Genomic DNA, 71432 nt, shown 5'->3' on the forward strand with positions numbered 1-71432 from the left:
AATGGATCCCAAATTCAGGAATTCAGGATAGCCATAATTTCTGGGAAAGGAGGAACAAGGGACTAGATTTGCTGAAAAGAAATCAGGGCAATTCAACTCCACTCTTAATATTTTATTTTTTATAAAAGTAGGACCAAAGTTAAGATTTCACCAAGCTGGGTGGTGAATGCTTTTCCATACGCTTGAAAGGTTTCAGAATTTTAAAAATCGTGTTTCATTGCTTGTTTTGTCTGCTCGCTCCTCTTTTTCTCTTTGTTTTATAGTTTCCACACGTTTAGCACCTATGCGGAGATGTACATTTTTCAGAACAGTGTTTTCTTCCTGCTACGAATCTTCCATAAAAGGTTTTGGGGTTATGGATTTCAGTTTTGAGTGTTAGAGCTTGTTTTCTGCTGGGTTCTGATGAGAGGTCCTAAAATGCAAGCTGCAGTCAGGGTTGGGTTAATTATTCAATACGGCTCCCGCTTGGTCTGTGTGAACCCACTCCTTTCCACACGGGGGAGGGGCCGAGGAGAGGGGCCAGGAGGTGACATGGTTGGCCAGCACTAAAGGCTCCCTGACCCATCAGTGTTTCTGCTGCTTGCTTCAAACATCAGCAGCGTCGATAAGACTTGTTAAGGGAATCAGGTGCTGGTGGAGTTATCACTGACCTACTGAGAGGGAAGGTTCAAAGAGGCCAAGGAGGTTTGTGACCTTCCAGTTAAAGTATGACTTCACCGAAGGGAGGTGAGTGGACATCGAGGGCAAGAGAGGCACCGAGTTCATGGATGAGATCAGTGTCAACGGGGACAAATCCAGCAGGTGACTACGTGCATGTGTGTGTGAATTAAGTGAAGCAGGGTATTAAAATACATGCATTAAATCTAAAGCAGATAACATCGTATACAACATCTTATAAGTTACCAGCACACATATCGTGAAATGTGAGATGGCTTCCAACGTGCTGACACTTAAATGGTGAAATGACTCAGCTTAAAGAGCTTATATTCCCAGGAAGCCAGGTAGAAACTCAAAGTCATCTCTGTGGATGGGTTGGATTAAAAAAAAATTTTTTTTAATTGACTTGCAGTATGAACACTTAAGAGGGGATCTACAGTGTTACCAGATTTTTAAATGTATAATACCACACTGTTATCTCTAGACCCAACATTGTACAGCGGATCTGTAGAACTTACTCATCTCGCAGAACTGAAATTTTATACCCATTGGGTAGCAACTCTCCATCTGGCTCTCCCCCAGCACTTGGCCACCGCCACTCTATCCTTTGCTTCGATGCCTAGTTTAGATCCCAGACGGAAGTGGATCATGCAGTATTTGTCCTTCTGTGACTGGCTTATTTCACTTATCACGATGTCCTCAAGGTTCACCCATGTTGTTGCATATCGCAGGATTTCCTCCTTTTTAAAGGCCACATAATATTCCACTGTATGTACCTACTACATTTTCTTTATCCAGTCATTTATCCGGGTGCTTTGAAAATTTTTTCAACTTTTTATTTTGAAAAATCTCAAGCTGCAGAAATGTTAAGAGGAGTAGCACCATGAGCATCTTTTTACCTTTCATCCGGATTCTTCAAATTGTTAACCTGTTGCCATATTTGCTTCCTCTCTCTACAAGCTATACTATATATGATGTAACATATACAATATGTAATAATAGAATACATATATACATTATTTTTATGCTAAGTCATTAGAGAGCAAACTGCAGGCATCATGCTCTTTTACTCCTAAAAACCTCAACAAGTATTGCCTCAGAACGAGAGCATTCTCTTATTTAACTGCACGTGCAATCACCAAATTCTGAAAATTTATCATTGAGACAGTACTACGGGCAGCATAGGCCATATTCAAATCTTCTCAATTGCTCCCCACCCACAAATGCTATTTAAAGGGTCCAGGGTCATATATTGTCTTATTATGTCTAGTTCCCTTTGTTCTAGAATAGCTCCTTGGCCCTGCCCTGTCTTTCTAGATAGGGACAGTTTTGAAAGTGTTGGCCAACCCTTCTGTAGCACGACTCTCGGTTCGAGTTTGTTTTTGTTTGCTTCGTCCCAATTAGACTCAGGTTAAATATTTTGACAGGAGAACTCCACGAGTGGTGGTGTGTTCATGTCATGGGCATTGTATCAGGAAGCCCATGATGTCAACTTGTCCCTCGATTGGCGATGTAAATTTGGATCGCTCGGTTAGGTGGGGCTTTGAAAATTTTAAGATGCAATTCACTGGAATAAGTTCATTGCCGGGACTGCTTCCTTGAACGTGAAAGTTGCTTTTGAATATGTCTCTCATAGGGAGGGCCCTTCTCTCCTCTTACAGAAGAGATCCAAGTGCCTGCCAGGCCCTGGTTTAGCACCTGACAGGCCACCTCCTACCAACACCCACCCCCACCCCCAGGGTTTGCCTTCTGGTGGGGACGGACAGACAGTAAACCAGTAAACACTATGAAATAATAAGTCGATTTGAGTTGTGATACATGCCACGAAGGAAATGAAACAAGGAAATGGGTCAGAGTCGGGCAGGGACAAAGTCACTCTGGATAAAACAGAGTCACTGCTCTCCTGGAGTGCCCTTTGCAGTGGGGGAGACCAAGGAAAAGCCAGTGAATAAATGAAGAGTGAGTCAGGGAGTGATAAATGCCATGAGGAGATAAGGAGTTGGTACACATGGAGAGTGTCCTGGAGGGCTCACTGCATGGGGACAGAAAGGACCTGGCTCAGGAGGGGACGCTTGAGAGGAGGTTGGGATGAAGTGAGGACGAGGCTATGAGGCTCAGGGGGAGAGTGGTCCAGGCAGACGGTTCGGCCAGTGCACTGACTCGCAGGCAGGGACCAGCTTGGTGCGACTGAGGCTGGCAAGGGTGCGAGCCAGAGTAGAGGGCGCCAGCTGGATCAGGGGGAAGTAAGAACCCAGAGGGAGCCAGGGCCAGACTTTGGAGGGTTTCTAGGCCATCGTAAGGACTTTGGATTTTATCTTTGTTGGAATGGGAGCCATTGGGAGGTTGAGTAAGGAGTGGCATGATCCGTGTTTAAAAGGATCCCTTCGGCAATTTTGTAGAGAAATTGTTGAAGGGGGCTGGGTGGTGCCCAGGGAAGCGCGGCGGCCGGGAGAACCACGACCTTACTTTGTTTGCCTGTGTCCCCCTCGTGCCTAATAAAGGACTCTCAGCATTTGTTCAATGGATAAGTGGATGGATGAAACTATACCTTTGCTTCTATTGTTATTAATTTTCAAGTATAGAAGTTCATCTGATGGATGGGAGATTTGCACTCTGTTGATTTAGCCAAGGTAGGGCATTTCCCTGAATTTGCTTTCCTATGTGTTTCCAGATCAGGATTGTCTGCAAGAGGAATCTGCACACGATTTAGAAGAGAGAGACTCCTTACTGCGCTCCCACGGTCGGATAAAGTCTCATCTCATCCAAAGTCCCTTTTCTAGATCCCTCATCATGGTTCTGCTTCCCTGAACAAACCCTAAATGAAACAGCCTGAATTTGAGGATTTATCCACCTTGGGGCTTCTTGATCTATTCTAAGTTCTAGGGTCGAAAAAAACCCTATTATCTCTAGGTAAATTGATGAAGATAACTGATCAGTCTCTTCGCTACTCTGGTATAAGTTGTGCTCACCTAAACATACAGGAGAGTTTTTAAATGGATGAGCCCAGTTCTCTGGGTTTTATACCTGTTCAGTGAGAGAGCAGTTTCTTAATTGTTTGTCTGCCTAAGAGGCTAGGAGATGTCTCCGATTCGATGTTGTAATATGCGAACCCAGTGACTTCGCAGCGGGTCGTGGAGGTGGTGAAGTTCAGCTGGCAATCATTGGCAGACCCTCAGCATCTCCGCTTGGGAGCTGTGACCTTTAAATGAGTTCCTGAGATTAAAGTTCAGTTCCAGTGTGAGGCCAGATCTAAAGAACCCTAATTGTTTGAATTTACGAGAAAAAGGGACGTGGAAGAGGGGAGAGAAGAGGCCACTTGCGATCTGGGCCATCAGGACAGGGGGAGGAGGCCACTGGGTTTTGGGACAGTTAAGGGTCCAGCTCTGTGGTCAGCCACAGCCAGATCCGAAGCTCAGTAACACCGTGTAATTGCTGTGTACCTAGAAGCAATTTACAGCATGTCATCAAGTCTCAGCGCCCTGATTTATAGCACGGAGTGATAACCCCTTTCTCCTAGTGGTTGCAAAGATCAAATGGAATCACATATGGGGGAGTCCGTATAGTGCCCGGAGCCCAGGGCAGTGGGTAAGAGACTGCTTGACCTAGGTGACCTGGGACAAGTCACTCAACTGTTTGGTGCCTCAGTTTTCTCATCTGTAAAATGGGGCTACTAATAGCACCCACTTTATAAAGTGTTCATAAGCATCAAATGAGTAAAGAGTAGTATGGTTAGGGTGGCAAACACTAGATTCAAATTCTGGCTCCAACAGTTAATTACTGTGTGACCTTGGGAAAATTACTTAACATCTCTGAGTCCATTTCTGGTTCTCATTTAAAAAGCGTGGTAATAACAGTACCCACTGCACTGGGCTGTTGTGAAGGTTAAATGACACCGTGGGTGTAAAGCAGTTAACAGTACTGAGCATTACTAAGTGACTCAGTAAATCTGGTTATTTTTGCTGCTACCTTGTCGCCATCCTTAGCCATATTCCAAGGTCTGAGCTAAGTGCATTGCGTGCCTAGTCGCTTTTGACTCTTACAGCCATCCTGCTGGGTAAGTTTTACACTGTTCCTGTTTGATGGAGAAGCCACTGGAAGGTTCAGAGCACGGGTCAAGGCTATCTTTTGGACTGTTTGTTCCTCTTTGGACTGCGGAGCTGAGCCCTGATCACTTTCCCACACTGCCTCCAGTGATTTTTTTCTAAGAATATATCTGGAGGAATGAATGAGCTGAGAAGCTCACTCCCCCAGGGACCATTGTTTCTCTCAGACTGTTTGATAAATGCCTCCAGGCAGCCTGGGGTTTGAGCTGCGGTGAACAGGTTGGGGTTATCTCCCAGGACACATTTGAAAGCAGTAAAGGACAGGGAAGGTCTCTTTGTGTTGGGGGTGGGGGACTCTGCCCCATCTTCTCATTCCTACACTGACAGTGGGAATGCTGAGGGGCCTCTCAAAGGAAGAACGCAAACCCCAACCCTTCATATGCATGAAGCAAGACTTTAATGAATACTTGCTTTTTGACCAGGGAGGAGAGCACAGCAAAAGAATGGGACCATTCTTCATGGAGGAATCAACTGAAATTTGTATCAGTGAGGATGCCTGTTGCTAACAGCTGGGAAAATGAAACAGCATCTAAGCAACATAGTAACTGTTCTTCTTTGGGGACTGCTGGTAAGTAAGAAGCAGAGGCTCGGGGCGCTGAGCTCTGTTGATTGCTGAGGCCGACACTGTAGGACAAGAAAGTATTGGGTGGGTGGTTCTTCTCTTGCCGAATTTCACAGCTGAGGAAAACCAGAGAGATTTTACTTTTACCATTTTTTTCTTTTTGGAGGTAAACAAATGGGGACTGGAGTTAAATAAAGGACTTGCCCATGGACCTTAACACATGCTAACCCCCAAATGCGTAGAAGGTGGGGCAAGGGTTTCAACGACTGAGGGAGACCGGGTGGGGGGCAACAGGGAATGGCAGAGAGTAGGGCAAACCAGAGAGGTCCCGCCCTCCTCAGAGGGGATTCCGTTGCCCAGCTGTGGCTAGCTGTGCCAACCAGGAAGCATGCCCACGGGGACAGAGCTAACTTCTGAAGAGACGGGGGCAATTTTTGAAGAGAAGTGAAAATCCCGATTTGGAGGATGCAGTCTCCTGAGTTCTAGAAGCTGTTGACGAATCCAGAAGTTTAAAGCACTCCATGCCAACCAAACAAAGCACTTCTCAGGTCCACATCTGGCTCGAAACCTGCCTGTTTGGGACTTGTGCTGAAGAATCTTCCAGCACCCCACACATTTCCTGGCAGCGTAATTCTCACCTCACGTCCTGTCAAGTGTTGTTTTTTCATTCCAAGGCAGCACTGTTTACTTAGGTCAGGAACCCTCGGTGTGATACTTTCTGAATAAGGGCCTCAAGTAAAGACAGTATTTTACTTGTATTTCCTCCTGACCATTCACCCGTTTGTGCTTGTTCAGCCAGAAATTCAGGAACTACAAAGAAGGCTATTAAGAACTGAAGAACTTTTTAAACTCTCGTCCCGCCCCTATTTTTTCTATTAAAGAATCTTCTTTTTCTAGTAAACTAGAAAGAGGATGTGCAGAGTCCGGGTTCATAAGGTACAGGGGTTTCGCTCAGCAAAGCTCAGAAATAGAACTACAAAAACACAGTTCGGTAAATCTTTAATGCCCAGATACTACTCCTTCCCCTCACAGAAGCAGCCACTGGAACCAGGTCCACCTCTGCACTTAGAACAAGACACTGACCGGGAGGCTAATTCCATTTCTCGTGCACGCTTGACTCTATGCCTCCGTTCCGTCTGAGCATCTTTAGGGCAACAACAAAAAAATAGCAGCATGACATCCAGCTTGGATGTAAGTCTTTCTCCTGAATTTCCAAGCAAACCCAGAGAGTGAGTCAGAGATGAGTCAGAAACCCATGAACTTCAGTTTCGGGTTAAGTCCTTCATGTAAGATGAGGCAATTCCCCCAGATTATAGTTTTTTCCTATTTAGTGAACAAGAGTGTTTACTTTAAAAGACTAATCAATAAAGTCATCACACAGATAACCTCTCTGGAGGAAATGCTGAAATAGCTTCTGTGTTTCAAACAGTTTAAGAAAGAAAGATACATTTTAATAAAATTATGGGGGATAGAAATCTGAGTTTGCACCTATGAAAATTTGGGCGATAAATTAGATACACACGTGCACACACTTCCAAGACACAGGCTAGTGAGCAAAGATTTCGTGTGACTGGTCACAGCAGTCATTTCATGGCCTGACCTTTGTCACCTGTGTGGCTCTAATCAACTTCTTACTCAATTTCTAGCTGCCTCTGTTCCTTATCTGCAAAGCATAGGTTAATAATAGTACCTCCCTAGGAAAGTCGTGAAGATAAAATGACATACAACATGTAGCACTCTTATCACAAAGTCTGACACATAAGCCAGGTCCATAGTGGTTAAAAATACCGCTAATGCTGCTAACGCTTCCATTGCTAACGCTTCCAGGTACTTTGCTTCCAACCATGGAATAACACAGACAGAACAATCTGATTCCAGAGCTCCGACCCCTCCCTCCAAGCCCATGACCAGGATAAACAGGACAAAATGTATGACCTGTGTCTATGAACAACCTCACCTTGGGAGAGAAAAACGGTGAACCCAGATAATGCTCAGCTCATTAAACATAAATGTTTTTATGCCCATGAAGCCCCATATCCCTAGTTGTATGCGTCCCTATAAAGCACATATTCTCTGTGACATGCCAGTGGGGAGATGGGTGTCTTTGTCTGAGGACGCTGAGGACCCCAGGGAGGAAACACAGTGCCTAGGGGTGCTCAGTGAATGTTGTAGGCAGCTGTTGCTCATAAGATTTTACAGAAACTCTGCCCATAAAGCACAGGAAAGTTTGCTAAATAACCTGGTAGTTTGAAATCAACAAATAGCCCACTAATTCACCATTTCTTCTTTGTTGAGTCTGCTTTTTCGTCATAGTTTCCCACTCAGACTAGGTGCAGCTAAAACGGCAATAAATGAGTCACTCCCCCCCTGTTTCATTTCAGGAGGCAGAGCAGGGCCGAGGCCAGGAGCACGGGTGCTCAGACCGGAGGCCCTGGGTCCGATTCCTGGTTGTGCCACTTTTATTGGTTGGTTAACCTGAGGTTGGTAAGCTGGAGATAATGAAAATAGTAGTGCGAGCTCCTAATTTGGTTGGGAGGACTAAATGCCTGGCTCCAAGCACCAATTCAAGCAACATGAGCCCTGCCAGCTCGAGCAGTTCGGAGAACGAGCAGAAGTCTTAAGTTTGAGCGCCTAGCTATGAACCCTGTCCCGAAAAATCCTTGGGCACACATACACCCAGATGTTGATGGTCTCCCCTGCCACCACCTGCCAGGTTTAGAACCTCCGTCTAGGAAACACCCACGAGAGACAGGGAAAGTGTGTTCACACGTGCAAACCACGTCCATCGCTGTCAGGATGCCTTCCACCTTTTCTGAAGCATGGCACCACCGGCAGGTACACAGGCAGTGTCGGGGGAGCTGTTTAATGGGGCTTGAGAGTTCCATTCTTGTTTATTAGGAAGGAAAGGACAGGATCTTTCAAGCTGGTGATTCATCATCTGGTTCCTTCAGGGAAAGTAAGGGAGGGAGTGACTGGAAAGCACTCCTCCGCGGCTGGAGTGGGGTTTGCGCAGCGGGGACCTGAGGGAGGCAGCCTTCCCCCCCAGCGTCTTCCAGCGCTCCTTACAGGCACTCCTAGAGGGGCCTTCTGAATCATCTCTGTGTCTAGACACATCAAAAGGGGAAAACTGCCTGTTCATCAGGCTCACCGAGCCCGGTTAGGAGACCCAGCAGGCAGGTCTCCGTCTGAATCACTCAGACCAGAGAGCGGGAGTTGAGGTTGACAGGTTCATGGGGCGGCATTCCTCACCCTCACCGGGAGAGGAAGTCAAGCTGTCTCTTGCCAGAGTCGGGCAAGAAGACACTGTTGATCTTGTCTCATCTCCTGGTGCCAGAGCAGAACCCACGAGGGCTTGGAAGACGTCGGTGAGGCTTAAGTCTGGAAGAAGAATGTGATGGTAGGTGCTTGGTGAATACCTGGGGCCTGAATTCAAGGACCCAATTGCTGGGGAAAATTGGCCACTCATTTCAGATACTTAATTAAAAGAAATACATTTACAATCCGATGAGTAGAAAACAGAAATCATAGCTTTGGGTTGTTCTTCAGAAGCCTCATCAAATACACTCTCATGCCTCAGTTCACTGCACTTCATCTTGTGAGCTGATCATCTTCAGGTCAAGGATGAATTCCTGTCCCTACATGAATATTCCAGAGTTGGCCCCAGCGTCCAGGAGGAGAGAGAGAAGGGAAAGCAGTCTCTGTGTTCCCAAGACCAGACACGACGTCCTTGTATGGAATTCCTTGGAGGAGCCACTTTATATGCAACACATTCCTTACCTGAGGTTTTTCAGGACATTCACAGAATATCCTGCGACTCTCCCAACCTGCGTTTAGGAAACAGCACGAGACACCGTGACGTCACCCCACCATCTCAGTTTACGGCAGGCGGTAACCGGCCTTGGGAAGGGGGCCTCAGGGATTCCTGTGTGTGGCGGGCTGTCATGAACCTTTGCCTCAAGAGAAACAGGATTGCTGTCAAATCAGAGTCTTTTTAAGCCTTTAGGTGCTAATTTGGTCTGACACCAAAAAAGTCCTCAGCCCAGAGAAGCAGTGGCAAGTCTTTATCATATTGTTTCCCAAAGTAGTTACCTTACTGGTCTTCAAATTTCTCTTCCATTGTCTCCAGCACTTACTGCTGGTCAACTGACCACTTTTTGAATTGGTTATTTTTATTAGGTCTTCTCAAAATTACCAGCATGAGGTAATAAACTTTTCCTAAGTCTGTGATGTTGTGAACCCCAGAGTTCAAATCCAGTATTACCTGCGGGTGTGGCTGATGTGAAAGCAGGTCATCTAGCGTGTGACAAAATGCTCAGAAGAAGGGATCTGAGCCCCATCCCCTGTGGACACTTTTCCTCATTCTGACTTTGTGTGTGTGTGTGTGTGTGTGTGTGTGTGTGTGTGCACGCGTGTGCGCTGTACACAAAGTTCCTGGTGAGTTTTATCACAACCCCAGTTGGAGATGGTGATTCCTGGGCCATAACTGAACTCAGCAGGTTTGTAACTGGACTATGGGCCCAAACATATGGGAGAAAATCTCTCACCGGTGCACCAGAAGACCCTTGGTTTATGTACTTTGGCAATAAAATGCTTAGCAGAGGAATTCAATGCAGTTCTTTGGTTTCTCTTTCTTGGTTGCTTCTTTTCTTGGCTTGAGCAATGAGTTGGTCTGTTGGTCTGTGTGTGTGTGTGGTTCAGAGAAAGGGCCTAGGATTCCACTCAGGCTTCATGGAGGAGTGACTCTATCACCTTTCAGCCTGGGCTTCTAGTTCACTCCATTGCTTTACTTCCAAGTTTTTTTTTTTTCCTTCACCAAAAAGCATTTCCTTCTTCTTAGAGGTCATTTTATCAGGGCTCAATGGTAGAATGCTTTGTCTTTACTTAAAAAAATAAAAAGAAATTATCTTGCTGGCTTGGTGCTTAGTGTGTCATTTACCTGCCATTGTAGGAAAAGGGAATTCATTCTTTAAAAAAAATCTTTTTAGGGGGAAATGAGTTCATTTCGGGAGTACCTGGTAGGATGTACTTACTCTGGTTATCAGAAACAAACACTTTCTTTCTTTCTTTCACTTCTTTCACTGACTTGAGAGGTCTTTGTGAAACACTAGCTGAGCTAAGGACATCGCCTGAAGGGGCAGGAAGGTGCCCAGTGAGAGCTGAGATGGTGGAGGCTGGGCTTCCTGGAAGGAGACGTCATCCAGGGGGATGAAGCTCTCAGCAGACACGTGGCCTGAATGGTGACAGAAGCAACACTCTGACCTTTCTCACTTCCCATCCCCTGAATTTCCTGCTGATGCTTGCCTCCCATTGGCTGAATCCAAATGCAGCCACTGGCAAAGGATCTGGAGGTCCGTGGGGTTGAGCCTCTCAGGAATAGAGGAGGGCAGGGTGGATCTGGCTAAGGAAGCCAAGAGATGAATCAGGGTGTTGGGACCCCAGAGAAGCCCTCCCCATAGGCCATCCTTTCCCAGGAGTCTTCTCCCAGCCAGTGGACCCACCTGCATTCACACGCCAGCTTCTTCGGCTTCGTGCGGCGTCTGCCTGTGTGTCTCCTCTCCTGCTCAGTGTCCCTTCTAGTCTCCACTTTTCTTCTCTTCTGTTTTCCTATTCTTCCTCTTCTCTCACTCAGCACCCCTCCTATTCTTGGAGCCTTTCTCAGTCTAACAGAAGCCCTAAACTGCCACTGAAAGCCACGAAGAGCTCTTTCATGAACACGCTTTTTTCCAAGTGCAAAGCAGGATTCTTAGGACAGTTATCTTGAAACGAGGAAAACTGCTTAAGACTTTCTTTTCAGGGTAGGAGTATTGGTCTTGAGTATCAAAAAGAACCAAGGATTTGGGTAAAGTTCTTTTAGATAAGTGAGTACTACTTACATCATATAGTAAGAGAAAAAAATTTAAAAAATGAAAACGAAAAGAAAAAAGAAAACCCCCTAAACATTGCAAATCTTTTCTCAGATGATGGTCCTTGATCTATTTTCTCATTTCCTTTAATCGTCTTTTTTGTGTTTGCTGTTTTCAATTGCTAATGTTAAGCACTGGTTACACCACTCAAGTGACTCTTGGGACCCATCCCAAGAGCTGTGTTGCAGGTTGGATAAAATGAAGCCATTCCAACTGCCATACACAATGCCTGTGGGCTGATAAAGCTGCCACATAAATCAGCCTATTAAGAATTGTGAGAATAATCAACCCCCAGTCCCTGAATAAGAAGATGAATTCATTATTGCTCTGGCAACAATTTTCAAAACATAAACTTATGCCTTTCATCAGAAAGAGGGAAAACTGCTTCTCTTTCAAAACAGGAATTTACTTCCCCAGTTAGGACATCACCCATGTATTTAACGGTCCTACAATGTGCTGAGATATCTTCTGAGGGGACAGTGATTCATGCAGACATGGAATTGGGTTTCAGACCCTTTGAAGTCTAAAGCTGCCCAACTGTGGACATTGAGCAACACACAGTTGGGCATAGAATCCAAACCATTCCTGGGTTGGTCTTTAATGATTAAAAATGCCTGCATGTGATGTATCAACAGCTCATAAACTCGTAATTGGGGCAAGGCTGCTGTGGCTCCAGCTGCCAATCATGTGTTAATATCAGGTTCAGAGTGTCCAATTAGGGTTGAATGTGAAAAAATGTGTAGTAGCAAATGAATACAAGATCACTCATGTTTTGGCAGTATTTTCTTTGAAGCTGTAATGTGTTCTACAAAATCAGGGGCATGGCTTCCCAGATCACATTGACTTCACCAAGTGGCCATATTTCAGAGGCTGAAGAGGAAGTCATGATGGAGCGAAAAGTGGGTGCTTCCCCAGATAAGATTAGATACAGGGTAGGGATGGAGGGTCGGTCAAGTATGAGACTCCTCCCCATCTCATCCCTGATACACCTGAACCCTTATTAATGTGGCCGGAGAGCCATTTCCACACATAAGCCAGGATCTGGTTTCATTGTGCTTGGCTTCCTTCCCAGGAATGAGTGGTGAGTCATGAACGGCAGGTTGGATTCCTCCAAGGCTGAAGGTGTCTTTGTGCAGCCTCTTGGCTGCTGCTTCCTCAGTGTTCCAGGTTACAGTCTAACCGGCACTTCCTTGTTGTCAGGACTTGTACTGTTTGCGTAAGTCAGGATTCAAGCTCTTCTTTCTATCTGCCTCTTTTTATCCACCCATTCATTCAGTAGCTCTATATTATGATCCCACTATGGCCAAGGCACTATTTAAGACACTGGGGAACACAGCAGTCAGCAAGACAGATAAGGTCCCTGCTCTCTTATCTTTTTGTTGAGGAGATATGCAAAGAAGCAAAGAAATAAAATCATTTTAGATAGTACTAAGGAATATGAAGGAAATAAAACAGGGTGATGTTACAGAGTAGCTTAGTGGGAGCAGGGGGTGGCAATACTAGATGATGCCGTTCTCTCTGAATAAGCGATTTTTATTCTGGGTCTTAAAGAACGAGGAGGAGTCAGCAATGTAATGATTTGGAAGGAGCGTGTCTTAGGTAAAGGAATTGCAATTGCAAAAAGTCCTCAGGCAGGAATGAGCTTGGTTTATTGAAGGAACAACAGCATCAGTGGAATCAGTATATGACCAGGCTCAGTGAGCAGGAGGGTGAGGAATAAGAGTTTATGTCAGAGTGCTTCAGGGGCTGGGTTTCATACACCATGGTGAGGACTTGCAGTTTTATTCAGTTACATCCATCCACTTGTTCTTGCACATGCTTCACTTCCCTCCTTATCCATCTTAGGTTTCATGGTTCATCATTATAATCACTCCCTTGATAACACCTTCCCGTTTTATATCAGTTATCTATTGCTGTGTAACAAATGACACCAACATATTTTAGTGGTTTTTTGGGCAGTTTTGTCTGAGGGTCTCATGAGATTGCAGTCAAGATGTTAGCCAGCACTATAGTTAATCTGAAGGCTTGAATGGGGCTGGGGGATTCACTTCCAAGTTGACTCACTCCCATGCCTGGTGAGTTAGTCTAGGTTGCTGGCCAGGGGCCTTAGTTCCTTGTCATGTGGGCCTCTCCATAGGACTTGAGTGTCCTCATGACCTAGTGGCCGGCTCTCTTCCCTCCCTACCCCCTGGAGAGAGTGATCCAAGAGAGAGCAAGGTGAAAGTCACAATGTCTTTTATGATCTAGCCTTAGAAAGTCACACATCCCTATTTCATAATCTCTATTGGTCACACAGGTCATCTTGCTTCCTAGTGTGGGAGAGGAGGGACCCCACAGGGTAGCTCACCTTTCCATACCTTCTAAGTATAAACTCAAACTTATGTGGTATCTACTATTTTCATGGGTTTTTTTCCCCAGAGAGTCATTAGAAGACATACATTGTACTGGTTGTGAGCCCATGCTCTGCATTTAAAAAGAATGTTGAGTTCAAAGACCAGATTTACCACTCATCAGCTCTGTGACCTGTGGCACATTTCTTAACCTTTCTAAGCTTCTATCTCCTCATCTGAACAACAGAAAGAATTCTAGCTCACAGCTTATGATCTATGTGAAAATTAAAGTGAGATAATGCTTATAAACAAACTCAGCCATAATGATTTGTCACACAGATTCTCAGTAGATGTTATCTACCACTACCCTGGATCTTACGCCTTTTTTAAAAATTATTACTACCGAATGCAGTCACTCCTTGAAGTGTTTCATAAAGTTTGGTGATATGCTAACACTTCCGGGAAGCCAAGCCTGCAATCCATTTAGATTGGAGGGGTAGGGAGTTTGGTGATCTGGATAATCCCTGATAATGCATGTTCAGGATGCCAGGAGTTCAGACTGTAATAGAAAATTCCCCTTCGGTGTGGTAAAGATTGGCAGGCTAACCACCTATCCTCAGATGAGCTGTGAGTCCAGCATTGTTCCCGCTCTATAGGAGCACCTAAGTTCAACCCCAGTGCAAAATCTAATCAACCCTCAAAGTCAAAGAATGAGCTGATGATTCAGGTATTTATATCAAAAAGTGTTAAAAGATTATTTGGAACATGGTAAAGGAGAGAAACAGGATTTCAAATCCATTCCAGAATTACATTTCTTGAGCATCTTCTAAGAAAGGAAGCTAACGAACTCTTAAAGATTATTCATCTTTCCAGCTAAGGTTTTTTGAGCGCTTACTGTGTGCCAGATTCTAGGCTAGGTTTTGGCAGAGTAGCTGAGAACAGGACCACCTGCACCCCGACCCTCATGCTGTTCAAACTCTGAGTCAACAGTTAGACTGAGCACACAGCCCTTATTATTGTTTGACAGCTTAACGTTCCACAAGTTGCCAGAAATTGCTCGAAACCTGAGGGATTTCAATCTATACATTCAAATGAATAATAGCATTAGTAGTAGGGATAACATTTGTACCCAGTTAATCAGCCTAATTATTCAATAAGAGATAAAAATGCATTATTAACGTGTTGAGGCAAAATGTTTCCCAAAGCCGTTGTTCAGAACTGAATTACCAACAACGTGTTTTGAGCAATAGTGTCATGATCACAAGTCATTTTTCTCAATTGACTTTCTGAGGGCTGAGACAAGATCTCTGGGAACCGTTCGTATTGCAACACAAATATGTTGGTAATGAACAGATTCCCAAGGCAGTTTCAATACTGGCATGGAGATCCATACCTTCCCTAAGCTTTGCTCCAAAGGCAGGTAAAATTCCTTCTGAATTGGGTAAATGGAATGCATTCTGTAAACTGCACCTGTTGTTACAATTAACTCAATTGCTCCTGTGGTTCCTAATTTGGTCAGCCTAATCTGACCCGACAAGCCAATTCTTTGTTCGATTGCTAATCCATAGTGGAGATTTCAATCTCCACTTAATAACTTATTCCTACATATCTTGAAAAGTTCACGACTGCCAATGTAGGCATTTTTACAGTTGTGTGTACAGGTCTCTAGGGAGACAATAAATATTTGTGGAATGAATGCATGCTCCTTTTAATTCTCATTTCAGTGAATGGAATTTGCATTCAATGCTTGAAATATTACACTATACTCAAATGACATCTCAACAGAGAAAAATTCAAGTGAGAGATCTAGTTCTTGACTGGGATGTTTTCACCCCCGTCCCCCAGGGGACATCTGGCAACATCTGGTGACATCTTTGTTGTCACAACTGAGAGAGGATACTATTGGCATCTAGCAGGTAGAGACCAGGGATGCTACTAAATATTCCACAATGCCCAGGACAGCACCCCACAACAAAGAATTACTTAGCCCTAAATGTCAGTAATACTGAGGCTGAGAAACTCTGATGCACCACGGTTGGTCTAGATAATTCTGTCGAAAAACTCATATAAAAGGGAAGACAAATTTCTTAATTTATCTAAACCTGTTTATTCATTTATATCTGGGGTTGGTCATAGTAATGACTTGTTATCACTGTGCATTTAAAATGTAATAATGTTCACAGAGTCCTGGTTACATTTTTGCCACATAGTAAGCACTTTGGTAAATGACAGTTACTATTATTATTATCACTGTTATTATTATTATGTCGCATGGGACCTTGAGCTCAGACAGATGCTAGTTTAATGCCTTGTGCCACTTGAAACTCTTAAAAAAAATTTTTTAACAAGATAGTCATTTTTACTTTATACTGGACCCTGCAAATTATGTAGCTAGTCCTATTCATACCTGTAGAGTTTTAGAGGTGAGTTTTCCAACTAACTTTTAAGGTACTCATAATACAAAGCTTTTCTGAAAACAGGAAAAGCAAGCAAGTCACCCAGTTCATTTTAGAGTAACTTTTCAAGCTTCCAAGATCTCCTGATCAAAGTCATTCAGAAATTTAGGGGTAATATGTGATTTTGCCAAATCTGTCAGAACATGAGTAACTACCGTGGTCACTCATTACCGAAGAAGTTTGATATTGACTTGAACAAATGAATGGTCCTTTCCTCAAATGAAGTTGTTTTTTAATTTTTTTTTTCCTGGTCCCAGCACGGAACATGTTAGACAAGCTTACCCCAAGTTCACTCTGGGCTAGTTGATGAGTTAACTATTTTAAGCTCTTCCGGAACTTGTAGACTTTTAAAGCCTTAATACGAATTTTTTTTCCAGGTCACTTGCTGGTGAACCTTGGAAAAATCTGGCAAATTCACTTACGTGCTCATCCAAAGGTGGACTCAGCACCATTCTCTGGAAACTCGAAGAGAAAAAAACGGATGGAATTAGTCTCAGAAATTTCATTAAGAACACATTGGCCACATATTCTGCTGTGTCTATGGTTCTGACCTAGCCAAAACTGCCGTAATAAGGCAATCCTGAGCGAATCTTTGTGGCCTTATGATTTTAGATGCTCATTTTAATTAATAACCTGTTCTGTTATTTAATAAAAACCAGAACCCACTTCAGTGATGGCTCAAAAACATCAGTGCCTCCCTTCTTACTCACTTGCGTGTTTGCTTCCTTATTTTCGTTTATTCATTTTCATATGTGAATACACTTCATATCTTCATTTTCAATGAGAAGTAAGATAACTCACATGTGAGGTTTTCCCACAGTCAAAATGTAGCTGAAATTAAAAATCTTCAAAGTGTTTGAGAACAATGACGGTAGATAATTTCCTTATTAACTTACATGTCAAAAAAGAACTAATCAGTCCAGGCTTGAAAGATGGGATGAGCTTGTCTCCCTAGTGAATTACATTATGGAGAACAGATAATTTCCAGAAGGGAGTAAGTGACAACTCTCGTAACGTGAGGATAGAATTTCTTTATCCTTAAAAGGTATGCAATTTAATAGGATTTAATAGCTATTTGTTGTATAAAACAGTGCATGATGCTGGTTCTTCTTTGTAGTTGTTGTCATGGGTTTTTTTTTTTTTTTCATTTTTTTGTAATTGAAGTATAGTTGATTTATAAGGTTGTGTTAGTTTCTGGTGTACAGCAAAGTGATTTAGTTATATATATATATATATATATATATTATATATATATATTCTTCCCCATTATAGGTTATTACAAGATATTGAATATAGTTCCCTGTGCTCTACACTAGGACCTTGCTGTTTGCATGATGCCACTTCTGATGGTTAATTTGGGACTTACTAGGTTCCTTTTTGGACTTTCCTTTTTCGTAGGAGGCTGCCCTCAGTTCCTCGCCACGTGGGCCTCCCAACATAGCTGCTCACTCATCAAAACCAGAAAGAAGAGAGACTCCTGGGAGAGTAGACGTTCCAATCTTCCGTAATATAACGGGGGGTGGGGTGGCATCCCGTCACCTTTGACATCTCTTATTGACTAGAAGCAAGGTACGGATGTTGCCCATACTTATGTACATAGAGGGGGTTATAAAAAAAAATGTGGCTACCACGAGGTGGGAAACAGAGGCCACCTGAGCGTCAGGGCCCTACAGCCAGACTTCCTGGCTTCCAATCCGGACCCCACTGCATACTAGAAATGAAACTTCCAAGTTCGTTTCCTAGAAACTTATGAGTTTATTAACCTACAAGCCTCAGTTTCCTCATATGTAAAATGAAAACTCACAACTTCATCCTGTGGTGACCGAATTCCAGCAATTCCTGACTTCCAGATACTCTTACGCCATTCTCTTGACTGTGGCCTAATTTGTATGCTTCAAGAAATATCACTCACTATCCGTCTCCTCTTTAAAATATAAATCAAGGGGGAAGCGTATATAGCTCAAGTGTAGAGCGCATGCTCAGCACCCCAGAGGTCCCAGGTTTAATCCCGGGCACCTCCCCCACGCAGAAATCAAGGAAGAAACCTAATTACTTCCCCCTCAGAAAACAAATAATACCAGTAAAATGTAAATCAACTTATTTAAAAAAGCAAATTTAATAATACTATTAGAATTTAAAATTTTTAAATTAGTATTACAGAAGATAATTGTAAACACACGTCATCAGTAATGAAAACTATTGGTCTGCGTACCTCCAACATTGCTCCTGCGCACGACTTGCGAAGGGGACAGATACGCCCTTGAGAGGCAGGGCCACGGTGGCAGAGTGGAAAGACCCTTGGGCTCCCCTCCTCTCATGAACACACCGAAGTCACAACTGCCTGCAGAACAACCACTGGACCCTGCATAGAGTCGGGACCCACAGCGCCGGGTGGGAGAACCACAAACCGGAAGGTAACTGCACCGCAGAGCTTTGCCCCGCGTCTGAGCGCCACGTCGCGCTCCTCAGCCCGGGCCCTGCACCGGGAGGATGAGCCCCCGGAGTGTCTGGCTTCGAGGGCCAGCGGGGCTTGACTCCGGGAGCCCCACGGGGCTGGGGAGACGGAGGCGTCACCCTTAAAGCGCGCGCACGACGCCTCCCGCACCCCGCAACCCTGCGCAGAAGCAGTAAGTCGACGCGAGCCTGGGCCGCACCTACCTGCTGGTCCGGGAGGGTCTCCCGGAGAGGAGCGCGAGGCCGCGGCTCACCCTGGGGACACAGGCGCCGGGGGCAGGCCTCCTCGGGGGCGCACTCCCGCGCATGGATGCTGTTGGCGGCTGCTGGCCGCCATCGTGGGAGCCGCCCTCGGAGGAGACTGGTTAGCGCAAGGCCTGGCCCCACTTGACGGCCTCTAGGCGCCGTGCTGGACACCTCACGCCTGGCGACTACCTGGGCGGGGACACAGCGCCAGCCGCCAGCTGATAGGCTGGCTGAGCCCACGGCCGCCTATAGACACGGCCCTGCCCGCCAGGCGGCCTATGACCCAGCTCCATCCACCAGTGGGCAGGCACCTGCTCCCCGGCCCAGCTCTCCGGGAAGCGTGCCATGGCCTCTGGACTGGCCTCTCCCACCCGGGGGCGAACACCGGGCGCGAGAAAACCACACTCCCCCAGGCTGTGGCCCCAGCCTGCCCCTAGAAGGCCAGCCCCCGTCCTGAGACCAGCCTCACCCCGGCCCTGCCCACCAGCAGGCCAGCACAAGCTTCAGGACACCCCAAACCCCATACTCAACTGTGTCAGGGACCAGCAGCCCCCACCGGTAACCTGACACCAGCTCTGGGATCCCTGGGTCCTACAACCAGCCTCCAGGACCTGGCTCTTTCTGCCAGAAGTCCTGCACCAACCCCAGGGCCTGGCTTCACCCACCCATAGGCAGGCAATAGCCCCTGAGCCTTCTCCCAGCCCCAGACCCCGACTCCACCCACCAGTGAACCAGCACTCGCCCCGCGGCCCCCTGCGGTTCTGCAGTCAGTCGCTCTGTGACGTGGTCCCGCCAACCAGAGGCTGGCAGCCTTCTCACAAGACAGAGCCTGGCAGCCAGCTGGACCAGGGGCCAGCCAAGCCTGCGTGACCACCCGCGTAGTCAGCCCACCGCGACAGAGGGACCCAGGCAGCCCTCATAGGGGGAAGCCCTGGAGCACATAACTCGGGTGATGAGAAGGGTGCATGCTGCTGGGACACATAGGACATCCAGAGAAGGACACTTCTCCAATGTCGGGAAATGCCACCGACCTGCCAGATACACAAAAATAAACAGCAACTTAGGCAAAGTGAGGCAACAGAGGAACATGTTCCAAACACAGGAACAAGATAAAACCCCAGAAGAACGAAGTGGAGCAGAGATGGGTGATCTACCCGAGAAAGAGTTCAGAGTAATGTTTTTTGTTTGTCTGAAAGGAGGTAGTGGGGATTGAACCCAGGACAAAATGAAAAAGCTCGTTGGTGAAGGCAAACATACAGTGAAGGTAGGAAATCATGCACTCACACAGCTAGGAGGAAGGTTAAAAGGCAAAAGGCGTAAAGTCATCTGTGTCCCTGATAAGCCGTTAAGGGATACACAGAACAATCAGATGTAAAGTATGGAGTCAACAGCAGTGACTGGGAGGAGAGGAGTGCACACACACAGGGCTGTTAAAATGCATTGGGCAGTAAGAGGCCAGCAACTTAAAATAACCGTGTGTATAAACCTCATGGTAACCACAAACCAAAAATCTGTAATAGGTATGCAAACAAAAAAGAAGAAGAAGAAAGAAAAAGGGTATATATGCATCCTTAATAAAAACACTGATAAAAAAATGTAATACACATAAGTGCTTAAGATCCAGATTTATCCAGATATATGTCCCAAATATATTGTGAGTAGGGTGTCTAACACAGGAGAGGCTCTCTTTAGGCGCCCATGGCCGACACTGTCGGTTAATCATGATTCTGTCCTTGGACTCAACTTTACAATCTGGACTCAGCTCTAGAATCCTTCTCGATACGGTGTTTCAGGCAGCCGTCACCCATCCACACCAGGAGACGTGGACTAGCCTCCGGCAGATGTCGCCTGGTGCAAAGAGATGAGGGCAAATTATAGCTAAAGAAGCATCAACGATAAATGAACTAAAGGAAGGAATCACCTTAGTAAAAAGAAGGCAAGTGCAAATGAAAAAACAAAACAAAACAATGACAAAGCATGTGTCATCTAAGTATGCGCGGTTGACTCCTGGCTTCATTTTGACTTCCAGACCTCCTGCCTCCTCAACAGATGTAAAATGTATCTCACGTTCGTTTTCACTAAAGCAAAACAAATTTGGGAAGAAAAAGCATACACTGTGCGAATCTTTTAATTAACTCTAAAGCATCAGTACTGGGGTGTTGACGCCCCATGGAAGACTCAGGTGCGAGGCATCCGGATGATTGAGTGCTGCAAATATGTTTTTGCTGATAAAGGGAGGTTCTGCAGGACAGAACAATCGCGGACAGCAATAAAAGATTGTATCATTTGGGTCAATGTCCAATTCAGGAGACTAGAGAAAGCTCAACGAATCAGACTATAGCATAGATGGGGCCTTGGCTTTCAACCAAAGTAGTTCAACAGGCTTTACCAAATACCTGCTGATAGATTAATTGACTGACCTATTATAAATTCTTTGAATGCCACGAAGTGTAGGGAAATGAGTAAGCCTGTGGAGTCAGAGAGATTGGAGTTTAAGTTTTCTGCTTACTGTGTTTCCCCGAGCAAATCTGACTTCTCCAAATCTATTAAAAAATGGAAAGGTTCCCAGCTCCCTGACAAGGCTGATGGAGGATTAGTTGAGACAAGGTACAGGAAAGGGCCTTGAGCACACTCAATAAATGTTAGTTGCCCTCATCAGGTTTTTGTGCGTTTTAGTGAGTTGGTGAAATCCAGCGAGATTCCCTGAACACCAAAGGGGACACGCAGTCAATTTCTAGGGGGGAGCAAAACGGAGTCTGAAAATGAGGTGTGCGGATAATATAACTGAGTGGCGGCTGGGTCACTATCGGTTTGAGAGAATAGTGTTTTTTAATTGTCTTAGTAATTCTCCATCAGTCTCATGAAAACCCTGAAGAGGGAAAAAAAAAAAAAAAGGTAGTATTAATCCCCAACCCCTGCTAACCCCTGCCGTCCCAAATCTCCTAGGGTCTGCTCTATAGGCAGGAAAAACTAACTCCATTTCCAGAGATTGTTGTCTCCCATTTTCCCCATCTGGACCCAGGACATTTAATTTGACCCGCTCTATCCTTATAAAGGGGGCTGTTTCATTTTTGCTCCTCCAATCCATAAGTATGAGTTCTGACACTACCCCTGCTCTGTGCCAAGCACTGAGTTAGGCACATGTCCGGTTTTCTTGTCCTCACAAGAGCACTTGTACATGAGGTATATTAGCCTCTTTTTAATAGTTGAGGCCCAGAGAAGTTGAGTAGACTCCTGAAGTCACACAGCTAGGAGACAGCGCTGCTAGGATGAAAACCCAGCGGAGGTTAGTATCTCCAAATGTGTGTGTTTTCCCCCTACACCAAGGTGGAGTCTGTGGGGCACAGAACTCACAGGCATTTCACTAGAGGGAGAAGCACATTGGAGAATTGGGTCTTCAAGCCAACCAAGCAATGCAAATATTGCTTATCGTTCCGATAACCTTCACACCTCTTAAATCATCTTCAGGCTAAAGTGACATAGTACCATCTCTCCTAAATCCCCCCCCGCTTCCAGTGTTGGAAGTGTCTGCCCTTTTGGTTGAAAACAACACGAAGTGCTTAGCTCCTGTCTAGGGGCTGCGTCATAAGACAAATGCACACCTTAACTCCTAGAACCACATGCAGGGCGGCAGGAGGCTCACACTTTGAGATGCAGGAGAGAGACAAGAGCTGGACCTTGTCCCCATCCTGTCACCCTGATGAGTGAGGCTGTTGGAATTATCTATGTTACCTTTGCTTGTGGCCAGCTCTCCGGCTCTAAGCATGGTTGGTGGAGTTTGCATGGGTTAAATGTGCATACAATGTAACTCCACTCTGTCACCTGCTAATGCATAATAGTTGCCCCAAAGATGCCCCAAAGATAATTTTTGACTATTCAGGGGAGCAGCACTGGGGGTGGAATCTTTGCCACAATGTCGAGGAAATCCCTTGATCTCTCAGTTCTCGCCTTCCTTCCCTCCTTTTCCCTTCTCTCTCTTCTTCCCTCCCTCTCTTTCAAAAAATTATCTGGACATCGCAAAAGCCAGGTGGACTGCATTCCCAGTCGTGTATCCTCGTGAACTGGTTTCCCATAAACATGTATTAGACTTTTGTTCAAGCTGAAGAATGGAGTCGACCTTGCGGGAGACAGAATCGGGACTGGAGGAGAAATAATAATAAGCCACAGGCCCTGAACGGCAGGTACTGTCGGTGACAGTCACGACAGGTCGGAGCTCTGTGCTGCTCGCTGCCCTCATGGGGAGGAGCTTTTACGACTTGGCGTGAGTCCTGGTTCAGCCATCCATCAACAGGATGATTGTGGGGAAATTTGCCTAGATTTGTTGGTCACCATAAAGTTCAGGAGCGTTATTTATATAATCAATTAAAAAAAAAACTTTGAATTGTAAAAAAATGAAAGTTTGTGTGTGTGTGTGTGTGGAAGAGAGGGGCTGGGGAGACAGCCTCTAGAGGATTTTGATCATCCAGGAAGACTTCCTCCAGGAAGCTTGGGCTGGGCTCTGATTGGCACACAGGAGGAGAAGGACAGGTAAAAAGAGTCCCAGGAGGAAGGATAGCAGGTGCAAAACCTCAGGGGCAGAGAGCATTTAAAGAATAGAGGAGACTGGCAGAAGCCATCATGGCCAGAGTCCAGAGGAATCCGGTGGGTGGCTCATGTGGGCTGGGGCCTGGGGGTCAGTGGGGCCATACTTTACAAAACACTGAAGTCCAGCTTAAGGAATTAGATCTTCATGTAAGAGCAATGGGGACGCCACAGAAGCAAGGCTGAGACACGATCAGGCTAGGGTTTTAAAAAGACCAATAGAGCCAATGGACAAGGAACACTCTGGAAGGAAGATGGACATCCATTGGCAGGTTCTGCAGGGGTCCAGAGTGAAGGGGGTGATGGTAGAGACAAAAGTAAATGGACTTGAGAAATTTTTAAGCAGCAAAAAAGGGAACATTATTTTGCCATTCAAATGATCATCTTTTGGTAAAATTGCTATAAAATATTATTGTAATATTATATTGTAAAATAGCCACATGAGGAAATTTTCGAGTGAGACAAAGCTTGAATTTTTAAATTTGGTTGTAATAAATGCAATGAAGGGGAAACATCTCTCATATGTTTTAAAACTTTTATTCTTGCTTTTAGAGAATTCAAAGATACACAGATGAAATCTGACAACACATGTGGATATATAATTCTAAAAAAATTTCACAGCGGGGAGAAAGCATATACCTATTTTTAGTGATATGTACATTATTTGTTCAAATATAAAGATATAAATGTATACTTCTGAAATATTCTAAAAGATATAACCTAAAAAGGAAAATCTTTATCAAATATACAGAAATGTATCGTATGCTTTTAGGAAAAGTAGTAGTAAAAACATGTGCAAATAAACTATTATGTAAACACCATTTTAAAGAAAGTTTTATAAGTATTGCATAAATCTATATGTTTTCCATTTATGAAATCATGTTTTCCCAAGGAATTCACATCGCATAACATGGGTTATGTAGTTAATCTATAATGTATGCACACTTTACTAGTGACCCATTCTATAGTCGGGAAAATTAAGGCATGGAAAGCCACTGAATATGTTTAAATTGTGAACTTTAGAACATTGCCCTAAACCACAAGTCCTAAATCAAATACCATATACATATTTTTAAATGATGTAAGCAAATTGCCATTAGAACACAAGCACAAACAATTTGAAAACTGTCGGTCCATTCCTTAATGCCACAGACTAAATAGAGTCAAGGCCATAATTAAATAAAGAATTTCAGGATTTAACACAGTGATGCCTCAGTAAATCATCAAGGTATTCTTACATAGGAGGTTTTGACTTATTTAAAGTACTTCTTAAAATAGATGTTTTCTCTAATTTCCCAGTAGTGTTTCTATTTCAAAACAGGAAAAAAAAAACCAGTTTCATAGGGACCTGAAAACCTTAACCGACACTTAGTTTTGCTTACATTATTAAGCAAATATTTCCCCTAATATTATATTAAAAGCAGTTACAATAAATGGATTGTCAGCGTGACCCGGGGTCCCTGACAAGCTCGCTGTGGTATGTCTTTCACTGTGAAATGTAAACTTTTGAGAAGTCAAGGTTCAAGCGGTGACTCTGGTAAGGCAGGGCCAGAAACGTTTACTGACTAACTGGTAAGTGCCCAGCCTCCCCACCATGTCATGAAAAGACACAAGAAAGCACAGGAGGACGGAAAATTCTGTAAGTCAGGCGGCCCTGACCACAGTTCCGTGAGCCAAGCAGCACACCCTGCAGAGCGCCTTGTGTTCCGGCGCTCGATCCGTGCTCCCCGAGTTGGATACGGTCCTGATAAATGCCATCATCTGGGTAGGCAGGACAGCTTGTGGAACGGTCGGACAGAAGAAAGACTACAGACACCTGGGCTGAAACATTCTTCACGTGCTGTTTCACTCTCTGGCTTTTGACGTTTGTTTGCTTTCCGTTAATGCACAAGCCATAAGCATCGTTCTTGCAGGAGGGTAAAAATTGCTGCTCTTGGTCTTGCTAAAAAACAACCTGGAAAATAAAGTATACCCCGATGACGCATCAGAGAAGTATAATGAAACAAGAGGAATTATTAGCGAAAAATAAATGCTAAAACAAGTGCCCTGGGCTTTTAGCACAGGTGTGTTTCACCAAGATAACTGTACGCGCTGTCCTTGCTGAAGGATGGGTGTTTCAAAATTAAGCCAGAATTCCTTCATTATCCTACTTGATTCAACTCTGTTTGTTGGGATGATCAGAAATCAACAGATTGCCTAATGGTACCAGACACTTAGGGAGGAATTCACTGGGCCTCATTCAGAAGATATTTGCCAGCTGGTCCTTTATAGGCAAGTTTGCCCCCCACCCTGATATTTACATGCACTTATGGACCACTCAGTTGATGCCAGGCTCTGGGCTAGCTACTTTGTATTTGTATCAATTTTCTGGATGGATACGATTTTGGTCCCCATTTTACAAATGAGAAGAAGAAATGAAGGCAGAAAGGTTAACTAACTGCTAAGGTCATCCCATGAATCGGCAGTGAGCAGGGATTTCAACCCCGGACTGGCTGACTTCCAGGCTTGGCTCACCTCTTGGCCATTCTCCGCACCCCAGAAGCTCCCCTGAGGCCTCCTATCGCTGGCAGAGAGCGATGGGGAGCTGCCGGCTGGGCACCAGGATGCCCAAGTGAAGCATCTCCACAGGCTCATGGTCCGTGGCCACGATGTCGTATTTGTGGACGATCTGGAACACAGGAGCACAAAAAGGCAGAATTACCCCTCTTCTCCTGCCCTGAGGAATAGCCCAGAACACACCTGCAGAAACCCCAGCCGGGTCTTACCCAGCAGACAGCCAAGTGGAGCTGGAGCTCAGCCAGGCGGCGACCAATGCACATTCTTTTCCCAATGCCGAAAGGAAGATGGGCGAAAGGGTTGATGTTCTTCTTCGCCTGAAGCCATCGTTCGGGCCGAAACTGACTTGAATCTTCAAAATTTTCTTCATTGGATCCCAACACATGCGTATTTAGCATCAGCACTGTCTAAAAATACCCAGGAACACAAAGTGCTTAAACAGAAGAAAACATTTGAATAGCAAAATTTACAAGAGCCATCACCTTACAAATGTGAAAGTAGCCAACAAATTTATAATAATGATGGTTGCTAGCACATATCCAGTGCATGAAATGTGCCAGGTAATAAATGAAGGTCAAGAATCTCAATATTTTACTTCACATTCTCTTAGCAACCCTGGGAGGTGAGTTCTGTTATTATTCCCATTTTACAGATAAGAAAGCTGAGTTTCACAGAGATGACGGAACGCACTCAAGACTATACTTGAATCCGGGTTTCTCCGTCTCCGTAGCCATGATTCCTAATATTATTCTATGCAACATGTCAACCATATACTGCAATCAGCGTATTTCCAAAATGAACGCTCTCCCAGGAGAAATGTTTAGAGAGAGCTAATGGATATCTTTCAAAGCTCTGTAAGGCACACTCTGTCCAAGTTCTACTTACTCCTTTGGGTAAAGCGTATTCCCCCAGAACCACTGCCTTGTCAAGGGTCCGAGTTGTAAATGGCACACTTGGGGTAAGCCTGAAAAAATAAAGTCAGAGATGTAAAGGTGGGCACTGACCAAGCTCTAGCTCCAGGGAATGCAGATTCTGGTTAAAAAAAACTGCTGCCTAAGTTCTCAAAAAAGGAACACGATCTCAACCCTTCATAAAGAAATTCTATCCCTTTCTTCCCAGTATTTACACCTCTTGTTTTTTTATTCCTTATTGTGTTGGTGAAGACCCCCAGGACAAGGCTGCTTCATAGCTGTTAACAGTGGTTTTTCCCCTATTTCATTTTAGACTTCAAAAGGGTACGTTTCTGTGCTTCGCCCTTAAGCTTGCTGTTTGTTTCAGGTTTCTTCTATCTACCCTTCATGAAGCTAAAGCTATTTCCTTCTAATCCTCAAGTGCTGTGAGTTTTGCTTTCCAGAAAAAGAATTTTCAAAGGACACTTTATACAGAGGCTCAAAAACACAGACGTCTCTGCGTCTTATAATAATACGGTTCCTTGCTGAGTTTTCATCTCATGGCCTTCAATCACGCCCCTCATCTTAATCACTGCTTACAGCATCCGCTCGAGTATTATTATTACTGATTTAAAGGCAAGGACTCTGACTTACCAAGATTTAATAGAACTTGCCCAAATGATTTAGGAAATGAGTAATAGAGGCTTTTTTTTTCCAGTTTGATAAATGCTTATGACTCAACTATGGGAGATGTTTGTAGGGGGAGACCCCTGATTTTGTACTGATACTGTATCCAGGCAGCCTTGCCTTGCCTTGCCTTGCCTTGCCTCCCCTCCCCTCCCCTTCCCTTCCCTTCCCCGCTTAGGCACATGTTCTTACCTCATGGATTCTTTCAGACAGGCTTTTAAATACGGCATATTCCTCAAATCCTCTGCCCGTGGCATTTGGTTCTCAGGCAGTACACTCTGAATTTCCCTAAGAAGCTTTTGCTGCACGTGGGGATTACGGGATAGATTGTAGAGAATCCACATTAAGCTGTTTGCTGTCTGAAAGCCAAATGGACATACACTTGAGTTTTCTGCAAATCAACCACCTTAAAACCAGTATGAGCTCAACAAACGGTGGCGCCTACCACCTTGTTCTGTAAATATATTAGTGATGCTTTTTCCCATGTCCTTACTGGCTGTGCCTCAAGCAAAGACCATATATGAAAAGTCAGATTTAGTTTATAAAACACATCAATCATAGCTTATTTCCTGAGGGAATCGAGACAGAATGCTTTAAATAGTAGTTGCATCAGGACACAAAATATGGTTTGGCACAAAAATTGAATACAAATGAGGGCCTGTAAATCCAGTGAAATGAAAGTCAGATGGGCAATTGCATTAATATCAATTTCCAGGTTGTGGTGACGTTTTATTGTTTCACAAGATGTTACTATTGCGGGAAATTTGGTGAAGGATTCAAGGGGCCCTTGCTATTTTTTTCTTAGAACTGCATGTGAATCCATAATTATCTCAAACTTCAAAAAAAATTTTTTTAATTGTTTAATATAAAAAATTAATATGAAAATTGAGCAGAGAGAGAAGGCTGGAGCTCCCATGTGTGTTGCTAAGAAAAGTGGTGTTGTTTTTTTAAATTTTACAGTGCAAATGCACAAGAAACTGCATTGCTGGATTTTAAAAGAAAGTTGGTTTTTTTTCTTTGCAACACCCTAAGAAGTTACCACGAAAGTAGAAAGACATTATCTATACCCAGAGTTTCAGCCTCATGCAAAGAATCCTGATAGGAGGGAGCTAACATCAAAATAAGAAATTCTAGCATCAGGTTGAGTATTTCAAGGAACTAGCCACAATTTCTGACAAAGACTCATGGCCTTTTAAGTGGCATCCTTTATTCTCTTTCCAAAGGCAACGAGAGGAGAAAAAAATACTGGCAGCAAAAGCCCATGCAGCTTTTAGCTTCATCATATTCACCAACTGGTAGTCTTATACATTTGTTTTTTAGGCCTATTTTTGGTGAATTTAGGCCAAATATTCCCGTAAAAATGGTCATTGTGCCCTCTCTCTGCAGACATGAAGACGCTTTTGCTAAGTGCTATGTGCCACTCACATCAATGAGTCAAGTGCAGGACAATTTGGAGCCAATGGTATTTATTATTTTTGGAAGATGCCTCCAGGCAGCCTTCTTCATGTCGGAGGACTGGCAGCCTCCGCTGCAAATAAACTGTGGATGTCATTATTACAAGAGTCCAATTGACAAAACAGGAAGAGGGCGTAGCCACCAAATTAGATACACCTTCAAATTTCTCTGATTCTCCAAATGTGACTTTCAGCACAGCCAGGACAAAAAAAGAAACAGATTGAACCATATCAGTAGGTCCCTGACCGCAAGTACCAAATAGGGTTTCCAAAAGACAGATAACTGTAGCTTTCACCGAAGCCCTGCAAGGCAGCCCTGGCCTGTTGGCCTAACTGCAGGGGACTGGACAGAGGGTAAGTGGCCTGGGAAACCTCACGGGCACAAAGTATCCCCACTCGACCTCCATGGGGAGACCCATCTCAAAGCTGGCCTTCCTGCTTCTACTCTGTCTCCACTAGGTCCCCTCTCCATCCGCCAGCCAGAGCCCACTTTACAAATCATAGATTTGATCATGTTATTTCTTTGCTTAAAACATTCCAAGGGCTTTCTGTTACAAGTGTAATGAATCCAAATGCCTTCCTAAGGCTCCTGGTTAACAGGGCTCACTGACTTCTCCAGTGTCAACTCTGACCACAGAGGCTGGTTCTCCAGTCATCCCTGTTTCTGCCCCATGGCCTTTGCACTTGCTATTTCCTCAGTGTGGCTTACTTTTCCACCAAATCTGCCATTGGTTGACTCCTTCTCAGTGTCAGCTCCAGGATGACATCCTTAGAGAGGGACCACCTCCCCTACCTCTCTGTTACTTTACTCTGATGGCATCCTCCATGTCCTGAAGCACTCTCTGAAATGATCCTATTTCCTTGTTTGTTTTCATGTCTATTGTCTGTTCCCTATGACCACTCAAGTTCCAGGAGGGGAACTGGTTCATTGGTTCATCACGGTCTCTCGAGTACCCAGGACAATGCCTGGCACATAGCAGACCCTCGATAGATCCTGAAATCTTTCATTTACTAAACAAGCATTTATTGGGCACCTAGTATGTGCCAAGTGCTATTCTCCACCCTAGGAATACAGCAGGGGACAAAACCAAGTCATCATGGTCATGAAGTTAACATTCCAGTTGGAAAAAAAAGAAGAAGAATGGGTGAAGCTTAACTTTGAACACCCTAAGGAGCCTCTGAGGGTAAGGGATTTAATACGAAAATGAGTTGAAATAAGTTCCCACTTTTGATAGCCTTCTGGAGCATCCTCACTTTGTGTTCAGATCAGAAACACCACGGAAAGGGGGAAACATGAAACAGACACGACCTAGGACACACTCTTCTGAGAGATGATGGGTGAATGAGGGCTATTAATATCATCACTCCAATGACGGCTCAAAAAAATGAGCCAAAGAAAGTTGAGCTCACCTGACTCCTTGTCAGCGTTTGCGTTTGGAGTCTGGTGGGGTTGTGTACTTACTAGGGGTGTCAACGATACTGGGGACAGAATTTTGGTATTAAAATGAGCTGTTTCACTTAAATTGAAATCAAAGTTTTCCCGAATTCACTCTGTTGACAATTTTAAGCAGAAAAATAAATTATTGGACTAGCAAAACATATCCCAATATTTTTAGACTAAATGAAAACCACTGCTAGGCACTTGTGGGTAATATGGATAACCATCTAAAATATACCCAATTTTTAGAAGCCTGGATTGTCTACCTTGCTACTGTGTAGGATTTTACTGCCTCTGAATTCCTGTAGCAGCTTGCGTATTTGTCATGGCACTGATACCCTGCTCTGGAATTTTTCCATCATATGTTTAAGCACTGGGTATCCCCCACAGTCTCGTATGAGACTTTTTATTTTTGCTAAGCTAATGCTCAGTGAGTCCTTAGGGAATGGGCAAGTTGAATGACGGTAAGATTCATGAAAAGGATTTTACAGACGGTTGATAGAGCAAACTGAAATCGGACCACCCCTTACCGTCTCCACCGCAGCCAGCTGGAGCTCCGTCACGGCAGCGTACAGTTCTTTCTTTGAAAGCTGATTGTGGTGATAAATATCACACAGGAAATCCATGCTGGGCTGCTCCGCGTATTTCTCTAACCGGTTGTCGATACAAGATTTGACTGTTGGAGACAAAAGAAGGGGAGAGGAAGTCGGTTGGAAATTAGGATAGGGAAAAGAACAAAGGGAAGCTAGGGTCAAATTCTCCTTGCAGCATCCAAAGGGGCTTTGCAGGCAATCTGACGATTTGACAGTTTGTTAGATCAGCTCATACTGCCTCGTTCTTAGGTGGGCAAGGACTGATCCAGGCCCACGTGAACAGAGCTTCTCAAATATTCACGTGCACAAGAGTCACCTGGGCATCGTTTTAAAATGCAGATTCTGATTCAAGCATCTGAACCAGAACTTGGACCCAGATCTAAGCGTCTAGCTGAGATGGTCACTGACACTGGCAAAGTGGGATCTGGCTCCCAAATTTTGGCAGCAGAGGAGAGGGGAACCTCTCCCCCATTGCTAACACACACACACACACACACACACACACCATTCAGTGCCCACCCATGCGGACAATGATGGCAAACATTTCTGATGTTTGTAAAGTACATTCCAGGCATGTGTCTCTCTCACTTCAATCCATTATGCAAGCCCCTGCCACAATAGTAATAATAATGGTGATGAGAATGATGATGACAGTAAATGGGAGAGCAGTTAGAATTTGATTTTCAGGAGCCCTTCTGCCTGGCTTCACATTGGCTTTGCCATCACCTAGCATGTAATCTTGAGAAAGTTATTTAATTTCTCTGTGCCTCAATTCTGTCACTTGGGCCTCACAGAAGGACGCATCTTACAGGTTCTTTAAGAGAATTAAATGAGTCTCTGTGTGTGTGTGTGTGTGTGTGTGTGTGTGTATGTGTGTGTGTATGTGTACCCACAGAACAACGTGTAGCACCAGAGAGTCCCACCGTAACGTAGCAGAAATAGCTCTGATCTGTTGAGACGTTGTGCTATGCTAGGTTTTGTGTTATCTATATTAGACCTAAACACAGGTGCATTGAGGTATGTACTACTACAAATACTATTATTGTTGTTGTTGTTGTTTTAACCCATTTTAGAGACAAGACAACTGAGGATGAAAAAGCACATTTGGCCGAGCTGCCAAACCCAATGGCAAAGCTGGGACTTGAACCCAGGAATCTTTGAGTCCAGAGCTCTTGCTTTGAACCACACGTACTTCCCAAAGAAGATTACAGAAACCACCTCAGGCCTCTTCCTTCGACTTCCTCGGTACCAGGGCAATCCCCAGACCCATGGGTCTACAAAGGCCAGAAGAGTCAGGAGGAGCAACTCCACCAAAGGATGGGGTGCTGAGGCCAAGAGGATCATCCAGACCTTCGGGCAGCAGCTCCGGAGTCAGGGCTGCCGGGCACGTGGGGCCGGATTACCTGACTTGAATATGGTGTCCCAGGCCTGCGTGTGGGCCTGCCAGACCTTGGTGTTGAGGCTCTTATGTAGCTCGACCGGGGTGACCATCATCCTCCCGAACGTGCTCATCATCTGTGAGGAACACAGGTGCCTTTTCATTCCTGTTTCTCTTTCTCTCAAAGGCAATTTGCACTCTGCAAGGACAGCGTTCTAAACGCCCACACCCTTTACTGCCCCAAAGGCTGGAACTGCAGGGCCTCCCCGGGGTTCTCACTCCCACTCCCCAGTGATGTGTGAAAATCATCTTTGGGATGCTTTCCCACTGAATATATTTAATTTAAAATTTTGATCTTATGACCTAAATTAAAAAAAAAAAAAAAGAAAAGAAAGCTACGAATCTCATATCTACTTCAATTGCCAATAATTTCCAAACTTCAGCCATTCCTAAAACCAGTTTCACTGCGTCCACTGTATCCACATACAACCAGCAGACTGTATTTTGATCAACTGACCTTTAACTAGAATACCCACTTACACCTTGCCCAAATGATGATTTAATGTGCTTTTACATCACATGTGTGTACATGCACACACGTTCATGACAATACATCACCCACGTTAAAATGAACACTTAACTATTGCAATAAAACGCGGGAGGGTGCCACTCTTGGGAAGCACTGGGATCCACATTTGTTAAGTTCTGTAAGTGATTTATAAGAAAAACTGCTCTCCCCAGGGAGACACTTACTGTTTTGATGGCCATGATGAAGTTCAAAGCTTCATCCCCTGCGTTCTTCTGGAGGAGCCCGAATCGCTTCTCATACAGCACAAGGCAGATGCCTGTTATTTAACATAATCAACACGATTACCCATTCATAGCAACCCTGGGGTCTATGATTAGCTGGCCACTGAAGACTCGATTCTGTTTCACGAAAGTGAGGTCTTTTTTGAGAGCAGATGAGAGGCGAAGAGTCTGAGCGAAAGGGGCCTGATCAGGTTTTCCTCTCTTTCTGGAAACTGTCTCCAGGTCCGATGACTCATCCCCTATAGGACCTCCTGGTCAGAAAAGCCAGCTGTGACGATGCAGCCATTTTTATGCATGAACGAATCTCTCCTGTAATGTCTTGCTTTTCTCAGAGTTCACCCTTGAGATCATTAGACATTGTTAATGCCTACCCAGTTCTCACGTTCCTCCATTTCTTTCCTAAGAGAACCCTGATTTTATTGAGGTTGTCAATGTGTCAGTCCATAGGCAATAAATCAGGATTGAACTAAGACAGCCCTGCTCCCTGATTTCTCAGGCTTCTGCAAGAAGCCACACGACCCAGGTCTGGCCAATGAGACCCGAGGGAAACCCTTTTGCTTTCTTGATAAAGGGGAAGGAATAGCTGGCTTAGCTCTTCCCTTCTTGTTTTTGCCTGGAATGCAGACAGAGGTGAGGCCAGGAGGGGCAGTAACCATTCTGCAACCAGCCAGCTAGCTCAGGGTAGATGAGAAAGAAGATGGAACCGGCTTGGGTACCCTAGTGATATCACCGAGAGCCAGCTGGGGACTGTCTTCCTCAAGACTTCTCGTAAAGCTAGACAACAATTTTTAAACCACCATGGTCAGGTTTCCCTTGACTTGCAAAGAAATGCATCTGATACTCCTTAATCTGAGTATTTACAGTGGACAATTTCCAAAGCGTACTCTCTTTTGTCCTCTATAATCATTGTCTCCTTTGACTCTGCTCCTCTGTCCCTTAACACCTTCTGCCGGTTTCTTACTGGCACGGAGCTTTCTCATGTGCTAAGATGACTGTCCATAACTTTAAAGCCAGGTCAGTCTGACGGGGGAGACAGATCAGGGCAGAAGCCTCCATCCCGGGGTGCCCTCGCCAATCCGTCATGTCAGCAGCCAAGAGCAGTCCTTCCAGCGAACCGGACCAGGACACCTTCCTGCTGAAAGCGTGCTGCTGTTGCTCCCAGGGACTCTGGGCTCAAAGCCAAACGCCCGTCCCTGACTGATATGGATTGACACGGGCTGGCCGCTGCCTTTCTCCCAACCTCTGCCCTCGCCATCCTTGACCCTTGCAGTACATGCTCCAGCCATTCTGAACTCCTTTCTTTCCCCTCTGCATAATACTCTCTGTTCCTTCTGCCTGGAACGTTCTACCTTCTGAAGGCGAACCTGGCGAACTCCTACTCACCCCCAAGGCCTTGGCTGAGATGGCATCATCTTGAGAAGTGGCCCCTGACCAAGCTCGGCTGAGATGGCCATCTCTGATTAACCCCCAAGCTTGAACCTCCTCAGCTCCGCTTTGTTTGGAACCTTCCGTGGCTCAACATCTGACTCAAAGTAAAAGCTCTTGCGAGGACTTACAGGTGGTGGCTTAATCTTTATCAGCTCCTCTTTCCCCTCCCCCTGTAATCCACCCACGCTGGCATCCTCGAAATTCCTCGAAGGCATCCACCCCAGGGCATTTGCACTTCCTGTCTCCACTGTCCCAGCGGTCTTCCCACAGATACACCAAGGACTTGCTCCTTGCCTTCCTTTAGGCCTCACCTCAAATGTCTCCTTACCAAAGCAGAATTGCCTCATCTAGGAATCTATATTCTAGAACCCAAAATACATATTAAAATATGTTTACTTGGTGATTATCACCCCTACTAAAATCTGAGCTCCATGGGAGCAAAGATGTTGCCTATTTTGTTCACTGTCGTGTCCCTAGTACAGTGCCTGGCACCTAGCAGGCGTTCAACAAGTGTTTGTTGAATGACTACATAAACAACTGCATGTAAAGCGTCATTTAAGTGCCTGAAAGCATTAAGAAGGCTGCTGTGGGTCAGCAGTAGTACCTGATGACAGATGAGCTATTGACAGAGCCACGTTTGTCCTCAAAATCACTTGCAAAATCAAACCAACAAGTCGGTGAAGACAACTTACTTTCAAAGGACCATTTGTTCAGCTCGCTGTACAAGTCTTCAATGCGGCCCTTCTCATCACAGAGCTCATCTATTCTACTCATAAAATCAGCCAAGACCTGAAAAGAAAGAAATCCCAAAAGCCACACTTCAGTCATTGAAGGAAAACAAAAGTTCAAACCTCAGTAAGCTGGCTTCAGGTTTGGCTACCGTGTATATCCACTCACTGCTCATAATGTTATGCATTCTGAATCATCGCTAATTACAGATTCTCCTTGGGAGTTCGCCTTCTGCCCCAGCACCCTTGTCCTGGGCTATTTCCTGAGCAGCCTCCCCGAAGCTTAAGTTTCAGCTTTTGATCTAAATTTAAGCGGAGAAAAACATTTCTTCTAATCAAAATGGAGAATAAATCACGAAGGTGGAATCAGCCAGCTGTTCCCGTTGGCACAATGGCTCCAGGACTCTTGCTCTCCTGAGGTCTGCCACTTCCGCAGCTGGGCGAGCGAACCTCTCTTTACTGGTTGGTATTGTGCTAAGCGTGTTGAATTTAGATCCAGCAAATCTGTAAATTCTGGGCGCAGCTAAACCTCCCTGTCATTGTGGGGCAAGTCGTGAAAGGCCTATAGACGCTGGTTTCCACAGTCAGAGTTTTAGGTGACTAATGCTTTGCATTTAATGAGGCTTGTATGCAACCAAGCGCTGTACACAGTGTGTTACCTTAGCTGGTCCTCAAAACAACCTCGTGAGGTAGGAAGGACTGCCAGTATTCCCATTTCCTCGGTAACAGATGAGAAAGCTGAGGCTGAGAGAGTGGCTAAGGCACTCTCCCTCGGACACATAGCTGATCAGCGGCCGTGCTGGGGTCTGAAATAGGGTGTATGTGACTGCAAAGCCCACGGATGTAACTAAGGGGCATGTTTAGTTTGCTCACATAGCTCATTAAAAAGCGCTTTGAATTGGTTATCAAAAAAACCCTAGAGATGTCACATGAACATCTGGGTTTTCCTCTTGTTATCAAAAAATAATAGTAATGACTAGATCTGGTGACCCTGGGTCTACATTTCCATGTGTAGGCATTTGCCAGAGCTGGGGCAGCTGTCCCCTCTAGAAAGGTCATGCACTATTCTGTTTGCTAAAATCCCTGCTGGATCTGCCTTATACACTTGTATTAATCAGGTGGCCCCTGGAAGCTAATGAATTTTGCAATCTTTCACCTATACCATCTTATATGGGTTCAGTTCAAAATAAACACTCAGAGTAAACTGGAGTAAAAATAGATCACTGTATGCTTTAATCTCTCCCCACTTGGCCCCCTGTTGGCTAAAGGATAATGCCGCATTACCTTAGCGTGGCACAAAAACTTTATCAAGACTGGCCCTCTGCCCAACATCATTTCAGAGAGAGCGTCACTTCAGCTGCACTGAATGTACTGTTCTCTGAACACACCATCTCATGCCACCATATTTTCAGGAGGCCATTCTCTCTGCCTGAATACTTTCTCTCCCTTCTCTGGTTTGCAGACTCCTAGTCATCCTGCAAAACCCAGTTCAAATGTCGCTACCTAGGAATTTTATGGCATTATCTCATTTAATCCTCACAGTAAACCTATGGAGTGGGAATTGTTACTCTCAGTTTATAGAATGGGAAACTGAGGATGTTAAATCGTACAGTCAGGTTACATAATTAGGGGGTATGTCAAAGTCTATGCTCCAAAAAAAAAAAAAAAGTCTATGCTCCTAACTGCTCCCTCATGGAGATACTACTTTAAAAGACAGGGAGGAATAAGGGTTTGGGGGGGAGGATGTGGAGAGGAATGAGGAGAAAAGGAGACCCCTGAATCATCCCAATTGCCTGCTTTTTCTTGTACACTTTTAGCTGCGACCTGAGGCTCCATTAACATCCCCCCCCATTCCCAAGGGAACCAGAAAGGCTAACTCCAGCCTGCAAACCTCATTGATTTTGTTGTCCAGCTTCATGACTTCCACTGGTTTCATTAGTTTCTTTTGAAAGGCACTCCTGACCCTCTGCCAGTCTTCTCCTTCCCTGGGAGAGAAGCAGAATTTAGAGCAAATTGAAAGGAAAAGAACAAAGAAGCAAAGATACTTCTAGCTCTGCAATTGCTTGAACTATATAATCAAATGAATGAATAATCGTGCCAAGAAATAGCCAGAGAATATTTGCATTGGAACATTTGGGAACATGAATAAGCACCTTTCCTCTGGGCCAAAGATGGCGCCTGAAAGATGAAGTCCAGATAATTCAGGTTCAGGGCTTTTGAGGTGCTCTTGCTGGGGTTGAACTGGGAGGCCAGTGGCCTCAGTTCCCAGCAGTAAGAGTGGGCACCTGAACATCCCCCTCACCAGCAACCCTGACCTATTTGAGGAAAAATCTTGTCTTCTTTCAACCCATTAAAGACACATTCACAGAACACCTCAAATTTAGAATTTTGCCATTGGCTTCAAATAACACACAGAGATTCACTGTTCTCATCAGGAACCCTTTTGCACTTGCCCTAAGGCTGACCACGCAGCGTGTGATGCTCCATGCATTAATACTTTTTTTTTTAAATTCCAATAATGATATCCTGAAAAATATAACTACTAGGCATTATAATTTGGGGGTAAAAAGAGTGCTAACTTGTTAAATAGTAACAATGTTAAAGCCGAGGAATGATACCACATTATAGCATTTCTCTCTCTCAAACGCAACCTCCTCATCCCAGCTTTCCAAGTAGATCTAGGTCCTAACCTCCCAGTCCCCTTTAGAAAGGTCATTGCCAAAAGCAAAAGGAGCTAATTTCTGGAGTTTGAGCTTCCAAGAACGGGTGGTGGTCACAGAGAATTTTAAGGGATAATTTGTTTGTATAACACGTTTTCCTGGCACTTTAGCTTGGCAATCTCATCCTGCCCAAAAGTCTGAACACCACAATTTGTAAAACATTTGTTCGGCGTTTCTTTGACGGAAAGGCCTGGCCCAGCCCAGTCCCCGGAGAGAAAACAGGTATTGGATGCGCAGTACAGCTGCGCCGCCCCCCACTCTGGTCCACGCCAGAGCCCGTGACGGCACCAGGTAGGGGCTTCCGCGTTCACCCTGCATTAGAAGGACCCAACCTCAGGGAACCCTAATTCCCGCCCCTTCCCAGTTTCCAGCCACCGGCCCCCATCCTGCCTCCCGGACTCACAGGATCAGCAGCCCGTAGCCCTCCGCGCGGTAGTCGCGGTAGGCCTTCCACGGCTTGATTTCCAGCCGCTGCGGGTACGCGCTCTCTGCGCGGTACAGCGCTTCCAACAGGCACGGCGAGCCCAGGTGCACCGAGTCGAAGGAACCCAACTTCATGCGGAAAATCTTGCCATACTTCTTGTGGTACTCCGCCTGCAGCCGGCGGGCAGGGTGCCAGATCAGCGCGCACTCCCTGCAGCCCAAGAGCGCTTCTCTTGCCTCCCGCCTCCTTCCTCCTGGGGACCGGGGACCGCGGCAGCGGGGACACCCAAGCGCCCGGTGCTCCCAGATCGCGCACCTCAGGGAGGGTTTAGAGCGCAGGGCTGGGAAGGGAGAGGGAATTGGGATGAGGCGAGGCATTTACCAGTGTGTCGTGCTGTTTCTTGAGTCCCCCTTTCCAGAGAATTTCCAGGAGGCTGCCCAGCAGTGGCCACTTGGTGGGACCGGGGAGAGCTGCCGCGTCCTGCGCCTCGCCACGTTCCGTCATGGGACAGAGGGGCACCTCCCGCGGCCGAGGCGGCGCGCACGCGGTGGATGTCACGGGTCTAGGGGGCTGCCCCGGGCTGCGCAGCTGCTGCAGGAAGGCGGCAAGGGAGCGGCTCTTGCTGATGGAGGAGCTCATGGCAGCGGGAGAGACCCGGCGCGTGGGAATGTGCGGGGACTGGGAAGCGCGAGGTTGTCAAAGAGGCTTGGGTGGGTTTTGGAGGCTTGATGATTGTAGGAAGGAGAGGCAAAGAGGAGCAACAGATGTGATGGAGCGGGCAGAGGAGAGACAGAGAGGACCTCGGCGAGGATGCTTGACGCGGTACTTCGCGACCGGCTCAGTGAGCGGATGCCTGCCGAGCTCTGGCCGCAGGGGCTGGAGGAGCGCAGCCGGGAGTTGGATGTCTCTCGGAAGAAAGGAAGGGATGTGGGTCCGCCTGTTGGTCTGCGGGTCTGACTTCCAGATCTGGAGCCGTGAAGTGGAAGTGTCAAGGAGGACAGAAGAGATGCTGGCGCTGAGCCTTCCTCCTGTCCTTCTCCAAGCTCCATGGCCGGGGACCATGTATTTATGGAGACAGGGCAGGCCCTGAGTGGCCAATGAGCACGCTAAGTGGGGCAGAGTGGGTTGCGGCTAAGGGACGCGGGACCCGGGTGGGGTGGGGTGGGAGTGGAAATAGGATGGAGTCAGCGAGGTGAGCGAGGGCGCCCGGGCCTCGGGTGACCGGTGCGCCGCTCTCCGGGCGGGAACGCCGCGGACTCCACCCCGGAGATAACCCCCGGGGAGGGCACCCTCGCCGGAGTTCACCGGGTGTGCGCCGAGCGCGCCTCCCCGCCCTCCCCCGGCGGGCAGGAGCGGGCAGTGGCGGCCGCGGCTGCAGCCCCGCGCTTGCACAATCGCCTGCGGGGCGGGCGAGGTCTCCGAGTGCGGCCCCGGGACGGATGCCGGCGCCAGCCGGGGGCCCGAGAGCCCGCGCGCCTCCCGGAGCCAGTTTTTGCCAGCCTGGACGGAACTGCTTTTTGCTGGAAGGCTGGCTTTCTGCACCTCCCAAGGTGGGGAGGGTTTGAGACTTAGTGAAAGGCCGCCAAAGAGAAGATTAACCTGGGGATCGCGTCTTAACTTGGGCAAGGACCTGAGTTTGGGGAATTTCCTCTCTAGCTGCTCCATTTGGTTTTTTTTTTTTATTCCTTTATTAATGAACGAATGCAGGTAAAGCGCCTACTGAATTGTTCACAGTCAGCACTCCTCCTGGTTGTTGTTACCTCTTTGGATAGTTGTGAAATGAGCGGCTCAAGCACAGCTTGCAGTCGAGCCCGGGCCTCCTCTCCCCCTTCCACCTGCGCCCTCCCTCTTTCTGGACACCGACCACCTTGTGCAAAAGATACGCATCTGCAGCTTCGAAACGCGGCCCCCACCCACTCCTGCAAAGTCCATCTTAAGCAAGCGCGGAAACACGCATTGTACACGCATGCACACTTCCCAGAGTCCCCCTGGCTGGCAAGACTAGACCTCTCTGAGGAAGAGAAGCCGGAGATTTTTGCCGATTGTTTGGAAGTGGTTCGTGTTCTTTTGTTTTGATCCAATACAAAAACCCCCGCCAGCCAGGGAGGAGGTGAGGGACGTTCTGTTTCCCCCCAGGGCTTTTCAGTCACGTGACTGCGTTCTTCTATAAATTTTTTGACCCTAATGTTAACAAAACAAATCCTTCCCTGGTTAAGTTATTGTAAACTTTTAGTTTGTTTCTTGAAAACCTTTTGCAGTCCGACTTGAGCATGAACTCTGTTTTTTTGGATGTATCTTGAGTAAAGAATTATATCTATTTATGTAGACACCTCTATATACAATACATAGTATATATTATGTAGCACATGCCATAGATTATATACTATATGTAATGTGCACTATACCGAATACACCATGTGTTACATAGTATACAAATATAAGCTTTCTAGGGCTATGATAAGCCAGGCACTGAGCAAGACATTTACATAGACTTTCTCATTTCAGCACAATGACAAAAAAAAAAGTAGAAATTTAGAGGGTTATATAATTTGCCCTATGTCACAGACCTCATAGGACTCGTGGGAGTCAGACCCAGATTTTCCAGTTTTAGCCTTTGCTATGTACATCCATGCATCATGCTATATTACATGACCTTTTCTTAAACCAGGAGTATCTCAGAATATTGGAAATATTCCTTAAATGGGAATATCTCCAAAAGGGAGGTGGGCAGGAACAGTATGCATGGGGCTGTGGATACAATGTTTTATGTGCTAATGGTGGCAAAAAAATAATAATAAAACAAACAAACAAACAAACAAAGAATAAATGGTCCCAAATAGAAGATCCATTCCGTTCACTCCTGTGTGCCTTGCTTCTGGCGCATGGTGCTTGGCGCATGGTGCTTGTCACATCGTAAATGCTCAAGAAATGCCAAGTACTTTTGTTATGTCAGCTATTGAGTTGTTCCCCTCACCTTGTTTTCTCTTTTCTTTCTCTCTCTGTGGGTGTGCTTAAGCAGAAAATTTCAGATTTGCTAGATTTTCATATGAGCTTAGCATCATGTTGCTTTATAAACTCCAAGTGGATACTTATAAGTGCAGACAATCACTGTCTCATTTTAGCCAGCAAGAAAATTCCTCTTTCGGGGAAATTGCCTTCTCATGACCAGTGGAGAAATAATTTGTATACTGGATTGCAGAGAGGAAAACAGTACTGGTTCTTAGAAACCTGGTTAACATCAACACATACCCATCCTTGATGAGGTGCAGCTAAATTCAAAATGACTATGCCAAGCCCTGTCCCAGAAACTCACTCTTCCTCACTTGGCCCTCCTCCCTCACTCATTACTTTGTCCCGGTGAGTCATCTCGACAGGCATCCTGCTGCGACTCACTAATGAGAGATCTTGCAGCGCCTCATAAATGCCCAGCATCATTACTGAGACGGGCCCAGGCCCTCTGTTTTCTTCTGGGAAATCTTACCAAGTCCTGAAAGGATAATTACACTCCAGCCCGCGCACCAAGCAACTGCAGATGACAAAGTGTGTGTGTGTGTGTGCATGTGTGTGTGCGTGTGTGAGCTTGTGTGATGAGGGCGAGGTGGCGGATTCTGAGGAAGGCAGTGGCTGAGTTCTCTGTACTGAAAAACACACAACCCTCGAATGTATCAGATGGTAATACATCGATTTGTGCTTCAAAGCTTTGGCTAAACTTGCGTGAGTCCTAGATCTACCTTCTGATTGTGGAACCTTCAGACAGAGGACTTACTTTCCACATCGGTCAAATGCACAGTGTTTAAAACCAACCTCACAGCAAAGATCACGTCTCATGGAAAAAGTAATAATAAAATAGCCAATGTCATGGGGTTACTCAAAAACAATCCATCTACAGTTCTTAGCACAGTCAAATGCTCAGTAAATATTACTTACAATGTTACTGATTTGTATGTCTTAGTTTTTGCAAACTATGTACAGGAGAGGCAACATAGATGCCTCAAATTATTATACCTAGTGTTCAACTTAATGTTGTAATCTTGACTCAGGAAACTGCATAACTGAATGAAGCCAACGGAAGACCAGCAAAGAAATGCTGGGGAATTCAAAACCCAGCTCAGCCCCTTGATAGCCAGGTCAACCAGGGATGATTTCCTTTTACCTCTGTAAGCCTCACGTCCTCATCTCGAAGTGCTGTAATGAGTACCCACCGAGTAGGGTTTTTCTGAGGATGACAAAGCACTGAACGTCCCTGACATAGACTAAAGTCTCTAAAATGTTTATTGTTAACATTATTAAGAATTAACAGGGATTGGGCTCTCAAATAATGGTCATAATCTCTATTACATTTATGTGGGTTCTCTGCGTAATTAGGCAAAAACATTCTTGAAATTACAGACATCGTCTCCTTGTTTTTGTCCCTCCTAGAGCATATGACACAGTGGTGGCAACCTTGGCTAACATCCAATAAGCACATAATAGGCAATTGATTATTGACAATTTCCTCATTGCTGGATAAAAAGAGAAAGGTTTGTATCAATACAGTCTTTGTTTTCTGAGGAAGAAGTTGTTGGTAAATCCTGGAGGGTTTTTTCTCAGCGTCATATAGGAAGCAATTCTATATCACAAAAATAATAGCTTGGAGTACAGCCAGGGTTTCATCACACACTAGCTGTGTGGCCTCAGGTGAGTTATTTAACCTCTCTGAGACTACTTTCTTCATTCATGAAACTGGGGTTTACCTAAGGCTCAGGAAGGTTAAGATGAGGATTTGAAATATCAGGTGAAACACAATCAACCATTGCCTTCACAAGCATCTGTTTGGCCTCTGAATGCTTGATGATTTCTGAGTAGAATTCAGCCCTGTTGGTAAATTAAAGTTATACTCTGAAAAAATATATATCTTAAAGCCTCCAACATGCAGTTACATGGGGAGAACTTTTGTAAAGTTTCATCATTATAAGAGAAGCTCCATTTCTAAGGAGGTGAAAAACACAGGGTACACACTCAGGTTTATGAGTCATTTTACTCTCACTACAAATTAGAATTTATTGATGATCTACTACGTGTGTGTGTTAGGTATTTTGTATCTCTACCCACATAATATGTCAGTTCTAAGTATTACTTCCCACTTTGTGTGAGTAAATTTGTTTCTTACAGAGTTTAAGTCAGACCTGAGTTTGAATCTACCTTGCTACATATGCCATATTTTACCAAGTAAATTCACCTTGTCCTCATCTGTTAAATGGGGATAATAGTGGCTTTTATATATTATTATAACATTGTAGTTTTATGTTGTAACTTGAGTTCTAGATTGCTTCAGGAGGCCAAGTCCCTGAGGGCAGGAAGACTGTCTTGTTCTCTGCTGTATTCTCAGTACCTGTAACTATGCTTGGACCAAACTATGCTCAATAAATACTGTTTCAATAACATGTTGCAAAATTACAAAGATCAAACACCTTACAGGTCTCAGGTGGATGATTTGGTGGATTCTGTGGTTCTAGTGAAACACAGTTGCTGTGTTTCATTACAAACCATATATATATAGGGACATTTTATTTTGTTGTTTCTTTTTTCAAAATGGAGAAATTGGGATCTGTGTGGAGAAGATGTGCCCTCTTTAAAGTAATAAAGCATCTCCACATGAAAATGGAGGAAATCAATTAGAGGAGTTAGTATTTCGAACAGTACTTTTTACATGGTAAATACTCAGTAAATATTAGTTATCTTATTATTAATATTATTTTTAATTTTGGAAGAGCTAAATATAACTGGCTGATCCGGAATCAAGTTAAGCTGGCTAATAAAAAAAATCCATTGATTTTGAAAAATTCCATTGGTACCACATATATTTCATAATTCACTTTTAAAATTACATCACCACATAGATACCCATTCTCTGCTGTCTTGCATGATATAACTTGGCTAATTCCATCAGGGTGAAAATTGGGGAAATTCCATGACAAGATTATTATTGCAAATTATTCTCTGCCCAAAGTACATTCTGTTACGCTCCTGTTTGTCAAGAGCCTGTCTTGACATATCTTATTATGGCTGTGGACTTGGATGAAGGGTTATCGAGCTCTGACTGTGTTTTGCCAGCGCTTTAATGTGAACCACCAAGTGTGTACTTCCATAAGGGACTGGCACCTTAAAGGGAGACGATAGAAAGTATCTCCGTCATCAGGGCGAGTAAACTGCAGGGAGAAGGAAAGTGGATACCTAGGTATTTGACAATATTCATGAGCCGGGCCAAGAGAGCAATTCTAAAGAAAATTCTAGAAGAGTCCTTTTATCTTTGGGAGAAAAAGTGTTTAGCTAGCAGGGTATTTAAGCAGACTTTGTGTGGCACAAATGTCAAATAGCCCTCACCTTTTACATCTTATTACCTGATTTTCCCCCCAGCAGAGCTCAGCTATGCAGCCTCCTGTGTTGTAGTTCTTGGCGAAATCCAGTGACGATGTTTGCAGCAGGGAGGAGGAGGGCAATCAAAGTCCAATCCCGCTGAAACTGGGAAGAGTAATTTGGGATCTTGTATGTCTACATGAACACTCAGATTCCTCCAAAAGAATGGGCTTTTCCATTAAAAAATAATTTAATGTACATTTCCAGGGGTCTCTTGATTTGTTTTTTTATGCTACCCAGGTAGAATGGAATTCTTTGGAAGGGGAGTCATTCAACAGATGGTTACTGAGTACCTACAATTCTTGGCACCATTCTTGGCCCTGGAGATACGATAATGAATGACACAGACAGACTCCGACTTCTTGGAGCTCACACTCTACTGGGGGAGATGGATTACACATGTAATCAAAGAAACAGTACAATTTCAGATCGACATAAGACGGGGGATGGAATGGGGGTATGAATGGTTACCGTGCTTCGGCTGTCTGTCAAGGCCCTTCTAAAGGACCTGACATTTGAGAAGTAGTTGGCCTCATTAAGACCTGGAGGACCAGGGACAGGGGCTCATTAGCTTGACAGCTAACAGCTTAAGGAGCCCTGCACAGAGAATCACACAAAGAATCCTCATCAGAAACACAGAGATGTTTTATTCACCCTAAAGACAAAGGGACAGTATTCCCTACTTTTGTCTCTAAACCTAATTATCAAATGGTTCCTGGTTGCCATGCTCTGGTGTTACAGAGGCGTTTTTATTATTCCAAGTTGTTTAAAATACAAGCTGCTTAAAATAAGAATTAAACTGAATAATGCTATGAGGACTACCTTGCATATATTCACCAGTTCACAGGTGGAACCGGCTTCTTCTGGGGATCACACATTTTCATTAGCATCGGAAGGGAGTGAACTTCAGTCAATTTCTCAGGTCCCCAGATGCTCCACATAGAAGTTACTTGCGAGTCATCTGATCCACCAAACACTGCAGAAAATACTCTTGGGCACAAAGTTTAAAGGCATGGGGCCCCTTAGAAATCTAATTGTTCTGAAGGTGTGTTTAAAATAAAACAAAACAGAGCTAAGGATCAGAAAGATGAACTTTGGTTGGTTTGGCCTGCCCAGCCTCCAGGCTGTTTTCTGGCTTCTGTTGGGGGCATTGCCTCTCCCACCGGCACTCTGCATGGTTCTATGGGTTCATCTCTTCCTCCAAGGGAAGGCCCATGACTTCAAGGGAGACATGTCAATTCTGGAAGCTTTAGAAAAGGAGGAAGGTATTAAACACGCATTGATTAAAATGATCAAGGGTTAGGAAGAGCTTGGAAAGAAACTGGAGATAGAGGTGAATAGGCAGAGAAATTATCTGGGGTTACACTCTGGAGAGCAGAAACAGCACAGGAGAAAAATCATTATAAAAGTAACAATGGCGTCTTGGATGGAGTGGCTTTTTTGGCAGTGTTAGGCCAGTCTGTTAAGGGGGATGTCTCCCTCACCCCACAGGTCTGGGCCCTTGGCAGGCTCCATGGTGCAGCAGGACGATGGGTTCTGGCCATAGACTGGCCAGGAGGGGTGGACAGTTGACCCAAGTGGCCATTTGGAGTCTTACTCTGAAGCATTGATTGGGGATTTTGGAAACAGCTAAACATATCACATCAGTGCAAACTTGTCTCTTGACCAGGAATTATGGGGAGACCATCTTATGCCCCCACATAACTGAAACAGAAGAGGAGGAGGTTTTTAGAGATAAGGGAAGGTGAAATTGCTGAGCAGAGAGAAGTGAAGCGAGGGCCCTGCCGGCCTGACAGTTCCCACTGGCAGGCCTGAGACCAAACTTGTGGATTTGGTCGCAAGTTAGAATCTTTTAGTTACAAGCAGCAGAACTGGACAGGGGCTTGCAAAAGTGTGGCTGGATGGCCAAGCCTGGGGTGTGGACAGATTCCAAAACGGAAGCCCACTGCTAAAGCATCGTCAATACCAGCATGGCAGGACCCAGCGACCCAGACTGTACTCAGCTGGTATCGTCTGAACGCCCCCAGGCTATCTGAATAGCATTCTTGCTTTCAAATTCTCAAGCCTCCATTCGCTCCGGCATTTTTGTTTCTCAAGCAGCTGTGTGGGTCACAGATTTTCATCCCTCTCTCGGGCACCCAAGATCGTTCACAAAAGTCATCCTGGTTCTCATTCAGAATAAATGATGTTCTGCATTTGGATACTAACCTCGCAGACTTTACCTCCCATGAGTCGACTCCAAACCTCTTAGCCAAGACAGAGGAGATAACTAAGTGGAGGAGGGTTTATGATGGGTAAGCATTTTCCTTTAAAACGGTCTCGGCTAAGCGTCCTTGTTTTGTTCTAGGTAACTTGGAAGCTTTTGAAACTGGTTTATGTTGCCCAGGAGAACAATGTTATCTCAGTGTGTGGGTCCAAGGAGGCAGCTCCTTTCTGGCGTGAAGGGCATTTGTCCCACAGCAGCAGGCAGTATGCTGCTTCAGTATGTGACCATTGATTTTGGAAGAAAGTTTACGTGGGATTCAGAAAAAGAATGAAAGCTTTAGCAGCTCATTCCTGGCAGTTCAGAAATGCAACAGAATTCAAAACAAACAATCATAACATCCAGGAAAAAAATAGTGAAATTGTTTTAAAAAGGAAACTTTTAAGTATAATATACATACAAAAAAGGAATCCCTTTTGAAAAGTAAAAAAAAAAAAAAAAATCCACTCCTTAATCATGAACTGCCTTCAGTATAAAGCCTTATACTTTTACATATGAAATTAGAGGTTTTTAAATGAAATGTACCTTCCGATTCCATTTTTATTCTTTTGTTAAATTTTAAATAGAATTGCTTAGCAGCATTTCCAGCAGATAAAGATTCTCCTTTAGAAGTAAAATCTTCAGAGAAGAATTCCTGCAATCTTAATCATTAACTTACTGAACCCATCACAACATTAGCCAAAGTGAGTGTTCCCAGGTAAGAACACGGTAAGAGCAATTCATGCAGCCCAGTGATGGGAAATACAAGTTCCTGTAATGTACACAGTGTCGCCCACTGGCAGAAGAGGCACAGGAAGTCCCCAGACACCTGAGTCATGAATGGCACTTCCTGCACCTGAGCGCCCCTCGCACCTTCCATGGCCACACCTGCCTTTTGTTCTCAATTTGGGAGAACTAGTCAGGGCTGGTGCTGGTTTTGGCAGCTCTCATCCCCTGCGCCTGGCAAGCTCGAGAGGCTGCAGAGAGATGTTCTCTGAAAATGTCTCGGAGGAATATTGTAACTGTTAGTGGGCGAGTATCAGTGGATTTCAGCAGTCCTGGACTCAAAATCTTCAGAGATGGCACAGACAGGCTAGTTGTGTTAAACACTTGGGTATAAAGACCATTAGAAGCAGTGGGAACTTCCTGTGTGTTGAACTGGGAGCTCCACGGAGTCAGATAAACTGAGCAGTTAGGTTGTAAATCAGATTATAACTCAGCTGTTGCTAATAGTTAAAATGATTCTTGACAATCCCTTAGGAAGCCGCTCCTTGGAGACCAGCGTGCTTCCCAGGGACACACGCGACATCGCTCAGCATAGCCAGACTGCCTCCCCGGCACCTCCCCCTCCCTGAACTGGAATCTATCGCTGATTCTTCCTCTGAGCTCCAGAGATAGAGGAAGGAGACTGCAGGAAAAAGTATTTAATTACAAGAATCAAACTCATGACAGCAAGTGCTCCCACTGTGAAAGATACCCAGGACAGAGTCCTGATTGGGGGGAACAGCATGGATCCTAGCCTGGACTTGAAGGTCCATGAGGTCAGGGGCCATGTGTGTTTTGTTCGCTGCTGTTTGCCTGAGACTTAGCAGGATGACTGACCCCCAGATCACGTGCAGGGGTCACATTTGACCTGTGTGGCCACACAGGGCCCCTTGTTCAGAAGATCCTCATACTTGGTTTAACGCTCTGCTGTTGCCGTAATGGAATTTTTAATAATGTTTGAACAACCTTCTCCCCCTCAACACAAACATTTGCACTTTGCACTGGGCCCCGCAGATACGTGCCTGGTCCCAGTGACATTTAATAAAAGTGTGGAGAATGGATGAGGGAGTGAATAAGGCCAGGGTTACCCCTCCCACCACCTGACACTCAAACTCTGGGTTCAGGTGAGAAAAAAAGTTTTTGCTTCACCTGGTCTGAAGTTCTGACCTCTTCCAGTGATGAGTGGCAGTACGGCCATCCCTGCATTTCAGGGAAAGCCCGCCTCTGGCCACACACCTGGTCTGACTCAGTCCTTCAACAGAACAGTTCCCTGAGACTTTAATCCAGGAAATTTCCCAAAGGGGATTATTTAGTCTTATGTAATAATGGGGGGAGTTAGTACTTAGGTGCTGGTTGGGCTCCACTGGATTCAGCCCTGTTCTTTTGTTTTTGCTCTTGGCAAGTTGGACACCCAGGGGAGCCAATGTTTTAGTTCAAGTCTGAAAGCTGGAAAAGACTAATGTCCCAGCTTAAGCAGTCAGGCAGCGGGGAGTTCCCTCTTACTCAGCCTTTTTGTTCTAGTCAAGTCTTCAACTGATTGGACAAGGCCCACCCTTGTCAGAGAGGGTGATTTTCTTTACTCGGTCAACCAACTCAAATATTATTCTTACCCAGAAACAACCTCACAGGCACACCCAGAATAATGTTTGATCAAATGTCTAGGTGTCCCATGGCCCAGTCAAGGTAACATATAAAACTAATAATCACAGGGAGTAAGAGGAAGACCCTTAAATTAAAACCAGGGCTATTGCCCAATGAGGGGAAAGGCATGTGGGTGGGGAAGCAAATACTTCACATCCAGGAGGAGTAATTCCTCTTGGGCAGACAATCACATGGGGTCTGATGCACACAATTTTGTTTTTTTCCTCTCCCTAAGCAGAGACACTATTATAAAATGAAGTCTGTAAGAAAGAGTTGCAATTGGATATGAAGCCTAACAAAGAGAATCAATGCATTACATATTAATTATACATTAATTCCCATTTATGCATCATTCAAATGCATTTCTAATATTTTTCATTTTATTTGAATGGGATCTTCAAATACAAAGGGAAATTTTCATTGACATGCTGTCCTATATATCTTGCCAAATTGCACAAAAAATACAGGTAGAATCTGGTTTTATAAACATAACCAGATGTCATAATTACTTGGCAAGTATTAAAATTTATTTAAACAGAGTTGGTTCTATAGTAAATGGGACAGGATTGTTTTTGAGAGGTGTAATACTTAATATTTCCTATGAAGAATGGGAAAATATAGTATAGTTGAAATTAACCAGGATTTGTATTCTCATGTTATCATATAATAGCTGTATCAGCTCTAGGAACTTGGAGAAATGACCCATTGGTCCACATCTGTGAAATGGAAATCATACCTGTAATTCGGACAGAATGACTTTGCAGAAGTTAAGAACCCAACGCATATGAAGTGCTTAATAAAAACAAAGCCTCTTTTCAATGTCAATGCTGATTTAGGGGCTCTCCCTCTTCTCCCGTGTCTTTGCAAAATAGCTCTACCTCAGCTCTGCAAATAGGAACTCATACATAAGTGGAGATCCGCATCCTACAGGTAACTTTTGTCTGAATAATAAAGCACAAATGGGTTCTTGTGGCATTTAGACCCTTCATAGTCTGACTTCACCTAAATAATTCCACTGTTCCCTTAGGTTGAGCTCCTTACGTGATGCTAATACTAATAGTCTTAACTTTTTCCTTCTCGTCCTCACCAACACAGGGCTAGCTGTAACGAATCTTAAATGTACTAGCTGTTACTGTCTCTGGTCATCCTTTTTAACTTAAGAAAGCATATAAGAAAATCAGTTTAATGAACCTGCTGTAATTCACGTGCACACGCGCAAGAGCAATTCACTCTCACGACAGTATTGTATTTGTTCCGTGTTTGGACTTGAATCTGCTAGAGGCACCCTTTACTCTGAGCAGTGTATTGGAGAAAACTAGACTCAGGGAGTCTAAAGCTTTCTTACAAAGAAGAGACCAGCTATCAATCTATATCTGTATCTCCACATCCTTCTCTATACTGTGGGCCTAATTATCAAAAAGAACATCAACTTAGTTACAGGTTAAGTGGGCAAAAATCAGTTCTTATAACAAACATTTACAGATTAAGCAAATAAATGTAATTTCTTCTAGCAGTCATGTTTTATGAGATTTGTGCTCATCACATTAAGGATTAAATTTGCAGAAATTTTAGAAAAATGTAATTAACTGCTGAACATCTCAGAAAGCTTCTTGTTCCTTCTCAAAAACTTAGGACAATAATGCTGAGGACCTATTTAGACTTACATCCTTTGCTTCTGATGACTGAACAGCATCACAGATGGGCGGAATGTGAGAATTACCTAACCTTCCTTATCTTTACTGAGAAAATGAATGCACAGTCATGTCTTAAAAAAGAAGTCTCCCAGATGTTATTAAAGTAACACGTAATCATCAAATGAAACCTGAGAAAGTACAAATGAGAAAAAATAATTGCATTTCATGTCACCACCCTGAGAAGAGTTTTACATATTTCTTCCTATATATTCTATCTATGGGTAGGTTTAAAAATTCTAGGTAGAAACACAATGTGTCCATTTTATAGCTTGATTTTATCACTTACCAGTACGTCTGACATTATTATACATCTGTTAACGTTAATATTGGGGGGAAGGTGTAGCTCAAGTGATAGAGTGTGTGCTTGGTATGCAAGAGGTCCTGGGTTCAGTTCCCAGTGCCACCTCTAAAAATAAAGAAATAAACCTAATTACTTCCCACCCCCCCAAAAAACTAATATTGATTTCTACCTGAGTAAAAAAGTAGTCCAAAAACTTAGAAAAATGTAGAAAAAGCTGTAAAGGTCAAGTAAAAAATCACCTTGAATCCCTGACACGCAGCTATAAAACCACTGTTGTATATTAACATTTTTATGTGTTTCATTTCTATATTTTTCTAAGTATATCCATCTATATCCCTACAGATGAGCTTTTGAGAACAAAATTGGGATTGGAATTTTGCATCCTATCTGTTTTTCAGCTTGGCTCTCCCATGTCACTACTTTTCAAAACCGACATCATGATAAAAGCATATTATTGTGGGCATCTTATGGGCTGAACCCTTAGGGTTGTTCAAATGTTTCATTCTTATAAACTAACTGATTTAATAAACACACTTGTACAAAGATTCTATTTCTGGTTTGAGACCTATTTTCTCAGAACAGGTGGCCAGAAATAGAATTATCCTTAAAACAATAAAAGTGCCTATTCATTTAATTAAACTGCTCTCTAACCGTTTCTAAGCATCCATCTTTTTTCCGAGTGGCCGTGTATGAGTGTGAGGTCAGGGGCTGATTTTTTATTTCTCTTTTGCCCTGGGAAAGACTGAAGAGACATCAGTGATTGACAGCAATGGTTTCCGTGACGCCTTCCATCTCATTCTTCGCTTATGGCTGAACGTGAACCGCATTTCTCCAAAGAGATTAGTCATGACGCTTTTTGAGGTTTTACAAGCATTAAGCAGCAGTTGAGGGATCACTTTTCTCTGTTAATTGTTTTCTGTCTTTCATTTACACGTGTAACCCCCACTAGCTGATGGTTACATGATGGTGGGGGGAGGTCGTGCTGGTTTGTGGGCTTGAGCCGACTTCGTTGTGGTTTTAATATCCCCTCAGCCTTGTTTCTTCATTGAAGCCTGTGCCAGTTTGACACAAATGCAGCCTGCAGGTTACTTGAGTATGTGATTTACACGATCCAAAGCCTTGAAAGTCAGCACCAGGTCCGTGATTGTAATTGGTGTGTCCCATGGCAATATGGTAAGGGTGTTTTTCTCCGTCAGCTAGCATTTTGCCTCACAACAGCCTAAGCAATATTGCAGCTTTTTGTTTGTTTTTTTGTCATTCCATCCCTTCCTGATTGTCTTGGCTGAATTTGCCATGACAAAGGAATAACTTTTCTCTTAAAATAACATCTTTTTAGGTTCTTTGTGGCAAATAATCTAATCCTGTACCAGACTCAGCCATTGAAGAATCTGAAAAAGGGGTTTGGAATGCACACAGAGCCTCTGTGAGGGCTGAGGAATCTGCAGTGAAGGCAAGCATCTAAGGATGACATTGAGATGACCTTGCAGGACTGTTGGCTGCGACCATCTCAGCACCTCTGGGACTGAGTCACTAAGGCCAGGACCTCCTGCTGGGACTCCCTTCCTGCTCCTCCCTCTGCCAGGCTGCCCCCATTACCGGGAATGGATTCCCCAGGCACCTGGCACCTCTTCTCACTGCTCTCTTAGAGCAGTGTTTCCCTCTGCTGAATATGATTGTCTGGACCTAGATCCTCAGACCTGCATCCCAGCTTCAAAGATGCTAGGAAATTGAGTTCTGACCTCTAGAATGGAGAAGTGACACCTGTGACCTGGAAATTTCCCACAAGTATAGAGAAAAGTATTCAAGAGAGATTTGATGGTCACAAACACGTCAGTTGCCCACTTCACTGCAAAACAGTTCCTTGTCTGAGCAGCACCTGTGTGAAGAGGCTGCCTGGCTGAACACTAGGTGTGTCCCAGCTTCCGGGCAGATCCTTGCTGAATGAATCACGCTAGGAAATTTATATTTTAATTTGAAGATATGCTGTGAATGCTCCTTATAACAAGTTCTGACTCCTTTCTCAAGACCCAAATTACCTTTGAAACAGTTTAGTGAAAGTCTCATAAAGACTTTAGAACAATGCATATACACTGGAGGGGTTGGGGAAAATGTGACGCTTTTTTCCAGTAAAAACTAAGGTGAGAATTCAAACTTGAGAGAGATGATTATATTTTGGCTCAGAGACAGAGCGGTTTCCTTGCTCTTGTGCAGTCTTGCTTGGTGCAGCGTAGACAAGAATGTGGACAGTTTCTGAGGGTTTGTAAAAGGAAAAGAAAATGTCAGAATCTGGAGTCACAGCGCCACCTGGTGAAGGAGGAGAGAGCTATTCAGGCCACGAGTCCACATGATCACTGTGAGGCACATAGTACTAGAGCTACCAGCTGGGAAAAAAAAAAAAAAAAGTGAATGGAGATATTCTATGGACTCTTGTACATTGTTACTGAATGAATCCACCAACAGCTATATTGTATCATACATTACGGTGTGAATTCCTAAATACACAGTCACTCATTCCGTACACCATTTATTCATTCGCTAATATTTGTACCTACTTCCCTGCGATTATTGATGCTGCGATTACAGAGATGAAGGAACAAACTTTGTTTCCGTGGATGCTCCCAATGTAACAGGGGAGACAGAGTTCAAAAGGAAATGTCCAGGGGGTGGGGGGCTACAAGGGTGCTTAAAGAGGGGTGCTGCTCTTTCTGGGTCCTGGATGTGTTGAAGGAAAGCTTCCTGGCTGGGCCTCCCAGAGTGGAGATTTACTTAAGATCTCCTCCCTTAGCAAGTGAAGCTGGTATTCACTTTAAGTCGGAGATGTTTAAATGCTCTATTAAAATATATTTATTCTAAATTTAAAAGACAGATTATTTTTTTTTAAATTGAGAAATCCCTCCTCCTCCCAGCTAAGAGCCTCTCTCCAACCCCTCCATTCTGTTCTTCTCTGTCTCAGCACCTCATTTGTTTTCCCCTTCATGCCCTTGGCACCCTTTGTAATGATTTTGCACTTTTTTGTTTTGTCTCCCCCTCCGCTGTCCATTTCTGCAGTGCCTTTAAATTTTGCTAATTTGTGAATTTTTCAATGAATGAGTATCATTGATGGAGCTGCCAATATGAGCCAGATCCTTTGAAAAGATTTAACCCTGAAGAAACGTCTTTATTCGACAAATGTATACTTAGAGCATATGAGCTGGGCACGGGGAAGATATAATGCAGCAGGTTTGGGGTCTGGAGCTGGGACCGCAGCAGAATTGGCAATGCCACGTGGGGCAAGTGCTGTGGAAGGGAAAGCAGAGGGGGCTATGAGGCCCCGCCCTCCCACTCACCAAAGAGGAAACTGGGACTTTGAGAAAGAAGACTTGTCTAGAGCAGTTCTCAAACTGTGGAGATATTTTCAGGGGATCCCGGAGGACCTCCTATTTTCAATTACATATCTAGGTGAGATCAGATTTTCTTCATATATGTCAATTAAACAACATATTGTGAGAGACTGACTGCAGAAGCAGGCATGAGAATCTGAACTTCCATTAAGCCACACATTACAGAGATCTGCAAAAATGTAAAACTATGCCATTCTTTTCAACATTTCTTTTTGTCCTAGAAAATATGTTTATTTTTAATTTCAAAATGTCACAACATGCAATGAGTTTTTAAATTATCTTTGATTAATAAATACATTCAAAAGTTCTGCTCTAATTGCTAGAATGATAAACATCGATGAATATAGAACAGAAGTTCTTTGGCAGTCCTCCATAATTTTTAAGAGCGTAAAGGGATCCAGAGACAAAAAAAAAAGAAAAAAAAAAAATCAGGCTGCACACGTGCCAGAGTAGAGTAATTGCTGAATAGTACTGTTGAATAAATTAACTTCTGGGGGTACTTCCTCCTTTATACCAGCTGAATTATCAGGGCACAAACAGCTCACATGCTATTGCCAAGGTCATTCGCTCCCAGCTCTTTTTTTAGGGAGGTTTGTGGGATTGACGGAAAGGAATTTCCCTTCCGTCGGTTTGCGGTCTCTGTGCGCTGGGCGCCCCCTGCTGGCCGCTGCAGGAACCTGCGGCCGTCCGCCACACCCCCAGTTTCTGTCGGCCCACAGGGAGACGCCTGTCCCTTTAATTGGCATGTACCAAGTCCTTCCAGGATACATTTCCTCCCCGAGTCCCCAGACGTTAGGAATCACTGATCGAAGATCCAGTCGGAGGGAGTGTGGAGGCCACGTTTTGTTCTGCGGGCGTCCTCGGCCGACGCGGAGCGAGGGAGGGCGCGGGGCCGGGGCGGGCCGTGAGGACCCTCCCCGCTCGCGCCGTAGTCCAGTCCCAAGATGGCGGCCACCATGAAGAAGGCGGTGAGTGGGGCGCTCGGCCGCGGGATGCTCGGCGGGCGGGCGGGGTCGGCCGGCGGGGACCCGCTGTGGGATGCTGGGGGCGCGCAGCGCGGGAGCCCGGCGTGGGGCCCAAGGCCGAGGCTCCCGGCCCTGAGGGTGGCTCCGGGGCGAGGCCCGCCCGCGCCCGGCGCGCTGGGGTCTTTTGGGGCCGAGGCGGGGCGCCCGGGCTGAGACCCTTAGAGGACTCGGGGGCTCCTGTCGCGGTGCCGAGGATGACCCTGCAGAGTCCGAGGACCCCGCCGCCCAGGCCTCGTCCTCGGGGTATGGGCAGCCGGAGGGCCGGGCTGACTGCGGTTGGCCACAACGCTGGGCGCTTTACCTGGGTCATCAGTTTCCCGCACAGGTTCACGAGGATGGGTGCTCCTCGCACCTTCATTGCAGACGGGGAAGCTGAGGCCCAGAGAGGTGGAGTCACCTGCCCAAGGTCACGCAGCTGTAAGGAGCAGAGCAGGACCCCGCGTCTCCGGAGTGTCTGGCCCCCGAGCCCCAGTGCCCAGTCCTGAGCCACCCATATCCACACCCGATGCCCCTGCGCCCTCCAGGCTAAAACCATGTACACTGAGGGTAGACGATGGGCCAGGACCCAGAAGCCGCCCGTTTCTTATCTCTGATCCTTCCAGGAACTTAGCTAGGGACGTCCCTCTCCCACCTCCCCCCACCCCCAACTTTACAGATGGAGAAACTTAGACACGGGAGTGGTTAGTGGCTTCAAAGTGACTCAGCTAATACGCAGAGCTGGAGTTCAGACTCAGGTTTTATTTTGTTTTTCCCAAAGCCCACCTTTCATCGTCCTAAGGAAGCAAAACTCCCATTTCAGAGCTTATAACTCAGTAATTCTACCTAGATGCGTGAAGGTGTCTAGATAGGAGAGAAGTAAAATGGAGAGAGCCAAGGAAGTAGTGACATTGGACACCCGATATTTCTTGAGGCTTTACCGTGCTCTGGGCACGGTTCTAAGCACAGTGCACATACATTATTTATTTTAATCTTATCCTCCTTTTTAGGATGGCGCTGGTTTTATCCTTATTTTATAGTTGAGGAAACTGACGCATAGAGGCAAAGTTAGGATTTAAATTTGTAAACACGGGCATTGTCTCTGCAGAGCCTCTGTTTTTAACATCCATGGTGTCTGATGAGAGTCCCCTGGCTGAAGGGCTTTGCTTTGTAGGCTTCCTGCATGCTTGCTTTCATTCCACTCCTGAGACCAGCCCGGAGCTTGCTTCCATTGCTTTCCCATCCACAGCACCTGATCATCTGAGCCGCCTGCTCTCAGTGTAGGGTGACTAGTCCGTCCCAGTTTGCCTGAGATTGAGAGGGTGCTAAAACTGGGAAAGTCCCGGGCGAACAAGGATGAGTTGCTCATCCCACTGGTCTGTCGTCCACAGATTCTTGCTGCGTTCCAGAGTAGAGTTTAGGGCCATGGTGATTCAGACAGGCATGAAACTACATGAGATTCACCTGGCCTCCTCTGTTTTGTATTTGAATTGGGCCCTCTGTTAGGTGTGGCCTTTCCACAGAAGACAGTAGTTGTGGTTCATCCTCGTTTGACAGATGTAGAAACTGAAGTCCAGAGAGATGCGGTAAGTGTTAAAGAAAATAGTAGAAGAATAATTCGAACCCCGGGCTTGATTGCAACATCTTTGATTACCAGCATTTTTTCCTTTTATTCATTCGACCAACTTTTGGAGCATGTGCCACGGTACAGTCTCAGTTTTAGGCGATGGCAATAACATAACAATGGTGAGCAGTGATGAAGTTTTCTCCCCTGATCCTCAGAGCTGAGCATTGTAGAACTCAAACGCTCTGGGGAGAGGTGGGCATTGCTCAGTCGTCACACAGAGAACTGCAAAATTGACAACTCCAGTAAGGACTATGAAAGAAAGGTGCTTGTGAAATGTGAGGGTTGGAATAAGGTCTGCCTTGAGATCAGAGAAGGCTTTCCCGAGAAGGTGGGATCTCTCTGATTCCCTAAGGAGGAGAAGAGAGTGTTAGAAAGGCAGGGAGGCATCCCAGACAGGGAGCACAGACCTTGATAAAAGGGTGGCCAGAGAGGTGGTGGGGAAGAGGTTGAACCACGGTGATAAAAGAATGTGTGGAGGGGTAGGTGGCAGCCAAAACATAAAAGAACATCTTCTTTATCTCAGTAGGGCTCTCATAGATGCAGTGTCTTCCTGTAGATGATGTTTCCGGTGCTCTGCACAATTTCTGATAGGTTAGTGGCGGGTGCCTTTTCCTCCCTCCCACTCTAAGGGAAAACAGAGGCATGCCAGTGAGTGAGACTGAAATATCCTAGGGCTAGCCAGCCCTTCAACTTTAATAATAAAAATTGTTGGCAATCTGGAGTCCTTCATATCTATAACCCATCGCTTCCCAGTGGGTCATGACTTCTTCTGGAGAAATGTGAAAGTGAGAGGGTTCAGTCCCATCGTCTCTGAAGTTCTGCTTTCTCAAACCTGGTGTTTGGCCGTGAGGGAGACCGAAGAATGATTTCTGTTTGTCATCGGGTGTAAATGCCTCCTCCGAGAAGCCCCCTCCACCCCCTGCCCCCCAGCGCTTCTACCCTCTCACCTACTTTACTTTCACCATCAAAGTATCCCACCTAGCAAAAAACCTTGCTTTTTGCTCACCTTCTCTACTGGAATGTAAGCTCGCCGATATTCACGAAGGGAGGACCCTTATGAATCCTCTTTTCACAGTGCCCCACACATAGGAAACACTACATAATACACATGACTGTATGCATGAAAGGTGAATAAAAATACTAAGCAAAAATTTCTACTGTAGAAACTGGGTAGGTACCTTTAAAAACCAAAAATACAAGCAGGCTAAATTGGCCAGAATTGCCTTTTAGGTTTTTAGAACCACGAGGGACCCAGCTGTCAGTGCAGGCTCTGCAGGTGAGACCCCGACTCGGTGTGGAGTCTGACGGAGTGGGGTTCCCTGTCCTCCCAAAGTCCCATGAGAGACTGATTCTCCAGATAAGGGTGCAATCAGGGTGCAGAGAATTTACATTTTCACCTTGAATCTTGAGGAGTCCTATTCCTCTGAGACCTAGCAGAATTTTCTTTCACATCTGGGTCTGTTCTTTTTGATGATTTTTGGTAAATGTCATTCAGGAAATAAAACATATAGCTGTCATTTATTGAAAGGCAAAGTCCATCCTCAGGCCCTGTGCCAGAGGGCTCATTCTGTCACCTCTGCAGGGTAGAAATGGCTTCTCTATTTTTACAGGTGACAAACTTGAGGTGGTTTCAGAAAATCGAACAATTTGTGCAAGGTTCCTGCGTGCTTGGATTTGAATACACTGTTTGCTCGCTCTGTGCTTTCCCAAGTGCTAAATAACGCCTTGCTCCTTCAGTTATTTTGGCTTTGTGAGCGGCAGTAACTGCATCTAGCTTCTCTTAAAGCAGGAATTCCTAATCTTTGGGGGTGTGGGTCCCTTTAAATATCCGATGAAAGCCATGAAGACTCTTCCAGAAGAATGCATGTATAATACACACCATTTTGCATACAGTTTCAGGGGGTGAGTGGACCTCTCAAAGTCTGCGCCCCCCCCCCCCCCCCCGTGAGGAATTAGTACCCAACCCCTCGCCCCCGCCGCCAGCGTGGTGCTTCCAGTAACGCAGGAGTGTTCTAGATCAGTGAGATGAAAACGGAAGCCGCTGCTGCTAGTCATGGAAGGTGCTGGCTCCTCGTTTTCGGGCAGCGTGCAGTGTAAGCGGCGCCCGCGGGTTTGCCTCCCACTCCGACTTGAGCCCTTAACCCCCGTGAGGCAGCCGCCGCCACGGAAGTGAGCTGCAGGGCCCGCGCGTGCTGGGGCTGCTGTCGGGGAGGCCACAGGAAAACGCCTGCTTTGGAAAGATAGAGGGCAGGTGGCCAAACTCTCTGTGCAACTTTTCAGAAAACGTGCATCAGTGAGTCTGATGGAACATGATTTGGATTCCGATTCAGAAACAATGGGTTAAGCCCCCGTTGCGTTTCAGGCAAGCCCCTTGCTGGGTGCTTTCACGGGGATTGCCCCGTTAAAGTCTCGCGATGACAAATGCATCTATAAATACATCTTCAGGCCTTCAGGGACTGCGTGTCTAAATTCTGCAGGAGCAGGAACGCTGGAATTCTCTGTTCTGTGTTCCTTTAGGGAACTGAAGAGTCCTTGTGTAGGCAGGTGACTTGAATGCCAACACACCCGGTGCACATGGACCTTGCTTTGGCTTCTGTAGTGTAGCTCAGTGTTTCCAACCTCCATACTCATAAAAATGATGCACAAGGTTGAACATTCAAAATTATATGTATATTGTGATGTAAGGATTTTTTTGAAGATATTTGCTGAGTCTCTGATGATAATAAGCCTGATGCGTACTTATTGGCTGATGAGAGCCTGGGACAGGGGAGGGCTAAATTCTAGGTGAGTGTCTTTATATCCCGACCACTGAGCTCCACGTTGCTTGAGACAACAGGTTGCCTTTCAAATAAAAGAAACGGAAGTGTGCATATTTTATGTTGTTGATCATGAGAGACCAGGTGAGAGGATGGGGTGTGGTTATTGTGAACCATTACTGTTACATGCAAGAGCTAAAAATAGTGCTTGTGGAAGCTATAACTATATATCAACTTCCTCCTTTAAATTATGATCAAGTGCCCTTGTTCCTGTTTTATAAATGAGGGGAAACTCTAAGGTAGTCTGGTATCTAAAAATTGTTTTAAACCATATGGTCCCTCTTTGAGAATCTGATGAAAGTCATGGACTTCAGCTACCTCTTGCAGATACGCATGATTGAGTGTGAACAAACACACACACATACACACTCACACTCTTTCGCCTTTATTTCCAAGAGCTCATGGACCTGTCTGGACTCTAGAGCCAGACTACGCGGATTGAAACTGAGCTTTACCACTTACTGGCTGTATGGCTTTGGGCAAATTACTTAACCTCTCTGCGCCACACTTTCTCCAACTGTAAAATAGTGATACTAATGATCTACTTATTAAGGTTGATTGGAGGATTAGCAGAGATGATACAGGACTTAGAAAGTTCTTCTTACATAGTAAGTGCTCAGTAAATGTTAGCTATTCATATGATTTCATAGATGCTTTGTCATCTCAGCAGCCTAATTTTATTTACAAATTTAATCACATAGTTTAAAAATATTCAGTTTTTATCATTTTACAGTGAGTTATACTTTATTCATAATTAAGACACATAAACAGGTTCTACATTAAAATGAACATAATTTTTACTATGCGTATGTGGAATATAGTCACGAAATGCATAGTGACCCTAAAGCCAGTGTATCAGTTGGATTAAAAATGATAGAAGCTGTCAGATTGCCTCAACAAGCAAAGCAAGTTTTACTTTGAGAGACTAAACTAGTCAGAGGCATTTACCAAGCTTAAATACCACATCACTTTTGCTCCCTGGGTTATTTTAAAAGAATGGTCTGATTTGAGAAATTCTGCTTGAGGCCAAATGTTGACTGACTTGATTCAGGACTTATTCTTAATTGTTGTTTACATTTGAAATGTTTTTGCAGCCTAGGCATTATTCCATAGAATATCAGAAGAGGTTATATGTTCATGAACAAATCTTAAGCTCGTGGAGCAGAAACTTAGTAAGGCATGTGCTTGTGATAATCTGAACTCCTTGTGATTCTGGACTCTCTGAGGGCAAGTAGTTTACTGAGTTATTTCAGAGTTATAGTAAAAACTAACCTATAGCTTCTCCATTAAAATCAATTCTCCAAAAATTTAAATGTTTTTTTCAGGCTGCAGAAGATGTCAATGTTACTTTTGAAGATCAACAAAAGATAAACAAATTTGCACGGAATACAAGTAGAATCACAGAGCTGAAGGAAGAAATAGAAGTAAAAAAGGTAACTGAAAATATGGATCTTATTTAAGAAAAATAAAAGTTCTCCATGCTATCACTTTTAAAAACTAAATTCAATGATACGTGATGATATTTGTGGTGGACGACATGATATACTCTAGTTAGGGAAGGGAGACACTGGTTAAGGGAGGTGAGATGACGTGTAGATTGTTGAGGGGTGTGGCTGTAGGCTGAGGGTCCAGGAGCCACATCTCAGAGGCCTGTGCTGGTGATGGAGCTGCTGTTGTCACCCAGCTGCCTCCTCCATGATGCGGATACTGTCCCACCCTGGATGTCAGGCCTTGTGCCCAGCCTCTTCTCATGCAGCTCTCTGAGCTGAAGTCAAGTTCAAGTGCATTTGATTAGGGGAATTTATGTTACTGTTTGCTTTCCTCCTATCATCAAGCAAGGTTGAGAAATGCAGGTTTGTGTTTGTGTTTTTATTCTGTATTGGAAGACAGGATTCACAGGAACAAACTAAGGAGATATTTTAAGTGGCCATGGGTACCCGCTGTCCACTATAGGAGGCTTACAGCAGTCTGGAACTATGTAGAGGACAGTGAGTCAGTGAGCTCTTAAGTGCTGCCTTATGAAATGCTGTCTAAAAATGTAAGGAAGTCTTAGTTTAGTGTGATAATACCTTTGTGGAAGGGTCCCTCAAAGAGTTGATATGCCCAAATTAAAATTGGCTTTTAGCCTCTATTAGGGAATTTCGAATACATTTTTCATAGCTGTTTACTTTTGCATTTATAGAAACAACTCCAGAATTTAGAAGATGCTTGTGAGGACATCATGCTTGCAGATGACGACTGCTTAATGATACCTTATCAGATTGGTGATGTTTTCATTAGCCATTCTCAAGAAGAAACACAAGAAATGTTAGAAGAAGCAAAGGTGTGTTGAAATTTTTTCTGGGTGATGAAGTCTTAACTCTTAAACTAGGATTTATGTCATTGTAAGGAATGTGTAATTCTAGGTGGAAGGGAAATAAGGTGTGCTAACTAACATGCCATGGGTTCTTACAGTGTCCCAGGCCTGCTCTGAATGCTTTGTAAGCATAATTTTATTTAATCCTAAGGATGACTCTATGGGATAGGTACCGGGAATCCCAATTAAGCGTTGAAGAATAGAGGCTTAGAGAGGTTAATGGGTCTGAATCATAGTGACAAAGGGAATGATCTTTTGACTCCAGAATCTGTGCTCTAAGTAGTAGTATTTAGAAAGTACAGACTATCATAAAGTAGAAAAAAAAAACCCACCTCTAGTCCCATTACCAGGGATAATCATCCATAATGAACGTTTTCATGTATTTCTTTTACGTTCTCTCCTCCTATTTCTCTGTGTATTTTTGCTCACATTTTGGTCAGTTAACATCCCAAGAGGAGTATTTTCTTGTTCTGTTCAATGTTCAGAATTTATGCGGCAGCCCTTCACTGGGAGTCTGCTCTGGGCCAGCCACATGTGCTTTACAAACATCATTTGTGACGACTGTTGAACGTCATGCAGGTGGACGTTGATTCAGCTCACTGTCCTCCTGTTGTTACGTTCATTTGTTTTCCTATAGTAATATATTGTGCTGAGCATTCTTCTACGTAAATCTTTGTTCACATTTAGGCAGTTCTTTTAAGGAAATAATCAGAGGAGTATAATTGCTGGGGGTCAGAGTGTGAACTGATTGACAAGCTTTGGGCTTGTTAAAAGTTCAGATTGTTGGGCCCAAGCCCAAGAATTTCTAATTCAGGAAGCCTGGGGTGGAGCCCCGAAGCTTGTATTTCTAACAACTTTCCAGGTGATCTGGAGGCCACCCTTGGGGAACCACTGGCCGGATTTCTAAAAGAATAACTGTGTCAGTAGTAGGCATTCTTCTTTTGTTCCTGATAGTGGGTACATACAGTATTTGTGTGATTTCGTTGTTTGTCACGTTTAGGAAAAAGTCTTTTTTGATCCTGGCCTGGAAGGATTTCTGACATTCCACATGTTTCGTGTGGCCAATCTGCTCTTTCAAAGTCTAGTTCCAGGAGCCTTGTAGTTAGGGGAAAATGTCTACCAGATTTTGATGATAAGTTGTTGTTCTTAATTATTGGTGGCAGTGTGAGTTTTTACCATTTCCTCTAGTTTCTTAGTTATTTTTGTGGAAGTTGAAAGAGGCTATGCCAGAAACCAGGCCTGTGATAAACCGTTTACCCCAAGTGTTTGTGTATGGTTCTTTCTTTATTAGGATATGATAATTTAGGAATTCATTTTCTTTTGCCTATTCTGTTTTTCAAGTCAGCCAAAACTGAGAAAAACTTGATTTTCTGTAATAAGCAAAAATAGATCATGAATGAAAAATGCCCACATTCAGACTTTTGGTTTAGAATTAATTATCAGTGTTATTTAGCTGCCTGTCCAAGTTTAGAAAGTTTTTAACCTAAAATTCTTCCCAAATATTATTTCACCCACAGATGCTCAGAAATCATCCAGTTGAATAGAATTAATTTAAACTATTTTTTTTCCAGAAAAATTTGCAAGAAGAAATTGACGCCTTAGAATCCAGAGTGGAATCAATTCAGCGGGTGTTAGCAGATTTGAAAGTTCAGTTATACGCAAAATTTGGGAGTAACATAAACCTTGAAGCTGATGAAAGTTAAACATTTTATAATACTTTTTAAATTTGTTTAATAAACTTGAATATTGTTTAACATGATAATTTCCCTTCTTCAAATGATATGGAAAGCAAAATTTTTTTTAAAATTTTCTTTTATTTAATGGAAACTTGCCTATTTTCACATGTCTTGCTTATTTATTTTATATTTTTAAAAGAAGACAGTATTCATCTATGTATTTTGCATAACAATTATATCAAGTGTAGGGGCTTTATGTCATGTTATTAAAATCAGTTAAGCAATCGTTTATGTTTCTATATTATCATTTAGAATATTTGTGCAATTTTTATTTATAAGAAAATTTAACAGTTGACGTGCGCCGTGTTGTTGATGGATGTCTATTTCAGTTGCTAGTTTAGAGATGGTGAAAGCACCCCAGGATCCAGCCCTTACATCTGTCTGCTTTTACTCACCTCACAACTAAAACTGTGTCGTGTCCTAAAGCACATGTATGTCTTTACTTAAATATGTGTCGTATATATTGTATCTAAATACGTATCTTTCACATATCTCTCACCGTGGTAAAGGTCCACAAGAGGCAGAGACAAGTTGAGGCATATTGAGCTTCATACATAGAGCAGGACAGTGGGAGAATATTTTAGAAACCAAGGGATGTTTCAATAGAAAGAGATATTTAGTGTTTTTTAAATTAGAAGTTTTAGACTTTAGTGCTTTGTAATTAATGGGAGTTTGTACTGATAACGATGTGGAAGTTAGGTAACTGGGTATTTAAAAATAAGGCTTTTTTTCTTAAATGAAGATTATGTTTACTCCCTACTGCCCCCCCCCGCCGAAAGATAAACTGGGATTTGGAATACCTAATTGTATTAACTTTCCAGCAGATGGCACTGATATGCCGGAATACCAATGGAAGCATCATAATACAAACATGGCAGTATTTCTAGGATTAAATATACATAATTTTAGATGAAATGCCATTTTTTAACTTTCAAGGCTAAGTATTGCATATGTATTTTTTGGTTAAGTGTTTAGAAACAGTTCAGGCTTAAAAATAGACTATTTAATTCTAAAATTCTTCACTACTTAAAGGCAAACTTTTAAACTGCTGCAAATTTTCCCAAATACTGATACTTAAATTCTAGAAAATGACTCTTGCAAGGATATTTTTTTCTTGCGTGTATTTGGTTAGTGTTCAGTTACATGTGTGAGACTGGAGAAATGGATTAGTGAGGCTGTAGTAGCAAATAGATAACACCCCCAAATTAAAAAAGTTGGAGAAGATTGGAGCCAAGATTCTAAAGGTGGAGGGTAACCACTAGGAGTGTTTTGTACCCACAGAGGCCAGGGAAGGGAGTAGTCACCCGCTTCACTGAACCCAGGGAAGGGCTGCCTTCATTTGAAGTGCAGCACAGCCAGCCTGAGACATCCCTTCTGTGACTGAGCTCGGGGGCTGGACATCCTGACCTCACCCTCCCTCCAAAACCCAGCTGGTACCCACACTGGCCAAACCCAGCCAGAATCCAAAGATGGCCCTTAGACGTTGGTCTTTTTGTAGGGCCCAAGGGGAGGTGCATGGGTGGGTCTGGAGGGCCATTTGGACGATCTAACACAGGGGTTGGCTAAAGCTGAACCATTTAGAAATGTTAACAATGAAGGCTCACCTGACTTACAAATTATATAACTGGACAGGACTTAAAATTTGTGAGCACATTAGCAAATAAGCCTAATACAGGAAATAAACAATTAGTAGGGGAAGGGCGGGGAATACATTATACATTTTTGCTAAATTTATACCTTTAAAAAAATTTACCTGTGAATTAAATTTATGAATGACATCAGAAACGTTTGATCCCCTTTTAAAATTCACTTCTGAAGTCTCCAGAAGCCTTTCCTTATTTTTCTTAGTTGGGCTAGGTGAAGGCTGTGAACAGAAGGTACTATATCTGAAGAGGCAGCTAACATTCAACTCCAGCCACATAGAAGTTTTGATCTGGATTTGTCACCACTAACTTTTTTTTGGACAGGAATCCTGAGTTTTATGTTCAATCATAGAAAGTTAAACTTTCTTTCTTGATTTCTTTCTTTTTCTTTCTTTCTCTTTCCCTTTCTTTCTTTCTTTCCTTTTCTTTCTTTCCTTTTCTCTTTCTTCCCTTCCTTCCTTCCTTGTTTTAAAGCAATGCAGGCTAAACAACAGATATTTGTAGAACAAATTTGACCATCAGGCTGCCAGTGTGCAAGCTCATGTGCACAATATGCTACATCTTATCCAGGCATTGATGGGAAGTATATAGTTGATAATTTCCTATGGAATGAGGGTCTTAGGAGCCTGTGCTGCTGATTATAATTTTTAAAAACTTTTCAAATCTGTCCATCTCTGTTTCCACAACCACCGCTAGGCTTGTCCAAGCCTTAAGAGCTCTACTGAAAAGCACCACTAATTAGGGATGGGAAGGGGAGGCTTGGGGTGGGAGAGGGATGCCATTTGAGAGTTTTGACAGCTTGCAGGTCAGGGGGAATCTAAAGGGCTTTAGAAAAGTGGTGTATATGATTGGAACAGTATTAGAATAATTCGGCGGTTGTTCGGTGGGTTTTACTACAAAGTAATGGAGGAAGGGATACGAGATGTTAACAGCACCTTCTTTGGTGCATCGATCCACCTGGCAGAGAGAAAGAAAGAAAAGGAAGCTGGGACGTGGAGAGGAGGTGAGCTTCGCCGGTCTTGACCGTGACTGGAGAGATGAAGGTGCAGGAAGGAGGAGAAAGCCACAGAGAACTTGGTTTGGGGCACAGGCCAAGTACAACCTGCAACAGGCTTTCTTTGGCTTCTAGTTTAAAAAAATATTAAAAAAAATTTTTTTAATACAGTTTCTTGCCGCAATAAAATCAGGGGAGCTCACATAAAAATCCAGGATGGGCAACAGTGGGCAAAAATCCAGGACTGGCAACACCGGGCCGCTATTTCCAGGGTGTGAGCTTCGGCGGCTCCCGCATTGGACTGAGCGGGTTCTTCGCGCGCCGCGCCGCGCCGCGCCCCGCCCACTGCCCTCATTTGCATGCCGGCCGCGGGGCACGTCCGGGGTGCGACCCCCGGAAGCCCCCCCAGCCCCCGGAAGCGCACGGGGCTGTTACCCCGGCAGGAAGGGCCCGAGGGGCGGGAGTGTCCCGCGGGGAGGCGGAGCACGAGAGTAGAGCGGGAATGTGACTTCGGACCCTTGGAGACGCCAGGACGCCCACCCGGTGCAGATGTGCCATTGGCTGTCGGAAAGGTGGGTCGACAATTCTATTTTCCGGGACTAGACGGGTGGCGAGGCCCGCAGTGCTGTCGCCTCCCTCCCTGGAGAGCTGCCCCGAGGCGGCAAAACGCCAAGGTTGGGAAGACAGGTCAGCCGAGGTCGAGGCCTAGGGAGCCAGGTGGCTTTGGGGATCCCTGCGTGCGGTGAGGCCCGCCCTGGGTCAACAGGTAGCAGGTCCACAGAACAGGCGCGTGAATCTGCATCTGAGTCCCTACGTCCCAGATTCCAGGTGAGCCTGGGTCTGTCTCCACTCCAGGCAGGACTGGTGGGGGTGGGGTGTATTTTAGGACCATTTTCATCCCAGAGAAGTGCTTTACGTTTAAGGTACTTACGCGTCACAGGTCACAGGAATTTTGTTAAAACGCAGGTTCTGGTTCAGGGACTTTGGGCTGGGACCTGGGATTCTGCATTTCTAACAAGCTTCCAGATTATTCTGATATTGCTGGTCCGTGGGCCAGACACGGGACAGCCAAGGTAGTTTGTCATGGAAGAGAGGAGGACTTGGAAAAGAAAGAATGCAGATGGGAAGAAAGAACCAGAAGAGTGAGGGGAGTGCAGAATCCTACAAATCTCAGAGATGCAAAGTTTTCCACAGGGCTAAGCCCTGGAGAATAATTTTCCCCGTTGGGCATGATGCTTGAGGGATATGGTGGATGTAATAGTTGGTTGCCTTCAACAACTATTTATAGAAACTGGGAGTGGAACGAATGTGTTAACAAGCTCTCCAGGTGATTCTGATTCAGCTAAAGAACAATCTTGGACAACGTTCAGTCTGTATGGGGGTGGGGGGGAGAAACCAGACATCAACTGAGAATTCTCTTTTATTTTTAATTGAGTTATAGTTAGTTTACAATGTATCAATTTCTGGTGTACAGCACAATTTTTTCAGTCATACATGAATATACATATATTCGTTTTCATATTCTTTTTCACTGTGAGCTACTGCAAGATCTTGAATATATTTTCCTGTGCTATACATTATAAACTTATTTATCTATTCTATATATACCTGTCAGTATCTATAAATCTTGAACTCCCAGTCTGTCCCTACTCACCTCCCTCCCCTCTGGTAACCACAAGTTTGTGTTCTATGTCTGTGAGTCTGTTTCTGTTTTATATTTAAGTTCATTTGTCTTCTTTTTTTTTTTTTTTAGATTCCATATATGAGTGATATCATACAGTCTTTTTCTTCCTCTTTCTGGCTAACTTCACTTAGAATGACATTCTCCAGAGACATCCTGCAAATGGCATTATGTTATTATGGCTGAATAGTATTCCATTGTATAACTATACCACAATTTCTTTATCCAGTCATCTGTTGATGGACATTTAGGTTGTTTCCATGTCTTGGCTATTGTAAATAGTGCTGCTATGAACATTGAGATGCAGGTGTTTTTTTGAATTAGGGTTCCTTCTGGATATATGCCCAGGAGCGTCAACTGAGAATTCTGAATGCACGGTTATTGTGGGGAGAAGAGTAGCAAGATATGGAAGCATCGAAGAAGACAGTCTCGTCCTGCTTCGGGGTCAGGTAGCTAGAGATGTCCTCCTTGTCAGCAGAAACTGATTATAAAAGATTAAGCAGTGGATGATTGAGATTTGGAGGCAGAAGTGAAAAGTATTTTTGCAAGAAAGTCAACAGTGGAGAGATGGAGATTGACTGTCATTTAAAGCCATTACTGTGTAGATGGAAGGGCCTTTTTTGGGTTTGTTTTCATTTTTAAGATCAGGGAATATGAATACATGTAGGAGGAAGTGGGAGGGAATTCAGGAGAGAAAGTGATAAAAAAAATCAAGGGACAAGAGATAATGAAGCACAGCAGGGGAAGGGTCCATGTGAAGGAAAAGGATGACGTGATGTTATGTGAACAGTAAACCAGAAAAATGCATAGAGTTCTATGAACATTTTATAAAAATTCTTCCTTGAGAAATAAATGGTAGAAAAAATTCTTAATTCTGGAGCAGGAAGAAGATACAACTGGGGAGGTAGGAGCCTGGTCGTGGGTTCATTTACCCACTATTTACTACTTACCTTCAGTGTGTTATATTTCTTGTGAATCCTTCTATGTGCATAAAATCATTCACAATAACCAGTTTTTATAAAATTCTGTAAGTTATGGCACAAATATAAACTGGAAAAAAAAATACGTGTTTTGAGGTTGTTACTGATATTTAACTGCATCACTTTCCACATTTTTGGTGTCATTTGCCATAAACTGAAGTATGGTGACTCTCCATTTTTAAAGGTAGAAAAACTAGTAACAACCAAAGCCACAATTCTTTATTAAAGATTACATACACATAGACACAGACACTCAGACACACGCACATACTGGGCAGGATTTACATTTGCCTTAAAGATTTGGTATAAAAACAGAACAGTAATTAGGGCTTGTTTGTGTGTAGATGTTACCCAGTAACTAATTTTCCCATAGACCTTCCATTCTGATGTCCATTGAGAATAATTGTAATGATACCAAGAACCAGCGTTGAGGGCTTGATATGTGCTGGCCCTGTTCTGAATACTCTTTAATGTGTTGATTCCTTTCTCACAATAACCTTTAGAGAAGATTCTGTTATCACCCCTCTTGGTGCAGATGTGGAGAAAGTTTTGTGGAGGTTAAGCCACTTTTGCCCCAACTTCTACAGCTTACTTAGCAAATGGGCTGTTAATGCATGCTCAAACTGTGCTTCAGAGATTTATTCTGTTTGGTGATTTTATTTGTGTCCTTTTATTGATGAAAAAGAATTTCAGATAGCTTCTCAAATGTACAAGTAACTGTACATGTATATGTGTATATATATATAGGGTATAAACATAACCTTAAAAGAAGAGGGGAAAGAAAAAGAATGGAAATGAGTTGAATGAGAAAGGGAAAAGCAAGTAAGCTGGCCCTGAGTCCCCACATTAGATGCACGTGCTCTGAGCTTCTGGTAGCCAAGGCAGGGAGAGAAAAATGATGAGGAATACCATGTTAGAGAGAGTGGTATGTACCAGTGTCTCAGGAGAGAAAGAAAAAAAAAAGTTTTTCAGAGTATTAAACCCTGAAAAAGAGTTTCGCCTATTGGACACTGAGTTTGAGCAACGTAATAGATATTTTCCCCAGTGCAAATGCACGAGCAGGATTCACGTGGCCAGTTCTCATAGCAACTCAACAGTTAACCTCAGTCCAATGGCAGTGAGTAAGCGGGAGCCTGATGCTAGCCAGGCACAGTCTGAGCGCTTTATATACATGAACTTGGTCCTTACAACCCTGTACGGAACATGCTATTATTGTCACCATCTCCGTTTTACAGAGAAGATGGAGGCCTGGAGAAGTTAAGTGCCCTGCTCAGGGTTCCACAGTCTTTAGCAGAGGGGCCAAGACTCACATCCAGATAGTGGGGCTTCAGTCTGTGCACCTAACCGCTCCATGGCAATACTGAGATGCAAGTGTAGAGTCTTCTAGCAGTCCCCCTAGATCGGTCCAAGGAGAGCCCGTAGGTAATTTCAAATTCAGAATTTCCTTTAGAAATAGGTACGAATTAGAGAGCAGAGTAGTGAGAGCCTTGGTTTATGAGCCATTGTTAAAAAAAAAAACCCATTTACTGCGAACCCATTTCAGTGTAATCCTGTGAGATGAAGGAAGGTCGCTGGTTAAGCCCATGGGACACCTGGAATCATGACCTTGGCCTTGTGCGTTCCTGTGCACAGTAATATTGGGTACACGGGGAAGGGTCATCTCTGTTGGAAAGGGACAATGCATAGTAGTCACAATTTCTCATTTATTTTGTGGTAATATGTTTGACATTCACAAGCACATCGCAGTTTGGAGTAACATTGGACTTATCGGCAGCGTTTGT

General features: G+C 44.4%; 2 protein-coding genes and 1 long non-coding RNA gene across 3 annotated transcripts; 2 read left to right on the plus strand and 1 right to left on the minus strand.

Moving 5' to 3' along the window:
- The first annotated feature begins 568 nt into the window (after positions 1-568).
- Positions 569-16696, plus strand: LOC116657778. Its single transcript, XR_004312910.1, has 3 exons — positions 569-801; positions 5183-5328; positions 16389-16696. It is a non-coding gene; the product is annotated as an uncharacterized LOC116657778 (long non-coding RNA).
- A 7117-nt stretch (positions 16697-23813) lies between these two features.
- On the minus strand, positions 23814-39456 carry LOC102516204 (1,25-dihydroxyvitamin D(3) 24-hydroxylase, mitochondrial). The gene is made up of 12 exons (XM_006186149.3): positions 38780-39456; positions 38378-38568; positions 37146-37239; positions 35219-35315; positions 33042-33133; positions 32314-32425; positions 30848-30993; positions 27618-27784; positions 26734-26812; positions 26058-26255; positions 25807-25960; positions 23814-25246 (listed from the first exon to the last, which is right to left on the minus strand). Exons 1-11 carry the CDS (start codon positions 39035-39037, stop codon positions 25850-25852), a joined length of 1545 nt encoding a protein of 514 aa, XP_006186211.2. The 5' UTR covers positions 39038-39456; the 3' UTR covers positions 23814-25246; positions 25807-25849.
- Positions 39457-55552: 16096 nt separating this feature from the next.
- Positions 55553-64376, plus strand: PFDN4 (prefoldin subunit 4). Its single transcript, XM_032461410.1, has 4 exons — positions 55553-55785; positions 61587-61694; positions 62444-62584; positions 64189-64376. The coding sequence occupies exons 1-4, from the start codon at positions 55762-55764 to the stop codon at positions 64318-64320; spliced, it is 405 nt and encodes a 134-aa protein (XP_032317301.1). The 5' UTR covers positions 55553-55761; the 3' UTR covers positions 64321-64376.
- The last annotated feature ends 7056 nt before the right edge of the window (positions 64377-71432 follow it).

This window comes from Camelus ferus, chromosome 19, assembly GCF_009834535.1.
Source record: "Camelus ferus isolate YT-003-E chromosome 19, BCGSAC_Cfer_1.0, whole genome shotgun sequence".
NCBI lineage: Eukaryota > Metazoa > Chordata > Mammalia > Artiodactyla > Camelidae > Camelus > Camelus ferus.

Coding starts and splice junctions, on each gene's coding strand:
- LOC102516204 (XM_006186149.3), bottom strand. CDS start 39,037: ATGAGCTCCTCCATCAGCAAGAGCCGCTCCCTTGCCGCCTTCCTGCAG. Junction 35,316..37,145: donor TGGACAACAAAATCAATGAG/GTTTGCAGGCTG, acceptor CTTTCTTTTCAG/GTCTTGGCTGATTTTATGAG. Junction 26,256..26,733: donor AATACGCTTTACCCAAAGGA/GTAAGTAGAACT, acceptor GGGTATTTTTAG/ACAGTGCTGATGCTAAATAC.
- PFDN4 (XM_032461410.1), top strand. CDS start 55,762: ATGGCGGCCACCATGAAGAAGGCG. Junction 61,695..62,443: donor AAGAAATAGAAGTAAAAAAG/GTAACTGAAAAT, acceptor TTGCATTTATAG/AAACAACTCCAGAATTTAGA. Junction 62,585..64,188: donor AAATGTTAGAAGAAGCAAAG/GTGTGTTGAAAT, acceptor TTTTTTTTCCAG/AAAAATTTGCAAGAAGAAAT.